We start from the raw sequence: 72,089 nt of genomic DNA, 5'->3' as shown, positions 1-72,089 counted from the left end.
AAACAGCGAGAGATCAGGAGATAAAACAGTGAAAGTTCAGGAAATAAAGCACAAGACCTGAGTAGATAAAACAAAGATAGTTCTGGAGATAAAACAAAGTGATTTCACAGGCTAAAACAGAGGGAGTTCAGAAGATAAAACAGTGAGAGTTTGGGAGATAAAAGAATTTGGAGATCAAGACATTAAACAGTGTGGAATCAGGAGGTAAATCAGTGAGATTTTGGCAGATAAAACAGGGAGAGTTCAGGGTATAAAACAGTAAGAATTCTGGGGATAAAATGTTGAGAGTTCAGGAACTAAAACAGTGAGAGTTCAGGGGATATATCAGTGAGAGTTCAGGAGATAAAACAGTGTTAGATGAGGAGATAAAACTGTGAGAGCTCAGGAGCTAAAACAGCGAGAGATCAGGGGATGAAACAGTGGGAGTTCTGGAAATAAAACACAAGAGATGTGTAGATAAAACAAAGAGAATTCAGGAGATAAAATAGCGAAGGTTCAGGGGATAAAGCCGCGGGAAATGAGAAGATCAAACACCGACAGTTCAGGATATTAAACAGCAATAGTTCAGGGGACAAAACAGTGAGACTTCTGGGGATAAAGCAATGAGAGTTCAGGAGATAAAATGGTGAGAGTTCAGGAGACGAAACAGTGAGAATTCCAGGGATAAAACAGTGAGAGTTCTGGAAATAGAACACAAGAGATGAGCAGACAAAACAAAGAGAATTCAGGAGATAAAACAGTGTGAGTTCCGAAGGTAACACAGTGAGAGTTCAGGAGGTGAAACAACGGGGCTTTGGAAGATAAAACAGCAAGAGTTCAGTAGATAAAACAACCACAGATCGCGAGATAAAACAGTGAGAGTTGAGGGGATAAAACAGCAAGAGTTCAGGAGATAAAACAGCGAGAGTTCGGTAGATAAAACAACGATATTTCAGGAGATAAAACATCAGTGGTTGAGGTGATAAAACAATGAGATTTTGGAAGAAAAAACAGTGAGAGTTCCAGAGCTAAATAATGAGCATTGGGACATAAGATCAAGAATTCAGGAGATAAAACAATGGGAGTTTAGGGGGTAAACAGTGAGAGATCAGGAGATAAAACAGTGATAGTTCGGGAAATAAAACACAAGACCTGAGGAGATAATATGAAGAGAGTTTAAGATATAAAACAGCGTGCGTTCAGGGGATAAAACAGTGCGCGTTCAGAAGATAAAACAGCGATAGTTCAGTGGAGTAAAAAGTGAGAAATCAGGAGCTAAATCAGTGATATTTTGCCAGATAAAACAGCGAGAGATCAGGAGATAAAACTGTAAGAGATCAGGAGCTTTAACAGCGAGAATTCAGGGGATAAAACAGCGAGAGATCAGGGGATAAAACAGCAGGAGTTCAGGAGATAAATCAGCGAGAGTTCAGCAGATAGAACAATGATATTTCAGGAGATAAAACTGCGGAGTTTGAGGTGATAATGCAGTGAGATTTTGGAAGATAAAATAGTGAGGGTTCAAGAGATAAAAAAAGTGAGCATTTGGGATATAAGAGCAAAAATTCAGGAGATAAAGCAATGGGAGTTCATGGGATAAAACAGTCAGGGTTCAGGAAATAAAACAGCGAGAGTTCAGGAGATAAAAGAGTGATAGTTCTGGAAATAAAACACAAGACCTGAGTAGATAAAACAAAGAGATTTCAGGAGATAAAACAGCAAGAGTTCGGGAGATAAAACAGCGAAAGTTCAGGAGATAAAACAGCAAGAGTTCGGGAGATAAAACAGCAAGAGATCAGGAGATAAAACTGTAAGAGATCAGGAGCTTTAACAGCGAGAATTCAGGAGATAAATCAGCGAGAGATCAGGGGATAAAACAATGATATTTCAGGAGATAAAACTGCGGAGTTTGAGGTGATAATTCAGTGAGATTTTGGAAGATAAAATAGTGAGGGTTCAGGAGATAAAAAAAGTGAGTATTTGGGATGTAACAGCAAGAATTCAGGAGATAAAACAATGGGAGTTCAGGGGATAAAACAGTCAGGGTTCAGGAGATAAAACAGCGAGAGATCAGGAGATAAAACAGTGATAGTTCGGGAAATAAAACACAAGACCTGAGTAGATAAAACAAAGAGATTTCAGGAGATAAAACAGCAGGAGTTCAGGGGATAAAATTGAGGGAGTTCAGGGGATAAAACAGTGAGAGTTCAGCAGATTAAACAGGAGTTCAGAAGACAAAAAAGCGAGAATTCAGGAGATAGAACTGTGAGAGTTCAGGAGATAAAACAGCAAGAGTTCGGGAGATAAAACAGTGAAAGTTCAGGAGCTAAAACAGCGAGAGTTCAGGGGATAAAATTGTGAGAGTTCTGGAAATAAAACACAAGAGATGAGCAGAAAAAAACACAGAGAATTCAGGAGATAAAACAGTGAGAGTTCAGGGGATAAAGCGGCGGGAGTTGAGAAGATCAAACAGTGAGATTTCAGTATATTAAACAGCGATAGTTCAGGGGACAAAACAGCGGGAATTCTGGGGATAAAGCAGTGAGAGTTCAGGAGGTAAAACATCGAGAGTTCAGGAGACAAAACAGTGAGGATTCAGGGGATAAAACAGTGAGAGTTCATTAGATAAAACAGCGAGGGATCAGGAGATAAAACTGTGAGAGTTCAGGGGCTTTAACAGTGAGAATTCAGGGGATAAAACAGCAGGAGTTCAGGAGATAAATCAGCAAGGGTTCGGGAGATAAAACAATGACATTTCAGGAGATAAAACAGTGGAGGTTGAGGGGATAATGCAGTGAGATTTTGGAAGATAAAACAGTGAGGGTTCCTGAGATAAAAAAGTGAGAATTTGGGACAAAAGAGCAATAAATCAGGAGATAAAACAACGGGAGTTCAGGGGATAAAACAATCAGAGTTCAGGAGATAAAACAGCGAGAGATCAGGGGATAAAGCCGCGGGAAATGAGAAGATCAAACACCGACAGTTCAGGATATTAAACAGCAATAGTGCAGGGGACAAAACAGCTTGAATTCTAGGGATAAAGCAGTGAGAGTTCAGGAGATAAAATGGTGAGAGTTCAGGAGACGAAACAGTGAGAATTCCGGGGATAAAACAGTGAGAGTTCTGGAAATAGAACACAAGAGATGAGCAGACAAAACAAAGAGAATTCAGGAGATAAAACAGCGTGAGTTCCGAAGGTCACACAGTGAGAGTTCAGGAGGTGAAACAACGGGGCTTTGGAAGATAAAACAGCAAGAGTTCAGTAGAAAAACAGCGAGAGTTCAGTGGATAAAACAACCAGAGATCGCGAGATAAAACAGTGAGAGGTCAGGAAATAAAACAGCAAGAGTTCGGTAGATAAAACAGCGAGAGTTCGGTAGATAAAACACAAGACCTGAGTAGATAAAACAAAGAGATTTCAGGAGATAAAACAGTGAGAGTTCAGGAGATAAAACAGCAAGAGTTCGGGAGATAAAACAGCGATAGTTCAGTGGATAAAGCAACCAGAAATCGCGAGATAAAACAGTGAGAGTTGAGAGAATAAAACAGCGAGAGTTCGGGAGATAAAACAGCGAGAGATCGGGAGTTAAAACAGCAGGAGTTCAGGGGATAAAACTGAGGTAGTTCAGGGGATGAAACAGTGAGAGTTCAGGGGATTGAACAGCGGGAGTTCAGGTGACAAAACAGCGAGAATTCAGGAGATAGAACTGTGAGAGTTCAGGAGCTAAAACAGCTTCAGGGGATAAAGCAGTGAGAGTTCTGGAAATAAAACACAACAGATGAGCAGAAAAAAACAAAGAGAATTCAGGAGATAAAACAGCGAGAGTTCAGGGGATAAAGCCGCGGGAAATGAGAAGATCAAACACCGGCAGTTCAGGATATTAAACAGCATTAGTTTAGGGGACAAATCAGCGAGACTTCTGGGGATAAAGCAGTGAGAGTTCAGGAGAGGAAACAGCGAGAGATGAGGAGATAAAACTGTGAGGGTTCAGGAGCTAAAACAGCGAGAGTTCAGGGGATAAAACAGTGACAGTTCTGGAAATAGAACACAAGAGATGAGCAGATAAAACAAAGAGAATTCAGGAGATAAAACAGCGTGAGTTCCGAAGGTCACACAGTGAGAGTTCAGGAGGTGAAACAACGGGAGTTCGGGAGATAAAACAGCAAGAGTTCAGTAGAAAAACAGTGAGAGTTCAGTTGATAAAACAACCAGAGATTCGGAGATAAAACAGTGAGAGTTGAGGGGATAAAACAGCAAGAGTTCGGGAGTTAAAACAGCGAGAGCTCGGGAGATAAAACAATGATATTTCAGGAGATAAAACAGTGGAGGTCGAGGTGATAAAGCAGTAAGATTTTGGCAGATAATAAAGTCAGAGTTCAGGAGCTAAAACAGTGAGAGTTCAGGAGATAAAACAGTGAGAGATCGGAAGATAAAATTGTGAGAGTTCAGGAGTTAAAACAGCGAGAGTTCAGGGGATAGAACAGTGAGAGTTCTGGAAATAAAACACAAGAGATGTTCAAATTAAACAAAGAGAATTCAGGCAATAAAACAGTGTGAGTTCAGGAGGCAACACAGTGAGAGTTCAGGAGGTAAAACAGCGGGGCTTTGGGAGGTAAAACAGCGAGGGTTCAGTGGATTAAACAACCGGAGATCGCGAGATAAAACAGCAAGAGTTCGGGAGATAAAACAGCGAGAGTTCAGGAGATAAAACAGTGAGAGTTCAGGAGATAAATGGCAGGAGTTCAGGGGATAACACAGCAGGGGTTCAGGAGATAAATCAGGGAGAGTTCGGTAGATAAAACAACGATATTTCAGGAGATAACACATCGGAGGTTGAGGTGATAAAACAATGAGATTTAGGAAGAAAAAACAGTGAGAGTTCCAGAGCTAAATAATGAGCATTGGGACATAAGAGCAAGAATTCAGGAGATAAAACAACGGGAGTTTAGGGGGTAAACAGTGAGAGATCAGGAGATAAAACAGTGATAGTTCGGGAAATAAAACACAAGATCTGAGGAGGTAATACAAAGAGTGTTTAAGATATAAAACAGTGTGTGTTCAGGGGATAAAACAGTGCACGTTCAGAAGATAAAACAGTGATAGTTCAGTGGAGTAAAAAGTGAGAAATCAGGAGGTAAATTAGTGATATTTTGGCAGATAAAACAGTGAGAGTTTAGGGTATAAAACAGTAAGAATACAATGGAAAAAACATTGAGAGTTCAGGGGATAAAACAGTGAGAGATCTGGAAATCAAACACAAAAGATGAGCAGATAAAACAAAGAGAATTCAGGAGATAAAACAGCATGAATTCAGGAGGTAACACAGTGAGAGTTCAGGAGATAAAACAGCGGGAGTTCGGGAGATAAAACAGCAAAAGTTCGGTAGAAAAACAGCGAGAGTTCAGTAGATAAAACAGCAAGAGTTCGGGAGATAAAACAGTGTGATTCAGGGGATAAAACAGCAGGGGTTCAGGAGATAAATCAGCGATTGTTCGGGAGATAAAACAATGATATTTCAGGAGATAAAACAGCGGAGTTTGAGGTGATAATGCAGTGAGATTTTAGAAGATAAAATAGTGAGGGTTCCGGAGATAAAAAAGTTAGCATTTGGGACATAAGAGCAAGAATTCAGGAGATAAAACGATGGGAGTTCAGGGGATAAAACTGTCAGAGTTCAGGAGATAAAACAGCGAGAGATCTGGAGATAAAACAGTGGTAGTTCTGGAAATAAAACACAAGACCTGAGTAGATAAAAAAGCATGAGTTCAGGAGATAAAACAGTGAGAGTTCAGGAGATAACACAGTGAGAGTTCAGGAGATAAAACAGCAGGAGTTCAGGGGATAAAACTGTGGAAGTTCAGGGGATAAAACAGTGAGAGTTCAGGGGATAAAACAGTGAGAGTTCAGGGGATAAAACAGTGAGAGTTCAGGGGATAAAACAGTGGGAGTTCAGGAGACAAAACAGCGAGAATTCAGGAGATAGAACTGTGAGAGTTCAGGGGATAAAACAGTGAGAGTTCTGGAAATAAAACACAAGAGATGAGCAGATAGAACAAAGAGAATTCAGGAGATAAACAGCCAGAGTTCAGGGGATAAGGCGGCGGGAGTTGAAAAGATCAAACAGCGAGACTTCAGTATATTAAACAGCGATAGTTCAGGGGACAAAACAGCGGGAACTCTGGGGATAAGGCAGTGAGAGTTCAGGAGGTAAAACAACGTGTGTTCAGGAGACAAAACATTGAGGATTTTAGGGGATAAAACAGTGAGAGTTCATTAGATAAAACAGCAAGAGATCAGGAGATAAAACTGTGAGAGTTCAGGGGCTTTAACAGCGAGAATTCAGGGGATAAAACAGTGAGAGTTCAGGGGATAAAACAGCGACAGTTCGGGAGATAAAACAATGATATTTCAGGAGATAAAACAGCGGAGGTTGCGGTGATAATGCAGTGAGGATTTGGAAGATAAAACAGTGAGGGTTCCTGAGATAAAAAAAATGGGCAATTGGGACATAAGAGCAAGAATTCAGGAGATAAAACAATGGGGGTTCAGGGGATAAAACAGTCAGGGTTCAGGAGATAAAACAGCGAGAGATCAGGAGATAAAACAGTGGTAGTTCAGGAAATAAAGCACAAGACCTGTGCAGATAAAACAAAGAGAGTTCTGGAGATCAAATAGAGTGATTTCAGGGGATAAAACAGCGGGAGTTCAGAAGATAAAACAGTGATAGTCCAGTAGATAAAACAGTGAGAGTTTGGGAGATAAAACAGTTGCAGATCAGGAAATTAAACAGTGAGAAATCAGGAGGTAAATCAGTGAGATTTTGGCAGATAAAACAGGGAGAGCGCCGGGTATAAAACAGTAAGAATTCTGGGGATAAAATAGTGAGAGTTCAGGAACTAAAACAGTGAGAGTTCAGGGGCTATAACAGTGAGAGTTCAGGAGATAAAACAGCGAGAGATGAGGAGATAAAACTGTGAGAGTTCAGGAGCTAAAACAGCGAGAGATCAGGGGATATAAAAGTGTGAGTTCTGGAAATAAAACACAAGAGATGGGCAGATAAAACAAAGATAATTCAGGAGATAAAACAGTGAAAGTTCAGGGGATAAAGCTGCAGGAAATGAGAAGATCAAACACCGAGTGTTCAGGATATTAAACAGCAATAAATCAGGGGACAAAACAACTAGAATTCTGGGGATAAAGCAGTGAGAGTTCAGGAGATAAAACAGTGACAGTTCAGGAGATGAAACAGTGAGAATTCAGGGGGTGGAACAGTGAGAGTTCAGGAGATAAAACAGCGTGAGTTCCGAAGGTAACACAGTGAGAGTTCAGGAGGTGAAACAGCGGGGGTTCGGGAGATAAAACAGCAAGAGTTCAGTAGAAAAACAGCGAGAGTTCAGTTGATAAAACAACCAGAGATTCGGAGATAAAACAGTGAGAGTTGAGGGAATAAAACAACAAGAGTTCGGGAGATAAAACGATGATATTTCTGGAGATAAAACAGTGGAGGTTGAGGTGATAAAGCAGTGAGATTTTGGAAGATAAAACAGTGAGAGTTCAGGAGCTAAAACAGTGAGAGTTCAGGGGATAAAACTGTGAGAGGTCAGGAGCTAAAACATCGAGAGTTCAGGGGATAGAATAGTGAGAGATTTAGAAATAAAACACAAGAGATGTGCAGATTAAACAAAGAGAATTCAGGTGATAAAATAGCGTGAGTTCAGGAGGTAACACAGTGAGAGTTCAGGAGGTAAAACAGTGGGGCTTTGGGAGATAAAACAGCAAGAGTTTGGTAGATAAAACAATGATATTCCAGGAGATAACACATCGGAGGTTGAGGTGATAAAACAATGAGATTTAGGAAGAAAAAACAGTGAGAGTTCCAGAGCTAAAAAATGAGCATTGGGACATAAGAGCAAGAATTCAGGAGATAAAACAATGGGAGATTAGGGGGTAAACAGTGAGAGATCAGGAGATAAAACAGTGATAGTTCGGGAAATAAAACACAAGATCTGAGGAGATAATACAAAGAGAGTTTAAGATATAAAACAGCGTGTGTTCAGGGGATAAAACAGTGCACGTTCAGAAGATAAAACAGTGATAGTTCAGTGGAGTAAAAAGTGAGAAATCAGGAGGTAAATCAGTGACATTTTGCCAGATAAAACAGTGAGAGTTCAGGGTATAAAACAGTAAAAATACAAGGGATAAAACATTGAGAGTTCCGGAGATAAAACACAAAAGATGAGCAGGTAAAACAAAGAGAACTCAGGTGATAAAACAGCATGAATTCAGGAGGTAACACAGTGAGAGTTCGGGAGATAAAACAGCGGGGTTTCAGGGAGATAAATCAGCAAGAGTTCGGTAGAAAAACAGTGTGAGTTCAGGGCATAAAACAGCAGGAGTTCAGGAGATAAATCAGCGATTGTTCAGGAGATAAAACAATGATATTTCAGGAGATAAAACAGCGGAGTTTGAGGTGATAATGCAGTGAGATTTTAGAAGATAAAATAGTGAGGGTTCCGGAGATAAAAAAGTGAGCATTTGGGACATAAGAGCAAGAATTCAGGAGATAAAACAATGGGAGTTCAGGGGATAAAACTGTCAGGGTTCAGGAGATAAAACAGTGAGAGATCTGGAGATAAAACAGTGGTAGTTCTGGAAATAAAACACAAGACCTGAGTAGATAAAACAGCATGAGTTCAGGGGATAAAACAGTGAGAGTTCAGGGGATTAAACAGTGGGAGTTCAGGAGACAAAACAGCGAGAATTCAGGAGATAGAACTGTGAGAGTTCAGGTGATAAAACAGTTAGAGTTCTGGAAATAAAACACAAGAGATGAGCAGATAAAACAAAGAGAATTCAGGAGATAAAACAGCGAGAGTTCAGGGGATAAAGCGGCGGGAGTTGAGAAGATCAAACAGCGAGACTTCAGTATATTAAACAGCGATAGTTCAGGGGAAAAAACAGCGGGAATTCTGAGGATAAGGCAGTGAGAGTTCAGGAGGTAAAACAACGAGTGTTCAGGAGACAAAACATTGAGGATTTTAGGGGATAAAACAGTGAGAGTTCATTAGATAAAACAAAGAGAGATCAGGAGATAAAACTGTGAGAGTTCAGGGGATAAAACAGCAGGAGTTCAGGAGATAAATCAACGACAGTTCAGGAGATAAAACAATGATATTTCAGGAGATAAAACAGTGGAGGTTGGGGTGATAATGCAGTGAGGTTTTGGAAGATAAAACAGTGAGGGTTCCTGAGATAAAAATGTGGGCAATTGGGACATAAGAGCAAGAATTCAGGAGATAAAACAACGGGGGGTTCAGGGGATAAAACAGCGAGAGATCAGGAGATAAAACAGTGATAGTTCAGGAAATAAAGCACAAGACCTGAGCAGATAAAACAAAGAGAGTTCTGGGGATCAACTAGAGTGATTTCAGGGGATAAAACAGCAGGAGTTCAGAAGATAAAACAGTGATAGTTCAGTAGATAAAATAGTGAGAGTTTGGGAGATAAAACAGTTGGAGATCAGGGGATTAAACAGTGAGAAATCAGGAGGTAAATCAGTGAGATTTTGGCAGATAAAACAGGGAGAGTGCAGGGTATAAAACAGTAAGAATTCTGGGGATAAAATAGTGAGAGTTCAGGAACTAAAACAGTGAGAGTTCAGGGGCTATAACAGTGAGAGATCAGGAGATAAAACAGCGAGAGATGAAGAGATAAAACTGTGAGAGTTCAGGAGCTAAAACAGCGAGAGATCAGGGGATATAAAAGTGAGAGTTCTGGAAATAAAACACAAGAGATGGGCAGATAAAACAAAGAGAATTCAGGAAATAAAACAGCGAAAGTTCAGGGGATAAAGCCGCGGGAAATGAGAAGATCAAACAGCGAGAGTTCAGGATATTAAACAGCAATAAATCAGGGGACAAAACAACTAGAATTCTGGGGATAAAGCAATGAGAGTTCAGGAGATAAAACAGTGACAGTTCAGGAGATGAAACAGCGAGAGATCAGTAGAAAAACAGCGAGAGTTCAGTTGATAAAGCAACCAGAGATGCGGAGATAAAACAGTGAGAGTTGAGGGGATAAAACAGCAAGAGTTCGGGAGATAAAACGATGATATTTCTGGAGATAAAATGGTGGAGGTTGAGGTGATAAAGCAGTGAGATTTTGGAAGATAAAACAGTGAGAGTTCAGGAGCTAAAACAGTGAGAGTTCAGGGGATAAAACTGTGAGAGGTCAGGAGCTAAAACAGCGAGAGTTCAGGGGATAGAATAGTGAGAGATCTGGAAATAAAACACAAGAGATGTGCAGATTAAACAAAGAGAATTCAGGCGATAAAACAGCGTGAGTTCAGGAGGTAACACAGTGAGAGTTCAGGAGGTAAAACAGTGGGGCTTTGGGAGATAAAACAGCAAGAGTTCGGTAGAAAAACAGCGACAGTTCAGTGGATAAAACAACCAGAGATCGCGAGATAGAACAGTGAGAGTTGAGGGGATAAAACAGCAAGAGTTCAGGAGGTAAAACAGCGAAAGTTCAGGAGATAAAAAGCGGGAGTTCAGGGGATAACACAGCAGAGGTTCAGGAGATAAATCAGCGAGAGTTCGGGAGATAAAACAACGATATTTCAGGAGATAAAACATCAGAGGTTGAGGTAATAAAACAATGAGATTTTGAAAGAATAAACAGTGAGAGTTCCAGAGCTAAAAAATGGGCATTGGGACATAAGAGCAAGAATTCAGGAGATAAAACAATTAGGGGGTAAACAGTGAGAGATCAGGAGATAAAACAGTGATAGTTCGGGAAATAAAACACAAGACCTGAGGAGATAATACAACAAGAGTTTAAGATATAAAGCAGCGTGCGTTCAGGGGATAAAACAGTGCGCGTTCAGAAGATAAAACAGTGATAGTTCAGTGGAGTAAAAAGTGAGAAATCAGGAGCTAAATCAGTGATATTTTGCCAGATAAAACAGTAGGAGTTTATTAGATAAAAAAGCGAGAGATCAGGAGATAAAACTGTAAGAGATCTGGAGCATTAACAGCGAGAATTCAGGGGACAAATCAGTGAGAGATCAGGGGATAAAACAGCAGGTGTTCAGGAGATAAATCAGCGAGAGTTCGGGAGATAAAATATTGATATTTCAGGATCTAAAACAGCGGACTTTGAGGCGATAATGCAGTGAGATTTTGGAAGATAAAGTAGTGAGGGTTCCGGAGATACAATATTTAGCATTTGGGACATAAGAGCCAGAATTCAGGAGATAAAGCAATGGGAGTTCAGGGGATAAAACAGTCAGGGTTCAGGAGATAAAAGAGCGAGAGATCAGGAGATAAAACAGTGGGAGTTCTGGAAATAAAACACAAGACCTGGGTAGATAAAACAAAGAGAGTTCAGGAGATAAAACAGTGAGAGTTCAGGAGATAAAACAGCAGGAGTTCAGGGGATAAAACTGTGGTAGTTCAGGGGATAAAACAATGAGAGTTCAGGGGATTAAACAGTGGGAGTTCAGGAGACAAAACAGCGAGAATTCAGGAGATAGAACTGTGAGAATTCAGGAGCTAAAACAGCGAGAGTTCAGGGGATAAAACAGTGAGAGTTCTGGAAATAAACACAAGAGATGAGCAGATAAAACAAAGAGAATTCAGGAGATAAAACAGCGAGAGTTCAGGGGATAAAGCGGCGGGAGTTGAGAAGATCAAACAGCGAGACTTCAGTATATTAAACAGCGATAGTTCAGGGGAAAAACAGCGGGAATTCTGGGGATAAAGCAGTGAGAGTTCAGGAGGTAAAACAACGAGAGTTCAGGAGACAAAACAGTGAGGATTTTAGGGGATAAAACAGTGAGAGTTCGTTAGATAAAACAGCGAGAGATCAGGAGATAAAACTGTGAGAGTTCAGGGGCTTTAACAGCGAGAATTCAGGGTATAAAACAGTGAGAGTTCAGGGGATAAAATAGCAGGAGTTCAGGAGATAAATCAGCGACAGATCGGGAGATAAAACAATGATATTGCAGGAGATAAAACAGCGGAGGTAGCGGTGATAATGCAGTGAGGTTTTGGAAGATAAAACAGTGAGGGTTCCTGAGATAAAAAAGTGGGCAATTGGGACAAAAGAGCAAGAATTCAGGAGATAAAACAATGGGGGTTCAGGGGATAAAACAGTCAGAGTTCAGGAGATAAAATAGCGAGAGATCAGGAGATAAAACAGTGGTAGTTCTGGAAATAAAACACAAGACCTGAGTAGATAAAACAGCATGAGTTCAGGAGATAAAACAGTGAGAGTTCAGGAGATAAAACAGCGAGAGATCAGGAGATAAAACAGTGATAGTTAAGGAAATAAAGCACAAGACCTGAGCAGATAAAACAAAGAGAGTTCTGGAGATCAAATAGAGTGATTTCAGGGGATAAAACAGCGGGAGTTCAGAAGATAAAATAGTGATAGTTCAGTAGATAAAACAGTGAGAGTTTGGGAGATAAAACAGTTGCAGATCAGGAGATTAACCAGTGAGAAATCAGGAGGTAAATCAGTGAGATTTTGGCAGATAAAACAGGGAGAGCACAGGGTATAAAACAGTAAGAATTCTGGGGATAAAATAGTGAGAGTCCAGGAACTAAAACAGTGAGAGTTCATGGGATATAACAGTGAGAGTTCAGGAGATAAAACAGCGAGACATGAGGAGATAAAACTGAGAGTTCAGGAGCTAAAACAGCGAGAGATCAGGGGATGAAACAGTGTGAGTTCTGGAAATAAAACACAAGAGATGAGCAGATAAAACAAAGATAATTCAGGAGATAAAACAGCGAAAGTTCAGGGGATAAAGCCGCGGGAAATGAGAAGATCAAACACCGACAGTTCAGGATATTAAACAGCAATAGTGCAGGGGACAAAACAGCTTGAATTCTGGGGATAAAGCAGTGAGAGTTCAGGAGATAAAACAGTGAGAGTTCAGGAAACGAAACAGTGAGAATTCAGGGGGTGGAACAGTGAGAGTTCAGGAGAAAAAACAGCGAGAGATCAGGAGATAAATCTGTGAGAGTTCAGGAAATAGAACACAAGAGATGAGCAGATAAAACAAAGAGAATTCAGGAGATAAAACAGCGTGAGTTCCGAAGGTCACACAGTGAGAGTTCAGGAGGTGAAACAGCAGGAGTTCGGGAGATGAAACAGCAAGAGCTCAGTGGAAAAACAGCGAGAGTTCAGTTGATAAAACAACCAGAGTTTCGGAGATAAAACAGTGAGAGTTGAGGGGATAAAACAGCAAGAGTTCGGGAGATAAATCAGCGAGAGTTTGGGAGATAAAACAATGATATTTCAGGAGATGAAACAGTGAGAGATCATAAGATAAAACTGTGAGAGGTCAGGAGCTAAAACAGTGAGAGTTCAGGAGATAAAACAGCGAGAGATCAGAAGATAAAACTGTGAGACGTCAGGAGCTAAAACAGCGAGAGTTCAGGGGATAGAACAGTGAGAGTTCTGGAAAGAAAACACAAGACCTGAGTAGATAAATCAAAGAGAGTTCAGGAGATAAAACAGAGTGATTTCAGGGTATAAAACAGCGGGAGTTCGGTAGATAAAACCATGATGGTTCAGTAGATAAAACAGTGAGAGTTTGGGAGATACAACAGTTGGAGATCAGGAGATTAAACAGGGAGAAATCAGGAGGTAAATCAGTGAGATTTTGGCAGATAAAACAGGGAAAGTTCAGGGTATAAAACAGTAAGAATTCAGGGGATAAAACAGTGAGACTTCAGGAGATAAAACGGCGAGTGATCAGGAGATAAAACTGTGAGAGTTCAGGGGATAAAACAGCAGGAATTTAGGAGATAAATCAGTGAGAGCTCTGGAGATAAAACAATGATATTTCAGGAGATAAAACAGCGGAGGTTGAGGTGAAAAAACAGTGATATTTAGGAAGATAAAACAGTGAGAGTTCAGGGTATAAAACAGTAAGAATTCAGGGGACAAAACAGTGAGATTTCAGGGGATAAAACAGTGAGAGTTCAGGAGTAAATAGTGAGAGTTCAGGATATAAAACAGTGAGAGTTCAGGAGCTAAAACAGCGAGAGTTCAGGGGATAAAACAGTAAAAGTTCTGGAAATAAAAGACAAGAGACGAGCAGATAAAACAAAGAGAATTCAGGAAATAAAACAGCGTGAGTTCAGGAGGTAACACAGTGGGAGTTCGGGAGATAAAATAGCGAGAGATCAGGAGATACAAAACAGTGAGAGTGCAAGAAATAAAGCACCGAGGTTTCAGGGGACAAAATAGTGAGAGATGAGGGCATTAAACGGTGAGAGTTCAGGAGTTAAGGCAGTCAGAACTCAGGAGATAAAACAGTCAGAGTTCAGGAGATCAAATAGTTTGAGTTCAGCGGATAAAACAGTGAGAGACTAGGAAATGAAACAGTGAGAGTTCAGGAGAGAAAACAGTCAGAGTTCAGGGAATGAAAACACGAGAGTTCAGGCGATAAAACGGTGAGGCTTCGGGAGTCAAAAGTGTGAGAGTTCAGGAGGTAAAACACAGAGTTCAGTGGTAAAACAACGGGAGTTTAGGAGATAAAACAGCACTAAATCAGGAGGCAAAACAACGGGAGATCAGAGGATAAAACAGTAAAAATTCTGGGGATAAAACAGTGAGAGTTCAGGAGATAAAATACTGAGAGTTCAAGAGAAAAAGCAACGAGAGTTCGGGGGTAAAACAGTGAGAGATCAGGGGATAAAACAGCGAATGCTCAGGAGATAAAGTAATGAGATTTCAGGGGATAAAACGGTGAGAGTTCAGGGGATTAAACAGTGAGAGTTCAGGGGATAAGGCAGTCAGAGCTCAGGAGGTAGAACGGCCGGAGTTCAGGAGTTAAAATAGTTTGAGTTCAGGGGATAAAACAGTGAGAGACCAGGAAATGAAACAGTGAGAGTTCAGGAGATAAATCAGCCAGAGTTCAGGAGATACAACAGTGAGAGTTCAGGGAATGAAACAGCAAGAGTTCAGGAGATAAAACAGCTGGAGGTGAGGGGATAAAACTGCGGGGGTTCATAAGATAAAACAGCGAGAGTTTGGGATATAAAAGAACAATAGTTCAGGGGACAAAACAGTGAGAATTCTGTGGATAAAACAGTGAGAGTTCAGGAGAATAAACAGTCAGAGGTTGAACAGTCAGAGATCAGGAGGTAAAACAGCAAGAGTTTCGCAGATAAAATAGTGAGAGTTCAGGAGATATAACAGTTAGAGTTCAGGGGACAAAACAGCGAGAGTTTGGGAGATAAAACAGCAGGAGTTCAGGTGATAAAAGAGCATGAATTTAGGAGATAAAACAACAGGAGTTCAGGGGGTAAAACAGTGATGTTTCAGGAGATAAAACAGCGAGCGTTCAGAAGTTAAAATAGTGAAATTTCAGGGGATAAAACAGCGAGGGTTCGGGAGTCAAAAGTGTGAGGGTTCAGGTGGTAAAACACATAGTTCAGGGGATAAAACAATGGGGGTTTAGGAGATAAAACAGCAATAAATCTGGAAAAACAGCAAGAGCTCTGGACTTAAACAGTTCAGGGGACAAAATGGTGAGAATTCTGCGGATAAAACAGTGAGTGTTCGTGGGATTAAACAGTCACAGTTCAGGATATAAGGCAGAGTTCAGGAGGTATACCAGGCAGAGCTCAGAAGACAAAACTGCGAGGGTTTAGGAGACAAAACAGTGTGACTTCCGGGGATAAAACAGTGCGGGTTCGGGAGTCAAAAGTGCAAGAGCTCAGTAGGTAAATCAGTGAGAGTTCAGGGGATATAACAACGGGAGTTTAGGGCATAAACAGCAATAAATGAAGGGGTAAAACAATGGGAGATAAAACAGCGAGCGTTCGGGAGATAAAACTGTGTGACTTCCGGGGATAAAACAGTGCGGGTTCGGGAGTCAAAAGTGCAAGAGCTCAGTAGGTAAATCAGTGAGAGTTCAGGGGATATAACGGGAGTTTAGGGCATAAACAGCAATAAATGAAGAGGTAAAACAATGGGAGATCAGATGATATAACAGCAAAAGTTCAGGGGATAAAACCGTGAGAGTTGGGACCAAAAACAGCGAGAGCTCTGGCTTTAATAGAGTGAGAGTTCAAGGGATAACACAGTGAGAGATCGGCAGATAAAGCAGTGAGAGTTCAGGAGATAAAACAGTCAGAGTTCAGGAGATCAAATAGTTTGAGTTCAGGGGATAAATCAGTGAAAGACCACGAAATGAAACAGTGAGAGTTCAGGAGATAAAACTGCAATAGTTCAGCCGAAAAAACAGCAAGAATTCTGGGGATAAAACAATGAGAGTTCAGGAGATAAAACAGTCAGAATTCAGGACTTAAATCATTCAGAGTTCAGGGAATGAAGCACCAAGAATTCAGGGGATAAAACTGCGGGAGCTCAGAAGATAAAATAGCGAGAGTTCAGGAAATAAAACAGTGATAGTTCAGGGGACAAAACGGAGAGAATTCTGGCGATAAAACAGTGAGAGTTCAAGAGATAAATCAACAAGAATTCAAGGGATAGAACAGTGAGAGTTCAGGGGATTAAACAGTGAGAGTTCAGGAGATAAACATCGAGAGTTCAGGGGATAAAACAGTGAGTGTTTGGGAAACAAAACACAAGGGATAAGTAGATAAAAGAAAGTGAGTTCGGGGGATAAACCAGTAAGAGTTCAGCGGATAAAACAGTGAGACTTCAGGAGATAAAGCAACGAGAGTTCAGGGGATACAACAGTGAGGGATCAGAGGATAAAAGAGCGAAAGTTCGGGAGATAAAATATCAAGAGTTCAGTGAGAGCTCAGGAGATAAATTTCAGGAGATAAAACAGTGATAGTTCAGGAAGTAAAACACAAATCCTGAGTAGATAAAACAAAGAGAGTTCAGCAGGTAAAACAGTGTGAGTTCAGGAGTTAACACAGTGAGAGTTGATGGGACAAAACAGCAAGAGTTCAGGAGATAAAACGGCGGGTGTTCAGGGGATAAAACAGTGGGAGTTAAGGAGATAAATCAGCAAGAGTTCTGGGGAAAAAACAATTAGAGTTCAGGAGATAATACAGCGGGACTTCAGGTGATAAACAGTGAGATTCCGGAAGATAAAACAGTGAGAGATCAGGGGATAAAGCAGTGAGAGTTCCGGAGATTTAAAAGTGAGCGGGACAGAAAAGCAAGAACTCAGGAGGTAAAACAATGGGATAGAGGGCTTAAAACAACGAGAGTTCAGGGGATAAAACAGTGAGCGTTTAGGAGACAAAAGAGCGAGAGTTCAGGAGGCAAAACAACAGGAGTTCGGGTGATAAAAGAGCAAGATTTCAGGAGATAAAACAATGGGAAATCAGGGGGTGAAACAGTGAGAATTCAGGAAATAAAACAATGAGTGTTTGGGAGATAAAACAGTGAGATTTCATGGGATAAAACAGCGAGGGTGCAGGAGACAAAAGAGTGAAAGTTCAGGAGCTAAAACTGTGAGAGTTCAGAGGATAAAACAATGGGAGTTCAGGAGATAAAACATTGAGAGTTTGGGAGATAAAAAAGCAATAAAACAAGAGGTAAACAACGGGAATTCAGGGTACAAACCAGTGTGAGTTCGGGAGATAAAAGAGAAAGAGTTCGGGAGATATAACAGCGAGGGTTCAGGAGATAAAACAGTAGGAGTTCAGAAGATAAAACCGTAATCGTTCAATGAATAAATCAGTGAGAGTTCAGGGAATAAAACAGCGAAAGTTCCAGAGATAAAACAGCTGCAGATCAGGGGATAAAGCCGCGGGAGATGAGAAGGTAAAACAGCGAGAGTTCGGGATACCAAACAGCGATAGTGCAGGGGGAAAAATAGCGAGAATTCTGGGAATAAAGCAGTGAGAGTTCAGCAGGTAAAACTGTGAGAGTTCAGGAGGTAAAACAGCGAGACTTCAGGAGACAAAGCAGCGAGAATTCAGAGGGTAGAACAGTGAGAGTTCAGGCGATAAAACAGCGAGAAATCAGGACATAAAACTGTGAGAGTTCAGGGGATAAAACAGTGAGAGTTCTGGAAATGGAACTCAAGAGATGAGCAGATAAAACAAAGAGAATTCAGGAGATAAAACAGCGTGAGTTCAGAAGGTAACACAGTGAGAGTTCAGGAGGTGAAACAGCGGGAGTTTGGGGAATAAAACAGCAAGGGCTCAGTGGAAAAACAGCGAGAGTTCAGTTAATAAAACAACCTGAGATTCGGAGATAAAACAGTGAAAGTTCAGGGGATAAAACAGCAGGAGTTCAGGAGATAAATCAGTGAGAGTTCGGGAGATAAAACACTGATATTTCAGGAGATAAAACAGTGGAGGTTGAGGTGATAAAGCAGTGAGATTTTGGCAGATAAAACAATGATATTTCAGGAGCTAAAACAGAGAGAGTTCAGGGGATACAACAGTGAGAGTTCAGGAGATAAGACAGTGAGAGATCAGAAGATAAAACTGTGAGAGTTCAGGAGCTAAAACAGCGAGAGTTCAGGAGGTAAAACAGCGGGGCTTCGGGAGATAAAACAGCAAGAGTTCGGTAGAAAAACAGCGAGAGTTCAGTGGATAAAACAACAAGAGATCGTGAGATAAAACAGTGAGAGTTGAGGGGATAAAACAGCAAGAGTTCAGGAGATAAAACAGCGAGCGTTCAGGAGATAAAGGACGGGAGTTCAGGGGATCAATCAGTCAGAGTTCAGGAGATAAAACAGCGAGAGATCAGGAGGTAAAACAGTGAGAGATCGGGAAATAAAACACAAGACCTGAGTAGATAAAACAAAGAGTGTTCACGAGATAAAACAGCATCAGTTCAGGAGATAAATCATTGAGACTTCAGGAGCTTTAACAGCGAGAGTTCAGGGGATAAAGCAGTGGTACTTCAGGGGAGAAAACAGTGAGAGTTCAGGGAATAAATCAGCAAGGGTTCAGGAGATAAAACAATGATATTTCAGGAGATAAAACAGCGGAGGTTGAGGTGATAAAACAATGAGATTTTGGAAGAAAAAACATTGAGAGTTCCAGAGCTAAAAAATGAGCATTTGGGACATAAGAGCAAGAATTCAGGAGATAAAACAATGGGAGTTCAGGGGGTAAACAGTGAGAGATCAGGAGATAAAACGGTGATAGTTTGGAAAACACAAGACCTGAGGAGATAATACAAAGAGAGTTTAAGAGATAAAACAGCGTGAGTTCAGGGGATAAAACAGTGCGCGTACGGAAGATAAAACAGTGATAGTTCAGGAGATAAAACAGTGAGAGTTCAGGAGTTAAAACATGGAGAGTTCAAGGGATAAAACCGTGAGAGTTCTGGAAATAAAACACAAGAGATGAGCAGATAAAACAAAGAGAATTCAGGAGATAAAACAGCAAGAATTCAGGGGATAAAGCAGTGGGAGTTAAGAAGATCAAACAGCAAGACTTCAGTCTGTTAAACAGCGATAGTTCAGGGGACAAAGCAGCGAGAATTCTGGGGATAAAGCAGTGAGAGTTCAGGAGATAAAACAATGAGAATTCAGGAGACAAAACAGTGAGGATTCGGGGGGAAAACAGTGAGAGTTCATTAGATAAAACAGCGAGGGATCATGAGATAAAACTGTGAGAGTTCAGGAGCTTTAACAGCGAGAACTCAGGGGATAAAACAGTGAGAGTTCAGGCGATTAAACGGCAGGAGTTCAGGAGATAAATCAGCGAGAGTTCGGGTGATAAAATAATGATATTTCAGGAGATAAAACAGCGGAGGTTGAGGTGATAAAACAGTGAGATTTTGGAAGATAAAACGGTGAGAGCTCCTGAGATAAAAAAAAAGTGAGCATTTGGGACATAAGAGCAAGAATTCAGGAGAAAAACAATGGGAATTCAGGGGGTGAAACAGTGTGAATTCAGGAAATAAAACAACGAGCGTTTGGCAGATAAAACAGTGAGATTTCATGGGATAAAACAGCGAGGGTTCAGGAGACAAAAGAGCGAAAGTTCAGGAGCTAAAACAGTGAGAGATTAGAGGATAAATCTATGGGAGTTCAGGAAATAAAACATTGAGAGTTTGGGAGATAAAAAAGCAATAATACAAGAGATAAACAATAGGAATTCAGGGTACAAAACAGCGAGGGTTCAGGAGATAAAACAACGAGAGTTAAGGGAATAAAACAGTAGGAGTTCGGAAGATAAAACAGTGATCGTTCAGTGGATAAAACAGTGAGAGTTCAGGGAATGAAACAGTGAGATTTCCAGAGATAAAACAGCTGCAGTTGAGGGGATAAAGCCGCGGGAGATGAGAAGATAAAACAGCGAGAGTTCGTGATATTAAACAGCGATAGTGCAGGGGGAAAAACAGCAAGAATTCTGGGGATAAAGCAGTGAGAGTTCAGCAGATAAAACAGCGAGAGATCAGGAGGTAAAACAGCGAGACTTCGGGAGACAAAACAGCGAGAATTCAGGGGGTAGATCAGTGAGAGTTCAGGAGATTACACAGCAAGAGATCAGGAGATAAAATTGTGAGAGTTCTGGAAATAGAACACAAGAGATCAGCAGATGAAACAAAGAGAATTCAGGAGATAAAACAGCGTGAGTTCAGGACATAAAACAGAGAGAGTTCAGGAGGTAAAACACCATGAATTCAGGAGGTAACACAGTGAGAGTTCAGGAGGTAAAACAGTGGAAGTTCGGGAGATAAAACTGGAGTTTCGGGAGATAAAACAGCAAGAGTTCAGCAGATAAAACAATCAGAAATCGCGAGTTAAAACAGTGAGAGTTGAGGGGATAAAATAGCAAGAGTTTGAGAGATAAAACAGAGAGAGTTCAGGAGAGAATACAGTGGGAGTTCAGGTGATAAATAGTGTGATTTCGGAAGATAAAACAGTGAGAGATCAGGGGATAAAGCAGTGAGAGTTCCGGAGATTTAAAAGTGAGCGGGGCATAAAAGCAAGAACTCAGGAGATAAAACAATGGGAATTCAGGGGGTGAAACAGTGAGAGTTCAGGGAATAAAACAGCGAGAGCTCCAGAGATAAAACAGCTGCAGTTCAGGGGATAAAGCCGCGGGAGATGAGAAGGTAAAACAGCGAGAGTTCGGGATATTAAACAGCGATAGAGCAGGGGGAATACAACGAGTATACTCGGGATAAAGCAGTGAGAGTTCAGCAGGTAAAACAGCGAGAGTTCAGGAGGTAAAACAGCGAGAATTCAGGAGGTAAAACAGTGAGAGTTCAGGAGCTAAAACAGCGAGAGTTCAGGGGATAAAACAGTGAGAGTTCAGGAGGTAAAACAGCGGGGATTCGGAAGATAAAACAGCAAGAGTTCGGTAGAAAAGCAGGGAGAGTTCAGTGGATAAAACAACCAGAGATCGCAAGATAAAACAGCGAGAGTTGAGGGGATAAAAGTGTAAGAGTTCGGGAGATAAAAGGCAGGAATTCAGGGGATAAATCAGCGAGAGTTCGGTAGATAAAATAATGCTATTTCAGAAGATAAAACAGCGGAGGTTGAGGTTATAAAACAGTGAGATTTTTGCAAGATAAAAGAGTGAGAGTTCCAGAGATAAAAAAGTAAGTGTTTGGGACATAAGAGCAAGAATTCAGGAGAAATAACAATGGGAGTTCAGGGGATAAATCAGTCAGAGTTCAGAAGATAAAACAGCTGCAGTTCAGGGGATAAAGCCGCGGGAGATGAGAAGGTAAAGCAGCGAAAGTTCGGGATATTAAACAGCAATAGTGCAGGGGGAAAATACAACAAGTATACTGTATAAAGCAGTGAGAGTTCAGCAGGTAAAACAGCGAGACTTCAGGAGACAAAACAGCGAGAATTCAGGGGATATAACAGTGAGAGTTCAAGAGATAAAACACCGAGAGGTCAGGAGATAAAACTGTGATGGGTCAGGAGCTAAAACAGCGAGAGTTCTGGAAATAGAACACAAGAGATGAGCAGATAAAACAAAGAGAATTCAGGAGGTAAAACAGCGTGAGTTCAGGACGTAACACAGTGAGAGTTCAGGAGGTAAAACAGCGGGAGTTCGGGAGATAAAACAATGATATTTCAGGAGATAAAACAGTGGAGGTTGAGGTGATAAAGCAGTGAGATTTTGGCAGATAAAACAGTGAGAGTTCAGGAGCTAAAACAGTGAGCATTTGGGACATAAGTGCAAGAACTCAGGAGATGAAACATTGGGAGTTCAGGGGATAAAACAGTCAGAGCTCAGGAGATAAAACAGTGATATTTGGGAAATAATACCCAAGACCTGAGTAAATAAAACAAAGAGAGTTCTGGAGATAAAACAGACTGATTTCAGGGGATAAAACATAGGGAGTTCGGAAAATAAAACAGTTATAGTTCACTAGATAAAACAGTGCGAGTTCAGGAGACAAAATAGTTGGAGATCAGGAGATTAAACAGTGAGAAATCAGGAGGTAAATCAGTGAGATTTTGGCAGATAAAACAGGGAGAGTTCATGGTATAAAACATTAAGAATTCAGGGAATAAAACAGTGAGAGTTCAGGTGTTAAAAAAGTGAGAGTTCAGGGGATAAAACAGTGAGAGTTCAGGAAATAAAACAGTGATATTTGGGAAATAAAACACAAGAACTGAGTAGATAAAACAGCGAGAGTTCAGGGGATAAAACAGCGGGAGTTCTGGAGATAAAACAATGATATTTCAGGAGATAAAACGGCGGGGGTTGAGGTGATAAAACAGTGATATTTTTGAAGATAAAACAGTGAGAGTTGCTGAGATAAAAAAGTGAGCATTTGGGACATAAGAGCAAGAATTCAGGAGATAAAACAATGGGAGTTCAGGGGATAAAACTGTCAGGGTTCAGGAGATAAAACAGCGAGAGATCAGGAGATAAAACAAAGAGACTTCTGGAGATAAAACAGAGTGATTTCAGGTGATAAAACAGTGGGAGTTCGGAAGTTAAAACAGTGATAGTTCAGTAGATAAAACAGTGAGAGTTCGGGAGATAAAACAATTGGAGATCAGGAGATTAAACAGTGAGAAATCAGGAGGTAAATCAGGGAGAGTTCAGGGGATAAAACAGCGAGAGATCAGGGGATAAAACAGTGAGAGTTCTGGAAATAAAACACAAGAGATGAGCAGATAAAACAAAGAGAATTCAGGAGATAAAACAGCGAGAGTTCAGGGGATAAAGCCGCGGGAGATGAGAACATCAAACAGCGTGAGTTCAGGATATTAAACAGCAATAGTTTAGTGGACAAAACATCGAGAATTCAGGGGGTAGAACAGTGAGACTTCAGGAGATAAAACAGTGAGCGATCAGGAGATAAAACTGTGAGTCTTCAGGAGTTTTAACAGCGGTTAAACAGTTCAGGGGATAAAACAACGATATTTCAGGAGATAAAACAGCGGAGGTTGAGGTGATAAAACAGTGAGATTTTGGAAGATAAATCAGTGAGAGTCCTGGAGAGAGAAAAGTGAGCATTTGGGACATAAGAGCAAGAATTCAGGAGATAAAACAATAGAAGTTCAGGGTATAAAACAGCGTGAGTTCAGGAGATAAAACAGTGAGAGTTCAGGAGTTAATACCTGGAGAGTTCAGGGGACAAAACAGCAAGAGTTCGGGAGATAAAACTGTAAGAGTTCAGGAGATAAAACAGCAGGAGTTCAGGGGATAAAACAGTGGGATTTCGGAAGATAAAACAGAGAGAGATCAGGGAATAAAACAGTGAGAGTTCCGGATATTTAAAAGTGAGCGTTTTGGACATAAGAGCCAGAATCCAGGAGTGAAAACAATGGGATTCAGGGGGTAAAACAATGAGAGTTCAGGGGATAAAACAGTGCGCATTCAGGAGACAAAAAAGAGTGAGTTCAGGAGGTAAAACAGCAGGAGTTCGGGTGATGAAAGAGCAAGAATTCAGAAGATAAAACAATGGGAATTCAGGGGGTGAAATAGGGAGAATTCAGGAAATAAAACAACGAGCGTTTGGCAGATAAAATAGTGAGATTTCATGGGATAAAACAGCGACGATACAGGAGACAAAAGAACGAGAGTTCACTAGCTAAAACAATGAGTTCATAGGATAAAACAACGTGAGCTCAGGAGATAAAACATTGAGAGTTTGAGAGATAAAAAAGCAATAAAACAGGAGGTCAAGCAACCGGATTTCAGGGCACAAAACAGTGCGAGTTCGGGAGATAAAACAGCGAGAGTTCTGGAGTTAAAATCGCGAGAGTTCAGGGAATAAAACAGCGGGAGTTCAGAAGATAAAACAGTGATCGTTCAGTGGATAACACAGAGAGTTCAGGGAATGAAACAGCGAGAGTTCCAGAGATAAAACAGCTGCAGTTCAGGGGATAAACCCGCGGGAGATGAGAAGATAAAACAGCGAGAGTTCACGATATTAAACAGCGATAGTTCATGGGACAAAACAGCGAGAAATCTCGGGATAAAGCAGTGAGAGTTCAGGAGGTAAAAAAAGCGAGAGTTCAGGAGACAAAACAGTGACAATTCAGGGGGTGGAAAAGTGAGAGTTCATGAGATAAAACAGAGTGAGTTCAGGGGATAAAACAGTGGGAGTTCAGAAGATAAACAGTGATAGTTCAGTGGATAAAACAGTGAGAGTTCGAGAGATAAAACAGTGAGAGTTCAGGAGATTAAACAGTGAGAAATCAGGAGGTAAAGCAGTGAGATTTTGGCAGATAAAACAGTCAGAGTTCAGGGTATCAATCACTGAGAATTCAGGGGATAAAACAGAGTTCAGGAGAATATTCAGTGAGGGTTCAGGAGGTAAAACAGTGGGAGCTCAGGAGATAAGACACTCAAAGTTCAGGGGATAAAACAGTGAGAGCTCAGGAGATAAAACAGTGCGAGTTCGGCAGATAAAACAGTGAGAGTCCGGCAGAGTGAACATTGAGAGTTCAGGAGATTAAACAGCGAGAAATCAGGAGATAAAACATTAAGAGTTCAGCAGATAAAAGAGTGAGAGTTCAGGGGATGAAACAGTGAGAGCTCAGGAGATAAGGCACTCACAGTTCAGGAGACAAAATAGTCAGCATTCAGGAGATAAAACAGTTTGAGTTCAGGGGGTAAAACACTGAGAGGCGAAGAAGTGAAGCAGAAAGAGTTCAGGAGGTAAAACAGTCAGAGTTCAGGAGATAAAAGAGCGAGAGATCAGGAGATAAAACAGTCATAGTTCAGGAGCTAGAACAGCAAGAGTTCAGGGGATAAAACAGCGAGAGTTCAGGAAATAAAGCAGCGTGAGTTCTGGAAATAAAACAGCTGCAGTTCAGGGGATAAACCCGCAGGAGATGAGAAGATAAAACAGCGAGAGTTCAGGATATTAAACAGTGATAGTTCAGGGGACAAATCAGCGTGAATTCAGGGGGTAAAACAGTGAGAGTTCAGGAGATTAAACAGTGAGAAATCAGGAGGTAAAGCAGTGATATTTTGGCAGATAGAACAGGGACAGTTCAGGATATCAATCAGTGAGAATTCAGGGGATAAAACTGTGAGAGTTCAGGAGCTAAAACAGTGAGAGGTCAGGGGATAAAACAGCGAGAATTCAGGAGATAAATCAGTGAAGGTTCAGGAGATAAAACAGTGGGAGCTCAAGAGATAAGACACTCAAAGTCCAGGGGATAAATCAGTGGTAGTTCAGGGGATAAAACAGGGAGAGGTTCTGGGAATAAAACAGTGGGAGTTCAGGAGATAAATCAGCGAGAGTTCTGGAAAAAAACAATGAGAGTTCAGGAAACAAAGCAGCGTGAGTTCAGGAGATAAAACAGCGGGAGTTCAGGAGATAAAACAGTGGGAGTTCGGGAGAAAAACAGCACGAGCTCAGGCTTAAAACAGAGAGATTTCAGGAGGTAAAAACAGTGGGAATTCAGGGGATAAAACAGTGGAGTTCGGGTGATAAAACTGTGAGAGTTCAGGGTATAAAACAGCGGGAGTTCAGGAGATAAATCAGTGAGAGTTCGGGAGATAAAACAATGAGAGTTCTGGAGATAAATCAACTGGAGTTCAGGGGATAAAGCAGTGCAATTTCCGAAGATAAAACTGAACTCTTAGTTCAGGTGATAAAACAATAAGAGTTCAGGGGATTAAACAGTGAGAGTAGAGGGAATAAAACAGCAAGAGTTCAGGAGATAAAACAGTGAAAGTTCAGGAGGTAAAGCAGTGAGAGTTCAGGAGACAAAACAGCGAGAACTGGGGAGATAAAACTGTGAGAGTTGAGGGGATAAAACAGCAAGGGTTCGGGAGATAAATCAGTTAGAGTTCAGGGGATAAAACAGTGCGATTTCGGAAGATAAAACAGTAAGAGTTCAGGGGATAAAATAGTCAGAGGTCAGGAGATAAAACACCTTGAGTTCAGGAGATAAAACAGTGAGAGGCCAGGAAGTGACGCAGTGAGTGTTCAGGGAATAAAACAGTCAGAGGTCAGGAGATAAAAACAGTGAGAGTGCAGGGAATGAAACAGCTGGAGTTCAGGGGATAAAACTGGGGGAGTTCAGAAGATAAAACAGCAGGGGTTCAGGAGATAAATCAGCGAGAGTTCAGGAGGTATGACAGCGTGAGTTTAGGAGATAAACCAATGAGAGTTCCAGAAGTTACACAGTAAGAGTTCAGGAGATTAAACAGCGGGAGTTCGGGAGAAAAACAGCGACAGATCAGGAGATAAAACAGCCATAGTTCGGGAGGTAAAACAGTGCGAGTTGAGGAAATATAACAGCAAGGGTTCGAGAGATAACACAGTGGTGGTTCAGGGGATAAAGCAGTGGGAATTCAGGGGGGTAAAATAGCAGGAGTTCAGGAGATAACTCAGCCAGAGTTTGGGAGATGAAACCATGAGAGTTCAGGAAATAAAACAGTGGGAGTTCGGGAGACAAAACAGCGGGTGTTCGGGTGAACAACAGCAAGAGTTCGAAAGAAAATCAGCGAGAGTTCAGGAGATAAAACAGTGAGAGTTCATGGGATAATATAGCAAGGGTTCGGGAAATAAAACAGCTGGGGTTCAGGAGATAAAACAGTGGGAGTTCGGGAGAAAAACAGCACGAGCACAGGCTTAAAACAGGGAGACTTCAGTAGGAAAAAACAGTGGGAATTCAGGGGATAAAACAGTGGAGTTCAGGTGATAAAACTGTGAGAGTTCAGGGTATAAAACAGCGGGAGTTCAGGAGATAAATCAGTGAGAGTTCGGGAGATAAAACAATGAGAGTTCTGGAGATAAATCAACTGGAGTTCAGCGGATAAAGCAGTGCGATTTTGGAAGATAAAACTGAACTCTTAGTTCAGGGGATAAAACAATAAGAGTTCAGGGGATTAAACAGTGAGAGTAGAGGGAATAAAACAGCAAGAGTTCAGGAGATAAAACAGTGAAAGTTCAGGAGGTAAAGCAGCGAGAATTCAGGAGACAAAACAGCAAGAGTTGGGGAGATAAAACTTTGAGAGTTGAGGGGATAAAACAGTGAGAATGCAGGGAATGAAACAGCTGGACTTCAGGTGATAAAACTGCGGGAGTTCAGAAGATAAAGCAGTGAGAGTTCGGGATATAAAACAGCGATAGTTCAGGAGATAAAACAGTGAGAGTTCATGAGGTAAAGCAGCCAGAGTTCAGGGGTAAAAACAATGAGATTTCAATGGGATAAAACAGTGAGAGTTCATGGGATAAATCAGCGAGAGATCAGGAGATAAAACAGCGAGAGTTCAGGAGATAAAACAGTGAGAGTTCATGAGGTAAAGCAGCCAGAGTTCAGGGGTAAAAACAATGAGATTTCAACAGGATAAAACAGTGAGAGTTCATGGGATAAATCAGCGAGAGATCAGGAGATAAAACAGCGAGAGTTCGGGAGATAAAACAGCGAGAGTCCAGGAAAGGAAACACAGGAGATGAGTAGATAAAACAAAGAGAGTTCAGGAGGCAAAAAAGCGCGAGTTCAGGAGCTAAAACAGTGAGAGTTCAGGGGACAAAAAAGTGCAATTTCAGAAAGTAAAACAGTAAGAGTCCAGGAGTTAAAACAATGAGAGTACAGGGCATGAAACAGTGAGAGTTTTGGAGATAAAAAAAAACTGAGCATTCGAGAAATAAGAGCAAGAATTTAGGAGATAAAACAATGGGAATTCAGTGGATAAATTAGCGAGTGTTTGGGAGATAAAACAGCGAAAGTTCAGGAGGTGATACAGTGAGAGTTTGGGAGAGCAAAAATACAGCAGATAAAACAATGGCAGTTCAGGGCATAAGACAGTGCGAGTTCATGAGATACAACAGCGAGAACTCAGGAGATAAAACAGCGAGAATTCTGAGGATAAAACAGTGAGAGTTCAGGGGATAAAACACCGAGAGTTTAGGAGATAAAACACTGGGAATTCAAGAGATAAAACAGCGGGAGTTTGGGAGAAAAGCTGCGTGAGCTCAGGCTTAAAACAGCGAGAGTTCAGGAAGTAATAACAGTGGGAGTTCAGGGGATAAAACAGTGAGAGTTCAAGGGATAAAACAGCAGAAGTTCACGAGATAAATCAGCGAGAGTTCGGGAGATAAATCATTTGGTGTTCAAATGATAAAACATTGCGACTTCGGAACATAAAACAGTAAGAGTTCAGGGGATAAAACAATGAGAGTTCAGGGCATGAAACAGTGAGAGTTCTGGAGATAAAAATGTGAGCATTCAGAAAATAAGAGTAAGAATTCAAAAGGTAAAACAGTGGGAGTTCAGGGGATAAAACAGCGGGAGTTCCGCGGATAAAATAGCGAGGGTTCAGGAGATCAGGAGCTGAAACAGTAAGAGTTTGGGAGATCAAAAATTCAGCAGAAATAAAATGTGTGTTCAGGGCATAAAACAGTGAGAGTTATGGGGATACAACAGCATGAACTCAGGAGATAAAACAGCAAGAGTTCAGGAGATCAAACAGCGAGTGTTCAGGGGATAAAACAGTGATACTTCTGGAGATAAAACAGCGGGAGTTCAGGAGCTAAAGCAGCGAGACTCCAAGGGATAAAACAGCGAGAATTCGGGAAATAAAACACCAGATATGAGTAGATAACACAAAGAGAGTACCGTAAAGTAGTGAGAGCTCGGGAGATAAAGAAGTAATGAATCAGCAGATAAAATGCAAGGATTTGGAAGATAAAACAATGAGAGTTCAGCGGATTAAAGAGTCAGAGTTCAGGGGATAAAACAGTGAAAGTTCAGGAGATAAAACAATGAGAGTTCATGAGATAAAACAGTTTGGGTTCAGGGGACAAAACAGTGAGAGACTAGGAAGTGGAACAGTGAGAGTTCAGGGCATAAAACAGTGGGAGTTCAGGAGATAAATCAGCAAAAGTTCAGGAGAAAAACAGCAAGAGTTCGAGAAAAACAACCAGAGTTTGAGAGAAAAACAGCCAGAGTTCGGGAGAGAAAACAGCCAGATTTTGAGAGATAAAACAATGAGAGTTAAGGAGATAAAACAGCGGGGGTTCAGGAGATAAAACGGCATGACATCAGGAGATAAAACAGTGAGTGTTCAGGAGCTAAAACAACGAGAGTTCGGCCGAACAAAAGAATCATAATTCAGGAGGTAAAGACAGTGGGAGTTCAAGGGATAAAGCAGTGGAAGTTCAGAGGATAAAACAGGGAGAGTACAGGGGATAAAACAGTCAGAGTTCAGAAGATAAAACAGCAAGAGTTCAGGAGATAAAACAGCAAGAGTTCAGGAGATAAAACATCCAAAGTTCACAAGATAAAACTGTGAGAGTTGAGCGTATAAAACAGTGAGAGTTTGGGAGATTAAAGAGTGAGAGTTCGGGCTTAAAATAGCGAGAGTTCAGGAGGTAAAACAGCGGGAGTTCAGGAGCTAAAGCAGCGAGAATCCAAGGGCTAAAACAGCGAGAGTTCGGGAAATAAAATGTCAGTGATGAGTAGATAAAACAAAGAGAATACAGTAAAATAGTTAGAGCTCGGGAGTTAAAAAAGTAATGAATCAGCAGATAAACTGCAAGGATTTGGAAGATAAAACAATGAGAGTTCAGCGGATTAAAGAGCGAGAGTTCAGGATGTAAAACAACGAGAGTTCAGGGGATAAAACAGTCAGAGTTCAGGAGAAAAAACAGTTCTGGAGATAAAACAGCAAAAGTTCAGGAGATAAAACAGCCAGAGTTTGCGAGATTAAACTGTGAGAGTTGAGCGTATAAAACATCGAAACTTTGGGAGATAAAGCAGCAAGAGTTCGGGCTTAAAATAGCGAGAGTACAGTAGGTAAAACAGCGGGAGTTCAGGAGCTAAAGCAGTGAGAATCCAAGGGATAAAACAGCGAGAGTTCGGGAAATAAAACAGCAGAGATGAGTAGATAAAACAAAAAGAATACAGTAAAATAGTGAGAGCTCAGGAGATGAAAAAGTAATGAATCAGCAGATAAACTGCAAGGATTTGGAAGATAAAACAATGAGAGTTCAGGGGATAAAAAAAGAGTTCCGGAGATAAAACAGTCAGAGATCAGGAGATAAAACAATTTGAGTTCAGGGGATAAAACAGTCAGAGTTCAGAAGATAAATCAGCAAGAGTTCGGGAGATAAAACAGCCAGAGTTCGGGAGATAAAGCTGTGAGAGTTGAGCGTATAAAACAGAGAGAGTTTGGGAGATAAAACAGCGAGAGTTCGGGCTTAAAATAGCGAGAGTTTAGGAGGTAAAACAGCGGGAGTTCAGGGGATAAAGCAGTGGGAGTTCAGAGGATCAAACAAGGGGAGTTCAGGGAATAAAACAGTGGCAGTTCAGGAGATAAATCAGCAAGAGTTTGGGAGATAAAACAGCCAGAGTTTGAGAGAAAAACAGCAAGAGTTTGGGAGATAAAACAGCCAGACTTTGAGAGATAAAACAATGAAAGTTAAGGAGATAAAACAGTGGGGGTTCAGGAGATAAAACAGCGAGACATCAGGAGATAAAACAGTGAGTGTTCAGGAGCTAAAACAGCCAGAGTACGGCCGAACAAAAGAATCATAATTCAGGAGGTAAAGACAACGGGAGTTCAAGGGATAAAGCAGTGTAAGTTCAGAGGATAAAACAGGGAGAGGACAGGGGATAAAACAGTGGCAAGAGATAAATCAGCAAGAGTTCGGGAGATAAAACAGCAAGAGTTCGGGAGAGAAACAGCCAGAGTTTGGGAGAAAAACAGCCAGAGTTCGGGAGAAAAACAGCCAGAGTTCGGGAGAAAAACAGCCAGAGTTCGGGAGAAAAACAGCCAGAGTTCGGGAGAAAAACAGCCAGAGTTCGGGAGATAAAACAGCCAGAATTCGGGAGATAAAACAATAAGAGTTGAGCGTATAAAACATCGATACTTTGGGAGATAAAGCAGCAAGAGTTCAGGCTTAAAATAGCGAGAGTTCAGTAGGTAAAACAGTGGGAGTTCAGGAGCTAAAGCAGTGAGAATCCAAGGGATAAAACAGCGAGAGTTCGGGAAATAAAACAGCAGTGATGAGTAGATAAAACAAAAAGAATACAGTAAAATAGTGAGAGCTTGGGAGATAAAAAAAGTAATGAATACGCAGATAAACTGCAAGGATTTGGAAGATAAAACAATGAGAGTTCAGGGGATAAAACAGAGTTCCAGAGATAAAACAGTCAGACATCAGGAGATAAATCAGCAAGAGTTCGGGAGATAAAACAGCCAGAGTTCGGGAGATAAAACAGCCAGAGTTCGGGAGGTAAAACAGCCAGAGTTCGGGAGATAAAACAGCCAGAGTTCGGGAGATAAAGCTGTGAGAGTTGAGCGTATAAAACAGCGAGAGTTTGGGAGATAAAACAGTGAGAGTTCGGGCTTAAAATAGCGAGAGTTCAGGAGGTAAAACAGCGGGGGTTCAGCGGATAAAGCAGTGGGAGTTCATAGGATAAAACAAGGAAAGTACAGGGGATAAAACAGTGGGAACTCTGGAGATAAATCAGCAAGAGCTCGGGAGATAAAACAGCAAGAGTTCGGGAGAAAAACAACAAGAGTTTGAGAGAAAAACAGCCAGAGTTCAGGAGATAAAACAGCCAGAATTTGAGAGATAAAACAATGAGAGTTAAGGAGATAAAACAGCGGGAGTTCAGGAGATAAAACAGCGAGACATCAGAAGATGAAACAGTGAGTGTTCAGGAGCTAAAACAGCGAGAGTTCGTGGAACAAAAGAATGATAATTCAGGAGGTAAAGGCAGCGGGAGTTCAAGGGATAAAGCAGTGGAAGTTCAGAGGATAAAATAGGGAGAGTACAGGGGATAAAACAGTGGGAGATCAAGAGATAAATTAACAAGAGTTTGGGAGATAAAACAGCCAGAGTTTGGGAGATAAAACAGCCAGAGTTCGGGAGATAAAACAGCCAGAGTTCGGGAGATAAAACAATGAGAGTTAGGGAGATAAATCAGCGAGAGTTCAGGAGAAAAACAACCAGAGTTCAGGAGATAAATAGACAGAATTCGGGAGATAAAACAGCCAAAGTTTTGGAGATAAAAGAATGAGAGTTGAGCAGATAAAACAGCGAGACTTCAGGAGATAAAAACTGTGGGAGTTCAGGGGATAAAACAGCAGGATTTCAGGAAATAAAGCAGTGAGAGTTCAGAGGATAAAATAGGGAGAGTATGGGGGATAAAACAGTGGGAGTTCAGGACGTAACACAGTGAGAGTTCAAGGGATAAAACAATGGGAGTTCGGGAGATAAAACAGTGAGAGTTGAGGGGATAAAACAGCAAGGGTTCGGGAGAAACACAGCAAGAGTCCGGGCTTAAAACAGCGAGAGTTCAGGAGGTAAAAACATTGGGAGTTCAGGGGATAAAACAGTGGGAATTCAGGGGATAAAACAGCAGGAGTTCAGGAGATAAATCAGCGAGAGTTCAGGAGATAAAACAAGGAGAGTTCAGGAGATAAATCAGTGAGAGTTTAGGAGAAAAACCAGTGCGATTTCAGAAAATAAAACAGTGAGAGTTCAGGGGATAAAACAATGAGAGTACAGGGCATGAAACAATGAGAGTTCCAGACATAAAAAAGTGAGCAGTCGGGAAATAACAGCAAGAATTCAGGAGATAAAACAATGGCAATTCAGGGGATAAAATAGCGAGGGTTTGTGAGATAAAACAGCGAGAGTTCAGGAGTTGATACAATGAGAGTTTGGGAGAGCAAAAATACAGCAGATAAAACAATGGGAGTTGAGGGCATAAAACAGTGAGAGATCATGAGATACAACAGCGTCAATTCAGGAGGTAAAACAGCGAGAGTGCAGAAGCTAAAAATTCGAGAATTCTGAGGATAAAACAGTGAGAATTCTGAGGATAAAGCAGTGAGAGTTCAGGGGATAAAGCAGTGAGAGTTCAGGGGATAAAGCAGTGAGAGTTCAGGGGATAAAGCAGTGAGAGTTCAGAGGATAAAGCAGTAAGAGTTCAGGGGATAAAGCAGTGAGTGTTCAGGGGATAAAGCAGTGAGAGTTCAGGGGATAAACCAGCTAGAGTTTGGGAGATAAAACACCAGGAATTCAAGAGATAAGACAGCGGGAGTTCGGGAGAAAAGCCGCACGAGCTCAGGCTTCAAACAGCGAGAGTTCAGGAAGTAATAACAGTGGGAGTTCAGGGGATAAAACAGTGGGAGTTCAGGGAAAAAACAGTGGGAGTTCAGGGGATAAAACAGCGGAACTTCACGAGATAAATCAGCGAGAGTTCGGGAGATAAAACAATGAGAGTTCAGGAGATAAATCATTTGGTGTTCAAGTGATAAAACAGTGCGACTTCGGAAGATAAAACAGTAAGAGTTCAGGTGATAAAACAATGAGAGCATGAAATAGTGAGAGTTCTGGAGATTAAAAAGTGAGCATTCTGGAAATAAGAGCAAGAATTCAGGAGATAAAACAATGGGAGTTCAGGGGATAAAACAGCGAGGTTTCGCGAGATAAAACAGCGAGAGATCAGGAGGTGAAACAGTGAGAGTTTGGGAGATTAAAAATTCAGCAGAAAAAAATGGGTGTTCAGGGCATAAAACAGTGAGAGTTTACAGGATACAACAGCGTAAACTCAGGAGATAAAACAGTGAGAGTTTGGGAGATAAAACAGCGAGTGTTCAGGGGATAAAACAGTGAGACTCCTGGAGATAAAACATAGGGAGTTCAGGAGCTAAAGCAGCGAGAGTCCAAGAGACAAAACAGCGAGAGTTCGGGAAATACAACACCAGAGATGAGTAGTTAAAACAAAGAGAGTACAGTAAAATATTCAGCGCTCGGCAGATAAAAATGTAATGATTTAGCAGATAAACGGCAAGGATTTGGAAGATAAAACAATGAGCGTTCAGGGGATTAAAGAGTGAGAGTTCAGGGGACAAAACAGTGAGAGTTCAGGGGATAATACAGTTTGGGTTCAGGGGATAAAACAGTGAGAGACCAGGAAGTGAAGAAGTGAGAGTTCAGGGGATAAAACAGTGAGAGGTCAGAAGATAAATCAACAAGAGTTCAGGAGATAAAACAGCAAAAGTTCAGGAGATAAAACAGCCAGAGTTTGCAAGATAAAACTGTGAGAGTTGAGTGTATAAAACAGCGAGAGTTTGAGAGATAAAACAGCGAGAGTTTGGCCTTAAAATAGCAAGACTTCAGGAGGCAAAACAGCAGGAGTTCAGGGGATAAAACAGTGGGAGTTCAGAGAATAAAACAAGGAGAGTACAGGGGATAAAACAGTGGGAGTTCAGGAGATAAATCAGCAAGAGTTAGGGAGATAAAACAGCAAGTGTTCGGGAGAAAAACAGCTAGCGTTTGGGTGAAAAACAACCAGACTTCGGGAGAAAAATAGCCAGAGTTTTGGAGATAAAATAACGAGAGTTAAGGAGATAAAACAGCGGGAGTTAAGGAGAAAAAACAGTGAGAGTTCAGGACACAAAACAGTGAGTGTTCAGGAGCTAAAACAGCGAGAGTTCTGGGAACAAAAGAATGATAATTCAGGAGGTAAAGACAGCGGGAGTTCAAGAGATAAAGCAGTAGGAGTTCAGAGGATAAAACAGGGAGAGTACAGGGGATAAAACAGTGGGAGTTCAAGAGCTAATACAGCAAGAGTTACGGAGAAAAACAGCCAGAGTTCAGGAGATAAAACAGCCAGAGTTCAAGAGATAAAACAGCCAGAGTTTGGGAGATAATATAATGAGAGTTAAGGAGATAAATCAGCAAGTGTTCGGGAGAAAAACAACCAGAGTTCGGGAGAACAACAGCCAGAGTTCAGGAGAAAAACAGCATGAATGTCGGAGATAAAACAGCCAGAGTTTGGGAGATAAAACAATGAGAGTTAAGGAGATAAAACAGTGGGAGCTTGGGAGATAGATCAGCGGGAGTTCGGGAGAAAAACAGCAAGAGTTCGGGAAATAAAAATGTGAAAGTTTAGCGTATAAAACAGCGAGAGTTGAGGAGACAAAGCAGAGAGAGTTCAGGAGACAAAACAGAGAGAGATCAGGAGATAAAACAGTGAGTGTTCAGGTGCTGAAAAAGCGAGAGTTTGGGGAAGAAAATAATGATAAATCAGGAGGGAAAGACAGGAGTTCAAGGGATAAAGCAATGGAAGTTCAGAGGATAAAGCAGGGAAAGTACAGGGGATAAAATAGTGGGAGCTCAAGAGATAATACAGCAAGAGTTCGGGAGAAAAAGAGCCAGAGTTCAGGAGATAAACAGCCAGAGTTTGGGAGATAAAACAGCCAGAGTTTGGGAGATAAAACAGCCAGAGTTTGGGTGATAAAACAGCCAGAGTTCAGGAGATAAAACTGTGAGAGTTGAGCATATAAAACAGCGAGAGTTCGAGAGCTAAAACAGTGGGAGTTCAGGCTTAAAATAGCGAGAGTTCAGGAGGTAAAACAGCAGAGGTTCAGGCGATAAAGCAGTGGCAGTTCAGAGGATAAAACAGGGAGAGTACAGGAGATAAATCACTGGGGGTTGAGGAGATAAATCAGCAAGAGTTTGTGAGAAAAACAGCCAGAGTTCAGGAGATGAAACAACCAGACTTTGGGAGATGAAATAATGAGAGTTATGGAGGTAAAACAGTGGGAGTTCAGGAGCTAAGACAGCGAGAGTTCAGGAGACAAAACGAAGAGAGATCAGGAGATAAAACAGTGAGTGTTCAGGTGCCGAAACAGCGAGAGTTCGGGGAAGAAAATAATGATAATTCACGAGGTAAAGACAGCGGCAGTTCAAGGGATAAAGCAGTGTAAGTTCAGAGGATAAAACAGGGAGAGTACAGGGGATAAAGCAGTGGGAGTTCAAGAGATAATACAGCAAGAGTTCAGGAGATTTAACAGCCAGAGTTTGGGAGATAATATAATGAGAGTTAAGGAGATAAATCAGCAAGAGTTCGGGAGAAAAACAACCAGAGTTCGGGAGAACAACAGCTAGATTTCAGGAGATAAAACAGCCAGAGTTCGGGTGATAAAACAACCAGACTTCAGGAGATAAAACTGTGATAGTTGAGTGTATAAAACAGCGAGAGTTCGAGAGATAAAACAGCGAGCATTCGGGCTTAAAATAGCGAGAGTTCAGGTGGTAAAACAGCAGGAGTTCAGAGGATAAAACAGGGAGAGTACAGGGGATAAAATAGTGGGAGTTCACAAGATAAATCAACAAGCATTCGGGAGAAGAACAGCCAGAGCTCGGGAGAAAAACAACCAGAGTTCGGGAGATAAAACAGCCAGAGTTTGGGACATAAAAGAATGAGAGTTGAGCGGATAAAACAGCGAAAATTCGGGAGATAAAAACAGTGGGAGTCCAGGGGATTAAACAGTGAGAGTTCAGGAGATATAACAGTGAGAGTTCAGGGGATATAACAGTAAGAGTTCAGGGGATATAACAGTAATAGTTCAGGGGATATAACAGTGAGAGTTCAGGAGACATAACAGTGAGAGTTCAGGGGATAAAACAGTAAGAGTTCAGGAGATATAACAGTGAGAGTTCGGGGGATATAACAGTGGGAGTTCAGGGGATTAAACAGTGAGAGTTCAGGGGATTAAACAGTGAGAGTTCAGGGGATTAAACAGTGAGAGTTCAGGGGATTAAACAGTGAGAGTTCAGGGGATTAAACAGTGAGAGTTCAGGGGATTAAACTGTGAGAATTCAGGGGATTAAACACTGAGAGTTCAGGGGATTAAACAGTGAGAGTTCAGGGGATTAAACAGTGAGAGTTCAGGGGATTAAACAGTGAGAGCTCAGGGGATTAAACAGTAAGAGTTCAGGAGATATAACAGTGAGAGTTCAGGAGATAAAGCAGTGAGAGTTCAGGGGATTAAACAGTGAGAGTTCAGGGGATTAAACAGTGAGAGTTCAGGGGATTAAACAGTGAGAGTTCAGGGGATTAAACAGTGAGAGTTCAGGGGATAAAACAGTGAGAGATCAGAAGATATAACAGTGAGAGTTCAGGGGATTAAACAGTGAGAGTTAAGGAGATATAACAGTGTCAGTTCAGGGGATAAAACAGTGAGAGTTCAGGGGATAAAACAGTGAGAGTTCAGGAGATGTAACAGTGACAGTTCAGGGGATATAACAGTGAGAGTTCAGGAGATATAACAGTGAGAGTTCAGGGGATTAAACAGTGAGAGTTCAGGGGATTAAACAGTGAGAGTTAAGGAGATATAACAGTGAGAGTTCAGGAGATTACACAGTGAGAGTTCAGGGGATAAACCAATGAGAGTTAAGGAGATATAACAGTGAGAGTTCAGGGGATAACATATGAGAGTTCTGGGGATAACACAATGACAGTTCAGGGGATAATACAGTGAGAGTTCAGGAGATATAACAGTGAGAGTTCAGGGGATATAACAGTGGGAGTTCAGGAGATATAACAGCGAGATTTCAGGAGATATAACAGTGAGTGTTCAGGGGATAAAACAGTGAGAGTTCAGGGGATATGACAGTGAGAGTTCAGGAGATATAACAGTGAGAGTTCAGGGGATTAAACAGTGAGAGTTCGGGGATAAACAGTGAGAGTTCAGAAGATATAACAGTGAGAGTTTAGGGGATAAAACAGTGAGTTCAGGGGATAACACAATGACAGTTCAGGGGATAAAACAGCGAGAGTTCAGGTGAAACTGCGAGAGTTCTGGAGATTACACAGTGATAGTTCAGCAGATAAAACAGCAGGCATGCGGCAGGTAAAACGGTGAGAGTTCAGTAGATAAAACAGCAGGAGTTCAGCGGATTAAACAGTGAGAGTTTAGGGAATAAAACAGTGAGAGTTCAGGAGGTAAAATTGTGAGCGCTTGGGAGATAACAAAGCAATGAATCAGCAGGTGAACTGCAAGGGTTCACGAGATAAAACAATGAGAGATCAGGGAATAAAACAGTGACAGTTCTGAGGATTAAATAGTGATAATTCAGGGGATATAAGCAGCGAGAGTTCAGGGACTAAAATGGGAGGAGTTCAAGAGATAACACAGTGAAAGTTCAGGAGATAAAACAGCGAGGGTTCAGGGGATAAAGCAAAGAGAGTTCAGGAGATATAACAGTGAGTGTTCAGGGGATAAAACAGTGAGAGTTGAGGAGATATAACACTGAGAGTGCAGGGGATAAAATAGTGAGAGTTTAGGGGATAAAACAGTGAGAGCTCAGGAGATATAACAGTGAGAGTTCAGGGGATATAACAGTGAGAGTTCAGGGGATATAACAGAGAGAGTTCAGTGGATATAACAGTGAGAGTTCAGGGGATATAACAGTGAGAGTTCAGGGGATATAACAGTGAGAGTTCAGGGGATTAAACAGTGAGAGTTAAGGAGATATAACAGTGAGAGTTCAGGGGATATAACAGTCAGAGTTCAGGAGATATAACAGCGAGAGTTCAGGGGATTAAACAGTGAGAGTTCAGAGGATTAAACAGTGAGAGTTCAGGAGATGTAACAGTGAGAGTTCAGGGGATATAACAGTGACAGCTCCGGTGATATGACAGTGAGTGTTCAGGAGATATAACAGTGAGAGGTCAGGGGATTAAACAGTGAGAGTTCAAGGGATTAAACAGTGAGAGTTCAGCAGATAAAATAGTGAGTGTTCCGGAGATTTAACACTGAGAGTTCAGTGGCTAAAACTGTGAGAGTTTAAGGGGTAAAACAGTGAGAATTTAGGGGATAAAACAGCCAGTTCAGGAGATATAACACAGAGGGTTCAGGGGACAAAACATGAGAGTTTGGGTGACAAACCAGTGAAAGTTAAGGAGATATAACAGTGAGAGTTCAGGGGATAAACAGTGATAGTTCAGGAGAAATAACAGGGAGAGTTCAGGGCATAAAACAGTGAATCTTAGGGGATAAAGTAGTGAGAGTTCAGGAGATATATCAGTGAGAGTTCAGGGGATTAAACAGTGAGAGTTCAGGGGATTAAACAGTGAGAGTTCAGGGGATTAAACAGTGAGAGTTCAGGGGATTAAACAGTGAGAGTTCAGGGGATTAAACAGTGAGAGTTCAGGGGATCAAACAGTGAGAGTTCAGGGGATTAAACAGTGAGAGTTCAGGGGATTAAACTGTGAGAGTTCAAGGGATTAAACTGTGAGAGTTCAGGGGTTAGACAGTGAGAGTTCAGGGGATTAAACAGTGAGAGTTCGGTGGCTAATACTGTGAGAGTTTACGGGGTAAAACAGTGAGAATTTAGGGGATAACACAGCCAGTTCAGGAGATATAACACAGAGAGTTCAGGGGATAAAACATGAGAGTTCCGGGGATAAAACAGTGAGAGATCAGGGGATTAAACAGAGAGAGTTCAGGGGATTAAACAGTGAGAGTTCAGGGGATTAAACAGTGAGAGTTCAGGGGATTAAAGAGTGAGAGTTCAGTGGATTAAACAGTGAGAGTTCAGGGGATTAAAGAGTGAGAGTTCAGGGGATTAAAGAGTGAGAGTTCAGAGGATTAAACAGTGAGAGTTCAGGAGATATAACAGTGAGAGATCAGGGGATAAAATAGTGAGAGTTCAGGAGATATAACAGTGAGCGTTCAGGAGATATAACTGTGAGAGTTCAGGGGATTAAACAGTGAGAGTTCAGGGGATATAACAGTGAGAGTTCAGGGGATTAAACAGTGAGAGTTCAGGAGATATAACAGTGAGAGTTCAGGGGATTAAACAGTGAGAGTTCAGGGGATTAAACAGTGAGAGTTCAGAGGATTAAACAGTGAGAGTTCAGGAGATGTAACAGTGAGTGTTCAGGGGATATAACAGTGACAGCTCCGGTGATATGACAGTGAGTGTTCAGGAGATATAACAGTGAGAGGTCAGGGGATTAAACAGTGAGAGTTCAGGGGATTAAACAGTGAGAGTTCAGCAGATAAAATAGTGAGTGTTCCGGAGATTTAACACTGAGAGTTCAGTGGCTAAAACTGTGAGAGTTTAGGGGGTAAAACAGTGAGAATTTAGGGGATAACACAGCCAGTTCAGGAGATATAACAGAGAGTTCAGTGGATAAAACATGAGAGTTTGGGGGATAAACCAGTGAAAGTTAAGGAGATATAACAGTGAGAGTTCAGGGGATAAACAGTGATAGTTCAGGGGATAAAACAGTGAGAATTGGGGAGATAAAACAGTGAGAGTTCAGGGGATATAACAGTGAGAGTTCAGGGGATATAACAGGGAGAGTTCAGGAGATATAACACTGAGGGTTCAGGGGATAAAACAGTGAGAGTCTAGGGGATAAAACAGTGAGAGTTCAGGAGATATAACAGTGAGAGTTCAGGGGATTAAACAGTGAGAGTTCAGGGGATTAAACAGTGAGAGTTCAGGGGATTAAACAGTGAGAGTTCAGGGGATTAAACAGTGAGAGTTCAGGGGATTAAACAGTGAGAGTTCAGGGGATTAAACAGTGAGAGTTCAGGGGATTAAACAGTGAGAGTTCAGGGGATTAAACTGTGAGAATTCAGGGGATTAAACACTGAGAGTTCAGGGAATTAAACAGTGAGAGTTCAGGGGATTAAACAGTGAGAGTTCAGGGGATTAAACAGTGAGAGCTCAGGGGATTAAACAGTAAGAGTTCAGGAGATATAACAGTGAGAGTTCAGGGGACAAAATAGTGAGAGTTCAGGAGATATAAGAATGAGAGTTCAGGAGATATAACAGTGAGAGTTCAGGGGATTAAACAGTGAGAGTTCAGGGGATTAAACAGTGAGAGTTCAGGGGATAAAACAGTGAGAGATCAGAAGATATAACAGTGAGAGTTCAGTGGATAAAACAGTGAGAATTGGGGAGATAAAACAGTGAGAGTTCAGGGGATATAACAATGAGAGTTCAGGAGATATAACAGTGAGAGTTCAGGGGATTAAACAGTGAGAGTTCAGGGGATAAAACAGTGAGAATTGGGGAGATAAAACAGTGAGAGTTCAGGGGATATAACAGTGAGAGTTCAGGGGATATAACAGTGAGAGTTCAGGAGATATAACACTGAGGGTTCAGGGGATAAAACAGTGAGAGTCTAGGGGATAAAACAGTGAGAGTTCAGGAGATATAACAGTGAGAGTTCAGGGGATTAAACAGTGAGAGTTCAGGGGATTAAACAGTGAGAGTTCAGGGGATTAAACAGTGAGAGTTCAGGGGATTGAACAGTAAGAGTTCAGGAGATATAACAGTGAGAGTTCAGGGGACAAAATAGTGAGAGTTCAGGAGATACAACAGTGTGAGTTCAGGAGATATAACAGTGAGAGTTCAGGGGATTAAACAGTGAGAGTTCAGGGGATAAACAGTGAGAGTTCAGAAGATATAACAGTGAGAGTTCAGGGGATAAAACAGTGAGAGTTCAGGTGATAAAACAGTGAGAGTTCAGGGGATAAAAAAAGTGAGAGTTCCCGGGATAAAACAGCGAGAGTTCACGAGATAAAACTGTGGAGGTCCAGGAGATAAAACTGCGAGAGTTCAGGAGATAACACATTGGGAGTTCAGGAGATTAAAGCAGGCATGCGGGAGATAAAATGGTGAGAGTTCAGTAGATAAAACAGAGGAGTTCAGCGGATAAAACAGGCAGAGTTCTGGGAATAAAACAATGAGAGTTTAAGAGGCAAAATTGAGAGAGCTTGGGGCATAACAAAGCAATGAATCAGCAGATGGGCTGCAAGGGTTCACGAGATAAAACAAAGAGAGTTCAGGGGATAAAACAGTGAGAGTTCGAGGGATACAATAGTGATAATTCAGGAGATAAAAGCAGCGAGAGTTCAGGGTATAAAACAGAATAAATTCAGGAGATAAAACAGCGAGGAATCTGGGGATAAAACAGTGGGAGTTGGGGAGATAAAACAGTGAGAGGTCAGGGGATATAACAGTGAGAGTACGGGGGATATAATAGTGAGTGTTCCGGAGATTTAACACTGAGAGTTCAGTGGCTAAAACTGTGAGAGTTTAGGGGGTAAAACAGTGAGAATTTAGGGGATAACACAGCCAGTTCAGGAGATATAACACAGAGAGTTCAGTGGATAAAACATGAGAGTTTGGGGGATAAACCAGTGAAAGTTAAGGAGATATAACAGTGAGAGTTCAGGGGATAAACAGTGATAGTTCAGGGGATAAAACAGTGAGAATTGGGGAGATAAAACAGTGAGAGTTCAGGGGATATAACAGTGAGAGTTCAGGGGATATAACAGGGAGAGTTCAGGAGATATAACACTGAGGGTTCAGGGGATAAAACAGTGAGAGTCTAGGGGATAAAACAGTGAGAGTTCAGGAGATATAACAGTGAGAGTTCAGGGGATTAAACAGTGAGAGTTCAGGGGATTAAACAGTGAGAGTTCAGGGGATTAAACAGTGAGAGTTCAGGGGATTAAACAGTGAGAGTTCAGGGGATTAAACAGTGAGAGTTCAGGGGATTAAACAGTGAGAGTTCAGGGGATTAAACTGTGAGAATTCAGGGGATTAAACACTGAGAGTTCAGGGAATTAAACAGTGAGAGTTCAGGGGATTAAACAGTGAGAGTTCAGGGGATTAAACAGTGAGAGCTCAGGGGATTAAACAGTAAGAGTTCAGGAGATATAACAGTGAGAGTTCAGGGGACAAAATAGTGAGAGTTCAGGAGATATAACAATGAGAGTTCAGGAGATATAACAGTGAGAGTTCAGGGGATTAAACAGTGAGAGTTCAGGGGATTAAACAGTGAGAGTTCAGGGGATAAAACAGTGAGAGATCAGAAGATATAACAGTGAGAGTTCAGTGGATAAAACAGTGAGAATTGGGGAGATAAAACAGTGAGAGTTCAGGGGATATAACAATGAGAGTTCAGGAGATATAACAGTGAGAGTTCAGGGGATTAAACAGTGAGAGTTCAGGGGGTAAAACAGTGAGAATTGGGGAGATAAAACAGTGAGAGTTCAGGGGATATAACAGTGAGAGTTCAGGGGATATAACAGTGAGAGTTCAGGAGATATAACACTGAGGGTTCAGGGGATAAAACAGTGAGAGTCTAGGGGATAAAACAGTGAGAGTTCAGGAGATATAACAGTGAGAGTTCAGGGGATTAAACAGTGAGAGTTCAGGGGATTAAACAGTGAGAGTTCAGGGGATTAAACAGTGAGAGTTCAGGGGATTGAACAGTAAGAGTTCAGGAGATATAACAGTGAGAGTTCAGGGGACAAAATAGTGAGAGTTCAGGAGATACAACAGTGTGAGTTCAGGAGATATAACAGTGAGAGTTCAGGGGATTAAACAGTGAGAGTTCAGGGGATAAACAGTGAGAGTTCAGAAGATATAACAGTGAGAGTTCAGGGGATAAAACAGTGAGAGTTCAGGTGATAAAACAGTGAGAGTTCAGGGGATAAAAAAAGTGAGAGTTCCCGGGATAAAACAGCGAGAGTTCACGAGATAAAACTGTGGAGGTCCAGGAGATAAAACTGCGAGAGTTCAGGAGATAACACATTGGGAGTTCAGGAGATTAAAGCAGGCATGCGGGAGATAAAATGGTGAGAGTTCAGTAGATAAAACAGAGGAGTTCAGCGGATAAAACAGGCAGAGTTCTGGGAATAAAACAATGAGAGTTTAAGAGGCAAAATTGAGAGAGCTTGGGGCATAACAAAGCAATGAATCAGCAGATGGGCTGCAAGGGTTCACGAGATAAAACAAAGAGAGTTCAGGGGATAAAACAGTGAGAGTTCGAGGGATACAATAGTGATAATTCAGGAGATAAAAGCAGCGAGAGTTCAGGGTATAAAACAGAATAAATTCAGGAGATAAAACAGCGAGGAATCTGGGGATAAAACAGTGGGAGTTGGGGAGATAAAACAGTGAGAGGTCAGGGGATATAACAGTGAGAGTACGGGGGATATAATAGTGAGAGATCAGGGGATTAAACAGAGAGAGTTCAGGGGATTAAACAGTGAGAGTTCAGGGGATTAAACAGTGAGAGTTCAGGGGATTAAAGAGTGAGAGTTCAGGGGATTAAAGAGTGAGAGTTCAGGGGAGTAAAGAGTGAGAGTTCAGGGGATTAGAGAGTGAGAGTTCAGAGGATTAAACAGTGAGAGTTCAGGAGATATAACAGTGAGAGTTCAGGGGATAAAATAGTGAGAGTTCAGGAGATATAACAGTGAGCTTTCAGGAGATATAACTGTGAGAGTTCAGGGGATTAAACAGTGAGAGTTCAGGGGATATAACAGTGAGAATTCAGGGGATTAAACAGTGAGAGTTCAGGGGTTATAACAGTGAGTGTTCAGGAGATATAACAGTGAGAGTTCAGGGGATTAAACAGTGAGAGTTCAGAGGATTAAACAGTGAGAGTTCAGGAGATGTAACAGTGAGAGTTCAGGGGATATATCAGTGAGAGCTCCGGTGATATGACAGTGAGTGTTCAGGAGATATAACAGTGAGAGGTCAGGGGATTAAACAGTGAGAGTTCAGGGGATTAAACAGTGAGAGTTCAGCAGATAAAATAGTGAGTGTTCCGGAGATTTAACACTGAGAGTTCAGTGGCTAAAACTGTGAGAGTTTAGGGGGTAAAACAGTGAGAAATTAGGGGATAAAACAGCCAGTTCAGGAGATATAACACAGAGAGTTCAGGGGATAAAACATGAGAGTTTGGGGGATAAACCAGTGAAAGTTAAGGAGATATAACAGTGAGAGTTCAGCGGATAAAATAGTGAGAGTTCAGGAGACATAACAGTGAGAGTTCAGGAGATATAACAATGAGAATTCAGGGGATAAAACAGTGAGAGTTAAGGAGCTATAACAGTGAGAGTTCATGGGGATCAAACAGCGAGAGTTCAGGAGACATAACAGTGAGAGTTCAGGAGATATAACAATGAGAATTCAGGGCATAAAACAGTGAGAGTTAAGGAGCTATAACAGTGACAGTTCAGGGCATAAAACAGTGAATCTTAGGGGATAAACTAGTGAGAGTTCAGGAGATATAACAGTGAGAGTTCAGGAGATATGACAGTGAGAGTTCATGGGGATCAAACAGCGAGAGTTCAGGAGACATAACAGTGAGAGTTAAGGAGCTATTACAGTGACAGTTCAGGGTATAAAACAGTGAATCTTAGGGGATAAAATAGTGAGAGTTCAGGTGATAAAACAGCGAGAGCTCAGGAAATAAAACAGCGGAAGTTCAGGAGATGAAACTGCAAGAGTTCAGGAGATTACACAGTGAGATTTCAGGATATTAAACAGCAGGCATGCGGGAGATAAAAGGGTGAGAGTTTGGTAGATAAAACAGCAGGAGTTCAGCGGTTTAAACAGTGAGAGTTCAGGGAATAAAACGGTGAGAGTTCAGGAGATAAAATTGTGAGAGTTTGGGAGATAGCAAAGCAATAAATCAGCAGATGAACTGCAAGGGTTCACGAGTTAAAACAATGAGAGATCAGGGGATAAAACAGTGACAGTTCGGGGGATAAAATAGTGATAATTCAGGAGATAAAAACAACGAGAGTTCAGGGAATAAAACAGTAGGAGTTCAGGAGATAAAACAGTGAAAATTCAGGAGATAAAACAGCGAGGGTTCTCTGGTTAAGCAATGCGACTTTAGGAGATATAACAGTGAGTTTTCAGGGGATAAAACAGTGAGAGTTCAGGAGATATATCACTGAGAGTTCAGGGGATAAAACAGTAAGAGTCTGGGGGATAAAACAGTGAGAGTTCAGGGGATTAAGCAGTGAGAGTACAGGGGATTAAACAGTGAGAGTTCGGGAGATATAACAGTGAGAGTTCAGGAGATATAACAGTGAGAGTTCAGGAGATATAACAGTGAGAGTTCAGGAGATATAACAGTGAGAGTTCAGGAGATATAACAGTGAGAGTTCAGGAGATATAACAGTGAGAGTTCAGGGGATAAAACAGTGAGAGTTCAGAGGATAAAACAGTGAGAGTTCAGGGGATAAAACAGTGAGAGTTGCGGTGATATAACAGTGAGGGTTCAGGAGATATAACAATGAGATTTCAGGAGATATAACAGTGAGAGTTCAGGGGATCAAACAGTGAGAGTTCAGGAGATATAACAGTGAGAGTTCAGCGGATTAAACAGTGAGAGTTCAGGGAATAAAATGGTGATAGTTCAGGTGGTAAAATTGTGAGAGCTTGGGAGATAACAAAGCAATGAATTAGCAGATGAAGTGCAAGGGTTCATGAGATAAAACAATGAGAGATCAGGGGATAAAACAGTAACAGTTCGGGGGATAAAATAGTGATAATTCAGGAGATAAAACAGTGAGAGTTCATGGGATTAAACAGTGGGAGGTCAGGGGATAAAACAGTGAGAGTTCAGGGGATGAGACAGTGAGAGTTCAGGGGATTAAACAGTGAGAGTTCAGGAGAAATAACATGGAGAGTTCAGGAGATATAACAGTGAGAGTTCAGGAGATATAACAGTGAGCGTTCAGGAGATATAACTGTGAGAGTTCAGGGGATACAACAGTGAGAGTTCAGGGGATTAAACAGTGAGAGTTCAGGAGAAATAACATGGAGAGTTCAGGAGATATAACAGTGAGAGTTCAGGAGATATAACAGAGAGAGTTCAGGAGATATAACAGTGAGAGTTAAGGAGATATAACAGTGAGAGTTCAGGGGATAAAACAGTGAGGGTTCAGGAGATATAACAGTGAGAGTTCAGGAGATATAACAGTGAGCGTTCAGGAGATATAACTGTGAGAGTTCAGGGGATACAACAGTGAGAGTTCAGGGGATAAAACAGTGAGAGTTCAGGAGATATAACAGTGAGAGTTCAGGGGATAAAACAGTGAGGGTTTAGGGGATAAAACAGTGAGAGTTTAGGGGATAAAACAGTGAGTTCAGGAGATATAACACAGAGAGTTTAGGGGATAACATATGAGAGTTCTGGGGATAACACAATGACAGTTCAGGGGATAAAACAGCGAGAGTTCAGGAGATAAAACAACGGAAGGTCAGGAGGTGAAACTGCGAGAGTTCAGGAGGCTACACAGTGAGATTTCATGAGGTTAAACAGCAGGCATGCGGGAGATAAAATGGTGAGAGGTCGGTAGATAAAAAAGCAGGAGTTCAGCGGATTAAACAGTGAGAGTTTAGGGGATGAAACAGTGAGAGTTCAGGGGATAAAACAGTGGGAGTTCAGGGGATAAAACAGTGGGAGTTCAGGGGATAAAACAGTGGGAGTTCAGGAGATATAACAGTGAGAGTTCAGGGGATAAAACAGTGAGAGTTCAGGGGATAAAACATCGAGAGTTCACGAGATAAAACAGCAGAAGTCCAGGAGATAAAACCGCGAGAGTTCAGGAGCTAACGCAGTCAGAGTTCAGGAGATTAAAGCAGGCATGCGGGAGATAAAATGGTGAGAGTTCAGTCGTTAAAATAGGGGAGTTAACTGGATAAAACAGTGAGAGTTCAGGGAATAAAACAGTGAGAGTTCAGGAGGCAAAATTGAGGGAGCTTGTGACATAACAAAGCAATGAATCAGCAGATGGACTGCAAGGGTTCACGAGATAAGATAATGAGAGTTCAGGGGATAAAACAGTGAGAGTTCAGGGGATATAACAGTGAGAGTTCAGGGGATAAAATAGTGAGGGTTCAGGAGATATAACAGTGAGAGTTCAGGAGATATAACAGTGAGAGTTCAGGAGATATAACAGTGAGCGTTCAGGAGATATAACAGTGAGAGTTCAGGAGATATAACAGTGAGAGTTCAGGAGATAAAACAGTGAGAGTTCAGGGGATAAAACAGCGAGAGTTCACGAGATAAAACTGTGGAGGTTCAGGAGATGAAACTGCGAGAGTTCAGGAGATTACACAGTGAGAGTTCAGGAAATTAAATAACAGGCATGCAGGAGATAAAACGGTGAGAGTTCGGTAGATAAAACAGGGGCGTTCAGGGAAAAAAACAGCGAGAGTTCAGGGGATAAAACTGTGAGAGTTGAGGGGATAAAACAGCGAGAGTTCAGGGGATAAAACAGCGAGAGTTCGCGGGATAAAACAGCAAGAGTTCGCGGGATAAAACAGCGAGAGTTCATGGGATAAAACAGCGACAGTTCAGGGGCTAAAACAGTGAGAGTTTAGGGGGTAAAACAGTAAGAATTTAGGGGATAAAACAGTGAGTTCAAGAGATATAACACAGTGAGTACAGGAGATAAAACATGAGAGTTTGGGGGATAAACCAGTGAAAGTTAAGGAGATATAACAGTGAGAGTTCAGGGGATAAAACAGTGAGAGTCCAGGAGATATAACACTGAGAGGTTCAGGTGATATAACAGTGAGAGTTCAGGAGATATAACAGTGAGAGTTAAGGAGCTATAACAGTGACAGTTCAGAGGATAAAACAGTGACTCTTAGGGGATAAAATAGTGAGAGTTCAGGTGATAAAACAGCAAGAGCTCAGGAAATAAAACAGCGGAAGTTCAGGAGATGAAACTGCGAGAGTTCAGGAGATTACACAGTGAGATTTCAGGATATTGAACAGCAGGCATGCGGGAGATAAAAGGTTGAGTGTTTGGTAGATAAAACAGCAGGAGTTCAGCGGATTAAACAGTGAGAGTTCAGGAAATAAAATGGTGAGAGTTCAGGAGGTAAAATTGTGAGAGCTTGGGAGATAACAAAGCAATGAATTAGCAGATGAACTGCAAGGGTTCACGACATAAAACAATGAGAGATCAGGGGATAAAACAGTAACAATTCGGGAGGTAAAACACTGATAATTCAGGAGATAAAAGCAACGAGAGTTCAGGTAATAAAACAGTAGGAGTTCTGGAGATAATACAGTGAAAGATCAGGAAATAAAACAGCGAGGGTTCTCTGGATAAAGCAGTGAGATTTTAGGAGAGTGTTCAGGGGATAAAATGGTGAGTATTCAGGAGATATAACACTGAGAGTTCAGGGGATAAAACAGTGAGAGTCGAGGGGATAAAACAGTGAGAGTTCAGGAGATATAACAGTGACAGTTCAGGGGATTAAACAGTGAGAGTTCAGGGGATTAAACAGTGAGAGTACAGGGGATTAAACAGTGAGAGTTCAAGGGATTAAACAGTGAGAGTTCAGGAGATATAACAGTGAGAGTTCAGGAGATATAACAGTGAGAGTTCAGGAGATATAACAGTGAGAGTTCAGGAGATATAACAGTGAGAGTTAAGGAGCTATAACAGTGACAGTTCAGAGGATAAAACAGTGACTCTTAGGGGATGAAATAGTGAGAGTTCAGGTGATAAAACAGCAAGAGCTCAGGAAATAAAACAGCGGAAGTTCAGGAGATGAAACTGCGAGAGTTCAGGAGATTACACAGTGAGATTTCAGGATATTAAACAGCAGGCATGCGGGAGATAAAAGGTTGAGTGTTTGGTAGATAAAACAGCAGGAGTTCAGCGGATTAAACAGTGAGAGTTCAGGGAATAAAATGGTGATAGTTCAGGTGGTAAAATTGTGAGAGCTTGGGAGATAACAAAGCAATGAATTAGCAGATGAACTGCAAGGGTTCAGGAGATAAAACAATGAGAGATCAGGGGATAAAACAGTAACAGTTAGGGGGATAAAATAGTGATAATTCAGGAGATAAAACAGTGAGAGTTCAGGGGATTAAACAGTGAGAGTTCAGGGGATTAGACAGTGAGAGTTCAGGGGATTAAACAGTGAGAGTTCAGGAGAAATAACATGGAGAGTTCAGGAGATATAACAGTGAGAGTTCAGGAGATATAACAGTGAGAGTTCAGGAGATATAACAGTGAGAGTTCAGGAGATATAACAGTGAGAGTTAAGGAGCTATAACAGTGACAGTTCAGAGGATAAAACAGTGACTCTTAGGGGATAAAACAGTGAGAGTTCAAGTGATAAAACAGCGAGAGCTCAGGAAATAAAACAGTGGAAGTTCAGGAGATTACACAGTGAGATTTCAGGACATTAAACAGCAGGCATGCGGGAGATAAAAGGGTGAGAGTTCGGTACATAAAACAGCAGGAGTTCAGCAGATTAAACAGTGAGAGTTCAGGGAATACAACGGTGAGAGTCCAGGAGGTAAAATTGAGACACCTTAGGAGATAACAAAGCAATGAATCAGCAGATGAACTGCAAGGGTTCACGAGATAAAACAATGAAAGATCAGGGGATTAAACAGTGACAGTTCGGATGATAAGAGTGATAATTCAGGAGATAAAAGCAACGAGAGTTCAGGCAATAAAACAGTAGGAGTTCAGGAGATAAAACAGTGAGATTTCAGGGGATTAAACAGTGAGAGTTCAGGGGATTAAACAGTGAGAGTTGAGGAGATAAAACAGTGAGAGTTCAGGGGTTTAAACAGTGAGAGTTCAGGGGATTTAACAGTGAGAGTTCAGGGGATTAAACAATGAGAGCTCAGGGGATTAAACAGTGAGAGTTCAGGGGATTAAACAGTGAGAGTTCAGGGGATTAAACAGTGAGAGTTCAGGGGATTAAACAGTGAGAGTTCAGGGGATTAAACAGTGAGAGTTCAGGGGATTAAACAGTGAGAGTTCAGGGGATTAAACAGTGAGAGTTCAGGGGATTAAACAGTGAGAGTTCAGGGGATTAAACAGTGAGAGTTCAGGGGATTAAACAGTGAGAGTTCAGGGGATTAAACAGTGAGAGTTCAGGGGATTAAACAGTGAGAGTTCAGGGGATTAAACAGTGAGAGTTCAGGGGATTTAACAGTGACAGTTCAGGGGATTAGACAGTGAGAGTTCAGGGGATTAAACAGTGAGAGTTCAGGTGATTAAACAGTGAGCGTTCAGGGGATTAAACAGTGAGAGTTCAGGGGATTAAGCAGTGAGAGTTCAGGGGATAAAACAGTGGGAGTTCAGGGGATTAAACAGTGAGAGTTCACGGGATTAAACAGTGAGAGTTCAGGGGATTAAACAGTGAGAGTTCAGGAGATAAAGCAGTGAGAGTTCAGGGGATTAAACAGTGAGAGTTCAGGGGATTAAACAGTGAGAGTTCAGGGGATTAAACAGTGAGAGTTCAGGGGATTAAACAGTGAGAGTTCAGGGGATTAAACAGTGAGAGTTCAGGGTATTAAACAGTGAGAGTTCAGGGGATTAAACAGTGAGAGTTCGGGGATTAAACAGTGAGAGTTCAGGGGATTAAACAGTGAGAGTTCAGGGGATTAAACAGTGAGAGTTCAGGGGATTAAACAGTGAGAGTTCAGGAGATATAACAGTGAGAGTTCAGGAGATATAACAGTGAGAGTTCAGGAGATATAACAGTGAGAGTTCAGGAGATATAACAGTGAGAGTTCAGGGGATAAAACAGTGAGAGTTCAGGGGATTAAACAGTGAGAGTTCAGGGGATAAAACAGTGAGAGTTGCGGTGATATAACAGTGAGGGTTCAGGAGATATAACAATGAGATTTCAGGAGATATAACAGTGAGAGTTCAGGGGATCAAACAGTGAGAGTTCAGGAGATATAACAGTGAGAGTTCAGCGGATTAAACAGTGAGAGTTCAGGGAATAAAACGGTGATAGTTCAGGTGGTAAAATTGTGAGAGCTTGGGAGATAACAAAGCAATGAATTAGCAGATGAAGTGCAAGGGTTCATGAGATAAAACAATGAGAGATCAGGGGATAAAACAGTAACAGTTCGGGGGATAAAATAGTGATAATTCAGGAGATAAAACAGTGAGAGTTTAGGGGATAAAACAGTGAGTTCAGGAGATATAACACAGAGAGTTTAGGGGATAACATATGAGAGTTCTGGGGATAACACAATGACAGTTCAGGGGATAAAACAGCGAGAGTTCAGGAGATAAAACAACGGAAGGTCAGGAGGTGAAACTGCGAGAGTTCAGGAGGTTACACAGTGAGATTTCATGAGGTTAAACAGCAGGCATGCGGGAGATAAAACGGTGAGAGGTCGGTAGATAAAAAAGCAGGAGTTCAGCGGATTAAACAGTGAGAGTTTAGGGGATGAAACAGTGAGAGTTCAGGGGATTAAACAGTGGGAGTTCAGGGGATAAAACAGTGGGAGTTCAGGAGAATAAACAGTGAGAGTTCAGGAGATTAAACAGTGAGAGTTCAGGACATATAACAGTGAGAGTTCAGGGTATAAAACAGTGAGAGTTCAGGGGATAAAACAGCGCGAGTTCAGGAGATAAAACAGCGCGAGTTCAGGAGATAAAACAGAGGGAGTTTGGAAGGTAAAACAGTGAGAGTTCAGGGGATAAAACAATGAGATGCAGAAGATATAACAGAGAGAGTTCAGCAGATAAAACAGTGAGAGTTCAGCAGATAAAGCATGGAGAGTACGGCAGATAAAACAGTGAGAGTTTGGCAGATAACACAATGAGAGTTCAGGAGAAGTAACAGCAAGAGTTCGGGAGATGAAACAGTGAGGTCTCAGGGGATAAAACAGGGAGAGATTTGGAGATAAAACAGTGGACGTTCAGGAGATGAAACTGCGAGAATTCAGGAGATTAAACAGCGGGAGTTCGGGAGATAAAACGGTGAGAGTTCAGTAGATATAACAGCGAGATTCAGGAGGTAAAACAGCGGTAGTTCAGGAGATAAAACAGTGAGAGTTCAAGTGATAAATCAGTGAGTGTTTGGGATAAAAAAGAGCAAAAAAACATGAGATAAAACAATGGGAGGTCAGGGAATAAAACCGCAAGTGTTCCGGAGATATAACAGCGAGAGTTCAGGAGGTAAAACCATGAAAGGTCGGGACATTAAAAAGCAATGAGTTGGCTGATAAACTGCAAAGGTTCGGGAGATAAAGTAGTGAGAGTTCAGGGGATAAAGCAAAGAGATTTCAGGGTATTAAACAGCAAGAGTTTGGGAGATAAAACAACAAGAGTTGAGGAGATCAAACAGTGAGAATTCAGGGGATAAAACAGTGGGAGTTCAGGACATAAAACAGTGAGAGTTCAGGAGATAAAACGGTGAGAATCAGAAGATAAAACAATGAGAGCTCAGCAGATATAACAGTGACAGTTTGGGAGATAAATCAGTTGAAGTTCAGGGGATAAAATGGCCAGAGTTCAGGATATAAAGACTGTGAGAGTACTGGTGTTAAAAAAGCGTGAATTCAGGAAATAAAACTGCATGAACTCAGGGAGATAAAAACAGCTGGCATTCAGGATATAAAACAGCTGCAGTTCAGGACATAAAACAGTGAAAGTTGAGGAGATAAACAGCAGGGGTTCAGAGAATTAAAAAACGAGATTTCAAGAGATAAAACAGTGAAAGCTCGGGGGATTAAAAAGCAATGCATCAGCAGATAAACTGCAAGGGTTCGCAAGATAAACTTAGGTGATTTCAGGGGATTAAACAATGAGATTTTAGGAGATAAAAAGCGAGTGTTCAAGGGATTCAACAGTCAGAATTCAGGAGATAAAAGCAGTGAGAGTTCAGGGAATAAAACAGTAATAGTTCAGGAGATAAAACAATCAGAGTTCGGGATATATATCAGCAAGATTCGGGAGATATAACAATGGGGGTACAGGAGATAAAACAGTGAGAGTACAGGAGATAAAGCAGCGTGAGCTCAAATGATAAAACAGCGAGAGTTCAGGATAAAAAAGAGCATGAAATCACGAGATAAAACAATGGGAGTTCAGGGGATAAAACCACAAGGGTTCAGGAGATAAAACTGCGAGAGCTCAGGAGGTAAAACAGTGAGAACTCGGGAGATTAAAAAGCAATGAGTCAGCAGATAAACTGCAAGGGTTCGGCAGATAAAACATTAAGACCTCAGGGGATAAAACAAGGAGATTTCAGGGTATAAAACAGCAAGAGTTTGGAAGATAAATCAGAGAAAATTCAGGAGATAAAACCAGCAAGAAATCAGGAGATAAAACAGCGAGAGTTCAGGAGATGAAACAATGAGAGTTCAGGAGGTAAAACAGCAGGAATTCAGGGGATAAAACAGTGAGAGTTCTGGAGATAAAACAGCAGACGTCTGGGAGAAAAAGCAGCAAGTGTTCAGGAGATTAAACAGTGAGAGTTAAGGTGATAAACAGTGAGAGTTCGGGAGATAAAACAGCAGGTGTTCAGGGGAGAAAACACCAAGAGATCAGGAGATATAACAGTGAGATTAGGGAGATAAAACAATTGGAGTTCAGAAGATAAAACAGTGTGAGTTCAGGAGACAAAACAGTGAGAGTTCAGGAGATAAAACAATGGAGGTTCGGGAGATAAAACAGTGAGAATTGAGGAGATAAAACAGGGAGAGTTCAGGCGTTAAAACAGTGGGAGTTTTGGAGATAAAATAGTGAGAATTGAGGAGATAAAACGGGGAGAGTTCAGTGGATAAAACAGTGGGAGTTTGGGAGATAAAACAGTGAGAAATCAGGAGAAAAAATAGCGAGAGTTCAGGAGATAAAACAATGAGAGTTCAGGAGGTAAAACAGTATGAGCTCAGGAGATAAAAAACCAATGAATCAGCAGATAAACTGCAAGGGTTCAGGAGATAAAACAATGAGAGATCAGGGGATTTAACAGTGATATTTCAGGGGATAAAACAACAGGAATTCAGGGGATAAAACAATGAGAGTTCTGGAGATAAAACAGCAGATGTCTGGGAGAAAAAAGCAGCAAGTGTTCAGGAGATTAAACAGTCAGAGTTAAGGTGATAAACAGTGAGAGTTTGGGAGATAAAACAGCAGGTGTTCAGGGGATAAAACACCAAGAGATCAGGAGATATAACAGTGAGATTAGGGAGATAAAACAATGGGAATTCAGGAGATAAAACAGTGAGAGTTCAGGAGATAAAACAACGAGAGATCAGGAGATAAAACAGCGAGAGTTCAGGAGACAAAACACTGAGACTTCAGGAGATAATAGAGTGGGAGTTCAGCAGATAAAACAGCGAGAGTTTAGGGAATAAAACAGTGAGGGAGCATGGGATAAAATAGCGGGAGTTAAGGGGCTATGACAGTGAGAGTTCAGGGGATAAAACAGCAAGGGTACAGGAGACAAAATAGCAAGGGTTTAAGAGATAAAACAGTGAGAGCTTGGAGATTAAAAAGCAATGAATCAGCAGACAAACTGCAAGCGTTTGGAAGAAAAATCAGTGAAGGTTCAGGGGATCAAACAATGAGATTTCTGGGCATAAAACAGCAAGAGTTCAGGGGGTAAAATATTGAGTGTGCAGGAGATAAAACAGTGAGAGATCAGGAGGAAAAACAGCGAGAAATCAGGAGATAAAACAGTGAGAGTTCAGGAGATAAAACAGCAAGAGTTCAGGAGAAAAAGGAGCAAGAATTCAGGAGATAAAACAATGGGAATTCAACGGATAAAACAGTGTGACTTCAGCAGGTAATACACAAGGGTTCGGGGGATAAACCAGTGAGAGTTCAGGAGGTAAGATAGTGAGAGCTTGGGAGATATAAAAATCAATGAATCAGCAGATAAACTGCAAGGATTCGGGAGATAAAACAATGAGAGTTCAGGGGATAAAACAGCGGGAGTTTAGGGAATAAAACAGCAAGAATTCAGGAGATAAAAGCAGTGAGAGTTCAGCGGATAAAACAGTGGGAGTTCGGGAGGTAAAACAGTGAGAGTTCAGGAGATAAAACAGTGAGAGTTCAAGAGGTAAAACAGTGGGAATTCGGAAAATGAAACACATGAGATCAGTAGGTGAAACAATGCAACTTCAGGAAATAATGCAGCAAGACTTCAGGGGATAAAACTATGAGCATTCAAGAGATAAAACAACAGGAGTTCAGGGGATAAAACTGGGATTTTGGAAGATAAAACAACGAGGGTTGAGGGGATAAATCAGTGAGATTTCAGGAGATATAACAGAGAGTTCAGGGGATAAAACAATGAAAGTTCAGAGGATAAAACAGCGGGAGTTCTGGAGGTACAACAGTGAGAGCTCAGGAGATGAAACAACGGGAGTTCAGTGGATAAAACAGCGAAAGCTCAGGAGATAAAAAAGCAATGCTTCAGCAGATAAACTGCAAGGGTTCGGGAGATAAAACAATGAGAGTTCATGGGATTAAATGGTGAGATTTCTGTGTATAAAACAGTGGGAGTTCGGGAGATAAAACAGTGAGAATTCAGGAGATAAACACAGTGAGAGTTTAGGGGATAAAACAGTGGAGTTCAGGAGGTAAAACAGTGGAATTTCAGGGGATAAAACAGCAAGGCTTCAGGAGATAAAACAGCGACAGTGCGGGAGGGAAAACAGTGGGAGTTCAGGGGGTAAAACAGCCAGAGTTCAGGGGATATAGCAATGAAATTTCAGGGTACAAAACAGCAAGAGATTGGGAGATATAACAATGAGAGTTCAGGAGATAAAACAGTGAGAGTTCAAGGGGTAAAACAGTGAGAATTTGGGAAATGAAACATATGAGATCAGTAGGTGAAACAATGCAACTTCAGTAAATAATGCAGCAAGACTTCAGGGAATAAAACCACGAGAGTTCAAGAGGTAAAACAACAGGAGTTCAGGGGATAAAACTGGGATTTTGGAAGATAAAACAAGGAGAGTTGAGGGGATAAATCAGTGAGATTTCAGGTGATATAACAGAGAGTTCAGGGGATAAAACAGTGAAAGTTCAGAGGATAAAATTGTGAGAGTTCAGGGGATAAAATAGCAGGAGTTCTGAAGATACAACAGTGAGAGCTCCGGAGATGAAACAACGGGAGTTCAGTGGATAAAACAGCGAGAGCTCAGGAGATAAAAAAGCAATGCTTCAGCAGATAAACTGCAAGGGTTCGGGAGATAAAACAATGAGAGTTCAGGGGATTAAATGGTGAGATTTCTGTGTATAAAACAGTGAGAGTCCTGGAGGTAAAACAGCGGATGTCCGGGAGATAAAGCAGCGAGAGCTCAGGAGATTAAACAGCGAGAGTTTGGGAGATAAAACAGCAGGAGTTCAGGAGATAAAACAGTGAGAGTTCAGGACATAAAACAGCATGAGTTCAACTGATAACACAGCAAGAGTTTGGGATAAAAAAAAGAGGAAGAATTCAGGGGATAAAACAACAGGACTTCAGGGGATAAGGCAGTGAAAGGTCAGGGGATAAAACAGCAAGGATTTGGGAGATAAAACAGCGATAGTTCAGGAGGTAAAACAGTGAGAGCTGGGGAGATTAAAATGCAATGAATCAGCAGACAAACTGCAAGGGTTCGGGAGATAAAACAGTGAGAGCCCAGGGGATAAAACAATGAGATTTCTGGGTATAAAACAACGAGAGTTTGAGTGATAAAACAGTGAGAATTCAGGAGATAAACACAGTGAGAGTTCGGGAGATAAAACAGTGAGAGATCAGGAGATAAAACAACGAGAGTTCAGAGGTAAAACACTGAGACTTCAGGAGATAATACAGTGGAAGTTCAGCAGATAAGACAGTGAGAGTTCAGGGAATAAAACAGTGAGGGAGCATGGGATAAAATAGCGCGAGTTAAGGGGCTAAGACAGTGAGAGTTCGGGGGATAAAACAGCAAGGGTTCAGGAGACAAAATAGCAAGGGTTTAGGAGGTAAAACAGTGAGAGGTAAAACAACAGGAGTTCAGGGGATAAAACTGGGATTTTGGAAGATAAAACAAGGAGAGTTGAGGGGATAAATCAGTGAGATTTCAGGTGATATAACAGAGAGTTCAGGGGATAAAACAGTGAAAGTTCAGAGGATAAAATTGTGAGAGTTCAGGGGATAAAATAGCGGGAGTTCTGAAGATACAACAGTGAGAGCTCCGGAGATGAAACAACGGGAGTTCAGTGGATAAAACAGCGAGAGCTCAGGAGATAAAAAAGCAATGCTTCAGCAGATAAACTGCAAGGGTTCGGGAGATAAAACAATGAGAGTTCAGGGGATTAAATGGTGAGATTTCTGTGTATAAAACAGTGGGAGTTCGGGAGATAAAACATTGAGAATTCAGGAGATAAAAACAGTGAGAGTTTAGGAGATAAAACAGTGGAGTTCAGGAGGTAAATCAGCGAGAGTTCAGTAGGTAAAACAGTGGAATTTCAGGGGATAAAACAGCACGCCTTCAGGAGATAAAACAATGAGAGTTCAGGAGATAAAACAGCAACAGCGCGGGAGGGAAAACGGTGGGAGTTCAGGGAGTAAAACAGCCAGAGTTCAGGGGATACAACATTGAAATTTCAGGATACAAAACTGCAAGAGATTGGGAGATAAAACAGTGAGAGTTCAGGGGATAAAACAGTGAGTGATCAGGAGATAAAACAGTGAGAGTTCAGGGGATAAAACAATGGGAGTTCAGGGGATAAAACAGCTGGAGTTCAAGAGATAAAGCAGTGAGAGTTCGGCAGATAAATCAGTGAGAGTTTGGGAGATGAAACAATGAGATTTCAGGAGGTAAAACAGTGAGAGCTTTGGAGATTAAAAAACAATGTATCAGCAGATAAACTTCAAGGGTTCAGGAGATAAAACATTGAGAGTTCAGGTGGTTAAACAGTCAGAGTTCAGGGGATAAACGGAAGGTCAGCAGATAAAACAGTGAGAGTTCAGGAGATAAAACAGTGAGAGTTCAGGGGATAAAACAGTGAGAGTTCAGGGGATAAAACAGTGAGAGTTCAGGGGATAAAACAGTGAGAGCTCCGGAGATAAAACAGTAACCGTTCAGTAGATAAAACAGTGAGAGTTCAGGAGGTAAATCAGCGAGAGTTCGGGAGGTAAAGCAGTGGAATTTCAGGGGATAAAACAGCCAGAGTTCAGGAGATAACTGTGGGAGTACAGGAGATAAAACAGCGTGAATTCAGGAGATAAACCAGTGAGAGCTCAGGGAGGTAAAAACAGTGAGAGTTTAGGAGATAGAACAGTGAGAGTTCAGGATTTAAAACAGCGAGTGTTCAGGAGATAAAACAATGAGAATTCAGGAGATAAACCAGCGACATTTCGGGAGGTAAAACCGTGGAGGTTCAGGGAATAAAACATCCAGAGTTCTGGAGATAAAAACTGAGAGTACAGGGGATAAAACAACTTGAATTCAGGAGATAAAACAGCAAGAACTCAGGGAATAAAACAGCGAGAGTTCAAGAGATAAAACAGTGAGAGCTGGGGAGGTTAAAAAGCAATGAATCAGCAGATAAACTGCAAGGGTTCAGGAGATAAAACAGTGACAATTCAGGAGATAAAACAGTGAGAGTTCAGGAGATAAAACAGTGGAGTTCAGGAGGTAAAACAGTGAGAGTTCAGGAGATAAAACAGCGAGAGTTCAGGAGATAAACAATGGGGGTTCAGGGAATAAAACAGCGAAAGTTCAAGAGATAAAACAGCGAGAATTCAGGGGATAAAACAGCGAGAGTTCTGAGGATAAAACTGCGAGAGTTCAGGGGATAAAACAGCGGGAGTATGGGACATTAAACAGTGAGAGTTTGGGACATAAAACAGCGAGAGCTCAGAAGGTATAACAGTGGGTGTTCTGGAGATAAAAGAGTGTGAGTGGGGAGCCAGTCAGAAGATTGAAAACAACACGAGTACAGAAACATAAATTTCTAAACAAGCACAGGGAGAGTAAGAATTTAATGGCACAGGAGAGGGAGCTGATATGTGATTAAGGGTGAAGAATTTCTACTTTCTACTAACCTACAGTTTATAGTTAATAGTACAAGAGTAAAGTTAAAGTAAGAAAAAATAACTAAAGTTAAATTAAATGAAGTGAGTTAAAAGGTTAAGTTCAAGGCATGGCATGACAACTCAGCCAAGCAGAATCCCCATCCTGTGGCATGTGGGGAGTCGTGGACACTTCACGTGACCCAGATGAGCCCATGTGCAGGAAGTGTCACTGGCTGCACAAGCTTGACCTTCACGTTTCAGAGCTTGAGCAGCGACTGGAGTCACTGAGGTGCATCCATGAGGCAGAGAACTATGTGGATAGCATGTTCAGAGAGGTGGTGACACCCCAATTTAGGGGCAAGCAGGCAGATAGGGAATGGATGACCGCCAGGCTGTCCAAGAGAAACAGGCAGGTAGAGCAGGAATCCCCAGAGGTCCTGCTCACTAACAGGTTTTTCATTCTGGATATCGGTGAGGCTGATGGATCCTTGGAGGAGTGCAGCAGGAGCCAAGCCCATGGCACCACGGGTGGCCCAGATTTACAGGAGGGGAGGACGAAGACCGGAAGGGCAGTACTGATATGGGATTCTTTAGTTAGGGGAGTAGACAGGCATTTCTGTGGCCGTCAACGTGACTCCAGGGTGGTTTGATGCCTCCCTGGTGCTAGGGTCAAGGATGTCATAGAACGGCTGCAGGACATTCTTGAGGGGGAGGGCGAACAGCCAGATGTCGTGGTCCAGATTGGTACTAGCGCCATACATAGGAAGGGGGATGTGGCCCTGAAATCGGAATTTAGGGACCTAGGTAGCAAATTAGCAAACAGGATCTCTAAAGTAGTAATCTCTAGATTATTCCCAGTGCCACGTGCTAATGAGTACAGAAATAGGAAGATGAGACAGGTGAAAGTGTGGCTCGAAAGATGGTGCAGGGGTGAGGGCTTTAGATTCCTGGGACACTGGGACTGGCTCTGGGGGAGATGGCACCTGTACAAGCCAGACGGGTTGCATCTAAACAGAGCTGGGACTGAGTTCCTTGCGGGTCGTTTTGCTAGTGCTGTTGGTTAGGGTTTAAACTAACTCAGCAGAGATGTGGGAACCAGGAGGGAATACTAGAAAGTAATACCAGGGCGCATGGAAGGTTGGGAGAGGCAGATAGCACTGAAATAGAGAATAGTGAGTTAATAGATGGAGTCGGTGTAAGGGACCAAGTAATGAAGTTGAAATTAGGGTTACATTGCATGTATGTGAATGCATGGATGTTAGTCAACAAAATTGGGGAGTTACAGGCACAGATTGCCTTGTGGGATTAGGATGTTGTGGCGATAACGGAGACCTGGCTTAAGGAAGGGCAGACCTGGGTGTTAAATATTCCTGGTTACAAACTGTTCAGAAAATATAGGAAAGAGAAAAAAGGAAGGGGGTGGCATTTTTGGTTAAGGAGAGCATTGCAGTGCTGGGGAAAGAGGATGTGTCAGAGGATTCAAGGACAGAATTGATTTGGCTAGAGCTAAGGAATAAGAAAGATGCAATTACATTGCTCGGTGTAATTTCTAGACCACCAACTAGTGGGAAGGATATAGAGGAGCAAATCTGCGAGGAAATTACAGAGAGGTGTAAACATCATAGAGTAGTTATAATGGGGGGCTTTAATTACCCGTAGATAGACTGGGATAGTGGTAGTGTAAGGGAGAGTGAGGGACAAATGTTCCTAGATTGTGTTCAGGAGAATTTCCGACAACAGTATGTGTCCAGTCCAATAAGAAAGGACGCACTGCTAGACCTGGTTCTTGGGAATGAGGTGGGCCGAGTAGATCAAGTGACAGTAGGGGAACATTTAGGGGACAGTGATCACTGTATCGATAGGTTTAGGATGGTGGTGGAAAATGACATTGGTCAATCCAGAGTAAGAATAATCAACTGGCGGAGAGCGGACTTCAATGGGGAAGAATGGAGCTGGGCTGGATAGACTGGAACCAAAGGTTGGCGGGAAAAACAGTAGCTGAACAATGGGCTACCTTCAAAGGGGAGATGGTTTGGACACAGTCAACGTATGGTCCCTCAAAAGGGAAGGGTAGGACAAATGAATCCAGAGCTCCCTGGATGACAAAGGAGATAGAAATTAAGTTAAAGAAGAAAAAGTGTGCTTACAACAGGTGTCAGGTAGCAAATACAATTGAGAACCAAGCTGAATACAAAAAGTTCAGAAGGGATGTGATAAAGCAAATACAAGAAACAAAGAGGGATTATGAAAAAAGACTGGCAGCTAACATAAAAGGAAATCCCAAAGTATTCTATAAGCACATATATAGTAAAAGGCTGGTAAAAGGAAGAGTAGGGCCGATTATGGATCAAAAAGGGGATTTACACAGTGGCAAGAGGCATGGCTGAGGTGTTAAATGAATACTTTGCATCTGTCTCCACCTATGAGGCAGATGCTGCCCAGGCCATGGTTACAGAGGAAGAAACTCAGACACTAGAAGGGTTTAAAATTGATAAGGAGGAGGTATTGGATAAGCTGCTAGTATTTAAAGGTGACAAGGCACCAGGACTGGATGAGATGCATCCAAGAATATTGAAAAAAGTGAGAGTTGAAATTGCAGAGGCACTGGCAATAATCTTTCAATGTCCCCTGGATTGGCGGGGAGTTGCCAGAAGACTGGAGAATTGCAAACATTACGCCCTTGTTCAAAAAAGGTTTTAAAGATCTTCCCTGCAATTGCAGACCAGTCAGTTTAGCTTCGGTGGTGGGGAAACTTCTAGAAACAGTTATTCGGGATACAATTAATAGTCATGTGGGAAAATGCGATTGATTGGGAAGAGTCAGCATGGATTTGTTAAAGTAAAACCGTGTCTAACTAATTTGCTGGAGTTTTTTGAAGAGGTTACAGAGACGGTTGATGAGGGCAAGGCCGCTGATGTGGTGTCCATGGACTTCCAAAAGACGTTCAATACAGTGCCACACAACAGACTTGTGAGGAAAGTTATTGGTCATGGAATAAAAGGGACAGTAGCAATGTGGATACAAAATTGGCTGAGGGATAGGAAACAGAGAGTAATGGTTAATGGGTATTTTTCGGGCTGGAAGAAGGCCTGTAGTGGAGTTCCCCAGGGGTCGGTATTGGGACCCTGGCTTTTCTTGATTGTTTTCCTTGGAGACGAGAAGGCTAAGAGGAGACTTGGTAGAAGTTTTCAAAATAATGAGGGGTCTGGTCAGAGTAGATAGAGAGATAAAAACAAAAAGCTAAAAGCTACTGCGGATGCTGGAAATCCAACACAAAATAAAAACAGAATTACCTGGAAAAACTCAGCAAGTCTGGCAGCATCGGTGGAGAAGAAATCAGTCAACGTTTCGAGCCCTCATGGCCCTTCAGCAGAACTGAAGCATAGTTTCAACAAGGGAGAAATATAAATTGGTTTAAGGTGGGTGGGGGGGAAGAGACACATTGAGGGTGTGGTGTGAGCAGATAATCAAAAGATGTCAGAGACAAAAGGGTCAAAGAGGTGTTGAAGGTGGTGGTCTTTGTCTGAGAAAAGTGCTAATTAAGAATGCAAGACAGGATATTCAAAGTACAGCTCTAGTGGGGGTGGGGTGGAAAGACTAAAGGTTTTAGTTTTAGATTTAAAAATAATGGAAATAGGTGGGGAAAGAAGAATCTATATAAATTATTGAAAAAAAAGGCGGGTGGGGGGGGGAAAAGAAACGGGGTGGGGATGGGGGGAGGGGGAGTTTAAGATCTAAAGTTGTTGAATTCAATATTCAGCCCAGAAGGCTGTAAAGTGCCTAGTCGGAAGATGAGGTGCTGTTCCTCCAGTTTGCGTTGGGCTTCACTGGCACCTCATCTTCCGACTAGGCACTTTACAGCCTTCTGGGCTGAATATTGAATTCAACAACTTTAGATCTTAAACTCCCCCTCCCCCCATCCCCACCCCGTTTCTTTTCCCCCCCCCACCCGCCTTTTTTTTCAATAATTTATATAGATTCTTCTTTCCCCACCTATTTCCATTATTTTTAAATCTAAAACTAAAACCTTTAGTCTTTCCACCCCACCCCCACTAGAGCTGTACTTTGAATATCCTGTCTTGCATTCTTAATTAGCACTTTTCTCAGACAAAGACCACCACCTTCAACACCTCTTTGACCCTTTTGTCTCTGACATCTTTTGATTATCTGCTCACACCACACCCTCAATGTGTCTCTTCCCCCCCACCCACCTTAAACCAATTTATATTTCTCCCTTGTTGAAACTATGCTTCAGTTCTGCTGAAGGGCCATGAGGGCTCGAAACGTTGACTGATTTCTTCTCCACCGATGCTGCCAGACTTGCTGAGTTTTTCCAGGTAATTCTGTTTTTATTTTGTGTTAGATAGAGAGAGACTGTTCCCGCTCGTAAATAGATTGAGAACCAGAGGCACAGTTTTAAAGTGTTTTACAAAAGAAGCAAATGCGAGGTGAGAAAAGTCTTTTTCACACAGCGAGTAGTTAAGGTTTGGAATGCACTGCCTGCAAGTATGGGGGAGGCAGATTCAGTTGAGGCATTCAAGAGGGCACTGGATGGTTATTTAAATAGAAACAATAAGCAGGGTTACAGGGGAAAGACAGGTGATTGGCACTAAGTTAAAATGCTCAGAGAGCCGGTGCAGACAAGATGGGCCAAATGGCCTCCTTCCACACAGTAACAATTCTGTGGTTCTGAGTCCCTGATTCCCTGCTGCCATCCCTTGGGAACAGGACATCTCGGCATTGGCAGACGGCCTGAAGGAGGATCACCAGGAGTCATGGCTGAACCGTGGCGCATTGGGTTTGCTTTTGAGGCAGGACATCTTTCTATCAGCAGACAGCGGACCTGCAAAGCACTGATTATGGGCAGAATTTTTTGTCCCGCGGGCAGGTGCGCGCCCAACCCGATCGGGAATAAAATAGTGCACGCTGATGCCAGGTGAGTGTCCAGACGTCATCGCACACTCACGCGATATTTCACCTGGCGGGCGCTCGCGGGTGCCGGAGCATAAGAACATAAGAAATAGGAGCAGGAGTAGGACTAATTTGGCCCCTCAAGCCTGCCCCACCATTCAATAAGATCATGGCTGATCTTCCGCAGGCCTCAACTCCCCAATATTTCAAAAATCTATCTACCTCACCTTTAAATACGTTCAGTGATCTAGCCTTCACAACGCTCTGGGATAGAGAATGCTAGACATTCACTACCCTCTGAGAGAAGAAATTCCTTCGCATATCAGTTGGTGTCCCCTTATTTCGTAACTATGCCTTTTAGTTCAGGATTCCCTCACAAATGGAAACATCTTCTCAACATCTACCCTGTCAAGGCACCTCAGAATCTTGTACGTTTCAATAAGATCACCCCTCATTCTTCTAAACTCTAATGAATAAAGGCCTAACCTGATTAGCCGTTCTTGATAAGTCAACCTCTTCATCCCAGGAATCAGCCTGGTGAATCTCCTTTGAACTGTCTCCCATGCCAATATATCCTTTCTTGAATACGGGGACCAAAACTGTACACAGTACTCCAGGTGCAGCCTCACCAACATCCTGTATAGTTGTAACAAGGCTTCCCTATTTTTAAACTCCAACCCCCTAGCAATGCAGGCCAAAATTTCATTTGCCTTCTTAATTACTTGCTGCATTTGGCCACTCACTCAACCTATCTATTTCCCCTTGCAGATTTCTTATGTCCTCATCACCACATGCCCTCCCACCTATTTTTCTATCATCAGCCAATTTGGATACATTACACCCCGCCTCCTCCTCCAAGTCATTAATATTGATAGTGAATAATTGAGGCCCTAGGACTGATCCTTGTGGCACTCCACTAGTTTGCAGCTGGTTGCTTATTGGTACTTGGCAGCTTCATCACTGTTCGGGGCTTCATTCTTAGCATTCCCAGGCTTCATTTCAGGACTCAATGTTGTCTGCCAGGCCCCTGGAGGATTCAGACCATGTGGACCCTTCCAAGTATCAGACAGCCTTCCCTTACCCTGTTAAAGGGGATTGTGGTCTCTGCTAGAGGGACCTCCTCTGAGGAGGAAGAGAGGGGCAGAAGGGTGGGTAGGCCACATGTCCCTTCCAGGGTAGCCACCTTTGGGAGGACAGGCACAGGCACAAGGGGCGCAGGGCCAACAGGAAGTCCAAGGCAGAAAGGGCCGCAGAAGACACCACTATCCTGCTACCAGGATTTATAGGTAGCAATGCAGCTACCTCAATATGTCTGAGATGCAATGTCGAAGGAGGTCTCCCTCTCAAGGGAGACCGTGATCTCCATTTGACAGATGATTGGGCCTGAGATCAGCTCCGACTGTGTGGGTGGACACCGCATGCCAGTGGCTCTGAAGGTCACAATGGCCCTCAACATCTATGCCTCCGGCTCTTTCTAGGGCTCAGTGGGGGATCTGTGTGGAGTGTCCCAATCAGCTGTCCATGGTTGTATCAAGCTGGTGACAGAAGCCCTGTTCAGGTGGGTATTGAACTTTATTCTTTACCGTACAGAGGACGCCAGCCAGGCTGAGTGAGTCAAAGGCTTTGCAGTGATTGCTGGGTTCCCCCGCGTCCAGGGTGCCATCGACTCACACATGTGGCCATCAAGGTGCCAGCGGGTGTGCCGGGCGCCTTCGTCAACAGGAAGGGATTCCACTCCATGAACATGAAGATAGTGTGTGACCACAGCTTGCAGATTCTGCAAGTCTGTGCGAGGTACCCTGGCAGGTCCCTTGACGCTCACATCCTGAGATGCTCCCAGGTGCCGAGGCTGTTCACTGCTCCAGCTGGACTAGATAGATGGCTGCTGGGTGACAAGGGCTATCCGTTGAAAAGGTGGCTCATGACGCCTCTCCACCACCCAAGAACAGAGGCAGAGCAGCATTACAATGTGAGTCATGCCTCCACAAGGGCAGTGGTAGAGACAACCATAGATCTTCTCAAGGTGCACTTCGGATGCCTGGACCATTGAGGGGGAGTACTACAATATCCCACAAAGTGGGTGTCACTGATCATGGTTGCATGCTCCACAATCTGGCACTGGGAAGGAGGGACCCACTGGACGAAGAGGGTCCTGACACAGCTCCACAGGCCATAGATGATGAGCCCAGCAGTGAGTCCGAAGAGGAGCATGGTGAGGAGAATGCTGAGGGTGTGGAGCCAGGCATCGGTAACCTGCAGAGAAACAGGAATGCCAGAGGTGCCTTGATTCAACGCTGCTTCAGCTAGGCTACCAAAGATCAGCTTCAAACGCATGCCAGGGCTGCCACCTCCATCCCGGATGTCTGAAAGGACCCTTTCATTTGAACACAAAGAACACTTAGTGCCTGTACAATAAAGTTCAGAGTCACCTCCGTCCAGCTTTACATACTGGCATTCCCCACACCAATGAAATAAAAAGGTGAAGCATACTCAGACCATGACGACAAAATCACAATTTATGTCATTCTGACAATTCAATAATCTTAACAGAAACATTTCTGGTATTCAAATCAGATCAGTATACATAAAGTAAACAAAAATGTACATTAAATTACCCGTGACCTGTCCCTCTTGTGCTCATGGTGCGATTACCTTCTGTTTGCGAGTGCTACTTCTAGGTGCTGCTCCCTCGCTGGCACCGGCATTGGAGACAGCCTGCTGACTCTGCTGTCTTGTTGGCGTTGGTGACCTTGGCGATTGACCTCTGGCTAGTGGAGCCCATGTGGCCCCACCTGGGAGGGAGTGGCCAGTGTCACAGCTGGCACCTTCCCAGCATTCGCACCCTCATCAGATGCCATGGTCACTGGCGGAAGAGCAGAGGAGCTGCTACCGTCATCCAGAGCGCCCCGAGAGGACCTCACAGAGACGACAGGCAGTTTGAGCGCCAACATGAGGTCGTCTGGACCTCTCTACTCACCATTGATGCACGGGCACCTAGCTGGGATACTGGGTGCCTCATCCATCTCCCATACGGACACTGACCACCAGAGGTCAGTGTCTGTGTGAGGGCTTGCAAACCCAGGGACCTCAATGCAGGAGGCAGTGTACTCGGCCATGACGGTCAATGCAGTGCTACCACTCCTCAAGCTGAAATTCTCACCTTTTGTGCACTGGACTCTTACCTTCGTCTGGCACCCCCACCTCCCTACACCCGGTTGCACGTGGGTTACGCTTGCTCTCGAGCTCTAGGGCATCTTGTTCATACCTCGAGAGAATTAGGAGGCTAGTAGGGCCTCCGCCAGTCCGCGACCTTTCAATATTGTTGTCGGCCATCTTCTCCTGAAATACCAGAGGAGCATTGACCTGAAGCGCCATTGCAGCCTGGCCAACCCCAGCTGAGGAACACCTGGTAGGGCACATCTGAGTCGCTGCCCTCGAGCCACAAGGCACTCAGTCCAAGCAGCCAGGGTTCACCCCCTTGGCCAGCTCCAGTGTGATTAACAGTTGGCACTCACACCCTAGCACCCCGAGGTCCAGGTGGAATACGGCCAGATCTTAACACATCTACACACTGACCCATGCCAACATGGTACTCACCCTTCTTGAGCGCAGCAGGTTATTGAAGCGCTTCTGGCACTGCATCCAGGAGCACTGCACCATGTCACAACTGCTGACCAGCGCTGCCACCTCCTCCCATGCCCCCTTGGTGAGGTGGGGTGGCCTCTTCCTCTCATCCCTGGGGACAAGGGTGTCCCTTATGGCAGCCACCTCCCCCAGGAGGACGGTGAGGCACTCGTCAGAGAAGCAGGGGGCCGAGTGCCCACCCGACCTGCCCTCCCACTTATCGTGTCCAGCCACACTCAGGTCTATAACGCTGGCTCCGGGAATGTCCTCCGTGGCAGCCTTCCAGGGGCTGCCTGGCCCACTATTAAACCAGCCACAGGGTCCAGGACCCTGGTCCCGCCTGCCCAACGAAGGGAAAATCCTGACGCATGTGTTTGGGTGCTGCTTAAATATGGTGCCAGGAAATTGGAACTGCTGAGGCAATGGCAAGCGGACAACTCAGTGCCCACATGGTTCGGCAAGCAGCTCGCAGAAGCATGATTAATGAGGTTTGAAGCAGACACTTAGGCCAGAGAGCCCACCCTGCTGACCAGCGGGAAACATACCGACTATCCCGCCCACCAGCGCATTTAGTCTGCAAAACGGAAAATTTCGCCCTCAGAAGCAATAGCAGAGGCTCCACTATACTTGTTCAATCCTCTTTAAATATGCAAATTATGTCATTTGCATTTAGATTTTGGCTGCTGCTCTATCTGAACCAATTACTTCTATAACCTTCTATTCCCTTTTGAAGCTTTTGCTCTTGTTTCCTCGCTCTCCTGCTGCACCTTTCATTTCTCCCTCTTGATCATGACCACATGTTGGCATTCCTCACCACCACCACCTCCCCCCCCACTCCCTTTCCACAGACGTTTTTGTGTCCGTCCTAGGAATAAGACTCCCCTAATTTATTTACAACCGCATTTTCTAAATCCCAATTGCTCAGTCTTTGACCTTGCGTTCACTACAGTACTCCTGCATATGTTGGTCTGATCAACTGCTCCCTTACATACTCATTTGATGCTTTTGTTTACAGGAAAGCCTACATTCCCCCTTAATTGGGGCAATCCTAAGGTTTGACTCCTAATTTTACTCCTTCAAGGTCAAACAGTATAGCATTAAGAATATCTGGCACACAACTGGTTTTGTCTTGCAGTACCAGGTTTGGCTGGATCATATTAATCACTATCATGCCACATTCTCCTCTGCCATGGCTCAAGATCACTCCCAGCTTGAAGAACACTGCTATACCTACAGCACATTTCCCTCTCTGTCTGTCTTGAAATGTTGTAACTAGGGATATTAAGTTATAGTTATGTTCAGCCATATAAATACTGTGGCTACAAGAGCAGGTCAGAGATTTCTGCAGTGAGTAACTCACCTCCTGACTCCCCAAAGCCAGTCCACCATCTATGAGGCTCATGCCAGGAATGTGAGGAAATACTCTCCATTTGCCTGGATGAGTAAAGCTCCAACAATACTCAAGAAACTCCACACCATCCAGGACAAAGCAGGCTGCTTGATTGGCACCCCATCCACCACCTTCAACATTCATTACCCCCACCACCGACACAGTGACAGCAGAGTGTACCATCTACAACATGCACTGCAGCAACTCACCAAGGCTCCTTCAACAACACCTTCCAAACTCATGACCTCTACCACCTAGAAGGACAAGGGAAGCACCACATGGAAATTCCCCTCCAACCTCACACCATCCTGACTTGGAACTATATCACCGTTCCTTCACGGTCACTGGGTCAAAATTCTGGAACTCCCCCCACCCTTAATAGCACTGTGGGTGGACCTACACCACATGGACTGCAGTGGTTCAAGAAGGCAGCTCACCACCTTCTCAAGGGCAATTAGGGATTGGCAATAAATGTGGTCCTAGGTGGCGACATTCACACATTGTGAAAGAATAAATTAAAACATTTTAAAAGTTACAACGTTAGAGACAGGAGAGGAGGTGTAACTAAGACTGGGAGCTTCTGTGTTTCAGCTCCACAGGGAGCTGTGGAACAACGTGATGCCAAAAGATGCACATGGGTCCAGTCTCAGGATTCCGGCTCGATTTGTGGTCTGAGACCATGCAAGAAGATCTCTCAAGCCATTGCTTTTCAAGGTTGCTTTTCAAAAGCTGAGAAGGGAAGAAGCTAGGAGAGAAGAGCAGTGTGGGGGAGAAAAGGGTTATATTCAGGAGGGGGTCCAGATATTAGCGGGGATGGGGAAGGCAAGGAGTGGGGAGAAGGGGGTAGTGGAAGATAGGGGAGGGGAGAGGGGTGCGGAGGGGAGAGAAGGGAAGAGAGAAGGAGCAGAGAAGAAAATAAGAGAAAGAGTGAGATAGAGGAAGAACCCACATCCATGCTTTCACTACCTTCAAGTTTGATTACCCCAATGCTGTCCTCACTGGCAATCCCACAACCAACCCTCACAAATTCCAACCTATCCAAAATTCTGCCATCCATAACCGGATGCAAGTAAAACCATTGCTTCCTGTCATTATCAACCTCTATTGGCTCCTTATAAGGCAGAATATCTATTTTAAATCCCCCGCATTAACTTCAAACTTTTCAACCTTTCTAGCAGTAGAAGAGCCAGAAAGTAAGCCAGGATGTTGACACAGCCTGCACAAGGGGTTTCTGTGAGGCCTTATAAGGGACAATATCTCTACCCACCCCTTGCAAGACCAGTGTTTTGGGTATAGAGCATGTCAGTACGCTCATTACAGATTTCTAGAGAGAGGCCTGACAACTCCATAGCTAGACACTTTGTAGCACAGGCATGTCGGCCGTATACAAAATAAATTGTACCCACTAACCCCAAGTACTCTCGCCAGGTCCGTGACAGAGGCCATGGGTGGGCACCATCCCTATTGCATCCCAAGTATCTTCGAGGCCACAGTCTCCAAATCTGCTTTTCAACCAACGAGATTTCATTTTTTAGCAACTGCAAATGAACAGAGGTTGAAGAAGAAATGTGAATTAAATATTTTGATAATTAGGGCGAGTTCCCACAGAGATCTTACATCTTGCTTGCCATAATTTTCAAGGAAGAGCTACAGAAAATCCGAGGGAATGGTGTAAAGAGCCATTTTACTGGGGTTTCTGCAGCATTTGCGCCAAAGTTACGATATCGAGATAATCTCAATGGAAATTTAGCCCCTTTAAAGGCAAAAAAGAAACTGAAAAATGTTACTGGGTTATACTCCAGTGGAGGACAAATGGAATGCTTTTGAAGGCATTATGCTGAACGTGTAAGATAAATACATTCCTAAAGTCAACAACCCCAACTTAAATGAATGTGACGCGAATTAGCTTAACGCATTAAAAGTGAAATAAAGAGGAAAACTGATTTCTGCAACTTCTGAAGGGGAAAAGGTAAAAGCAGCTTTGCTTGAATGTATATAAGATATGTAGAGACATACTCGAAGGGTACCAGGGAGAAACACAGTAAAAAAAAAGGCTAAACATTAAAATTTACTTCAGCGCTACATCAGTAACAGAACAGCCATGGATAAGGTGAAAAAAGATGCAAATAGCCTTGAAATTGAAGCTAGTCACCATATAATAAACATCCTGAATGACTATTTCCTCCAAGTAGTCACAAGCAGCTGCAATCTGGATCTACAAAGGTCCCATAATAAAAATAGAGCATGGAGGGTATTAGTGGCTGCTCTCTGGTGGAGCTCTGACAGTCACCGCCCCTCAGCCCAGTCTACATCCACTGTAGTTTGTAATTTACATTCCCTAATCCTGCATTTTTTTTTTGTGGGTTAGGGCAATTGTCAAGAGTGGGCACATCATGACGCTATGGCACTTATACAAGGATAGAGATTTTCGGCCCTGTGGGTTTTGCACAAAGATGA

The sequence above is a fragment of the Cetorhinus maximus genome, chromosome 5, assembly GCF_964194155.1.
Source record: "Cetorhinus maximus chromosome 5, sCetMax3.hap1.1, whole genome shotgun sequence".
Classification (NCBI taxonomy): Eukaryota; Metazoa; Chordata; class Chondrichthyes; order Lamniformes; family Cetorhinidae; genus Cetorhinus; species Cetorhinus maximus.
Note: the sequence above shows the minus strand (reverse complement) of the source record.